The sequence below is a fragment of the Balaenoptera acutorostrata genome, chromosome 2 (genome assembly GCF_949987535.1).
Source record: "Balaenoptera acutorostrata chromosome 2, mBalAcu1.1, whole genome shotgun sequence".
Classification (NCBI taxonomy): Eukaryota; Metazoa; Chordata; class Mammalia; order Artiodactyla; family Balaenopteridae; genus Balaenoptera; species Balaenoptera acutorostrata.
The window spans coordinates 11743450-11795519 of NC_080065.1; the positions used below are offsets into that span (position 1 = coordinate 11743450).

Below are 52070 nucleotides of genomic sequence, written 5' to 3' on the forward strand. Positions count from 1 at the left end.
CCTAGCTAGCACTGGGCCACCAGGGAATTCCCTATTCCATGTTTGTTAGGTGGCCTGGTCTTTAATTATCAACAACCACTCAAAAATACAAATGCTTCTGCAGGGGCTGGGAGGCTAGTGGGTTGTATGTGACCAAATGTCTTCAATCCTTTCTTTCTCTGTTCCTGGTGAAACAGCCCCACTAAAGGGGGGGGAATGGGAGTAACGAAGTAACAAATAATTGAACTACTACTAGGCGTGGAGAAGTGTTTCTGCATTTCAGGGGCTTCTTGGGGGTAGCCGGGCAGACGGGGGTCATCTGAAGCGCCAGGAAAGAGGGCACCAAAGACAGGTGGCTCCTTGGGGAGCGTTGAAGGCCAGGGAGAGGGGGAACGCAGTGGCAGCAGCGAGGGCACCTTCAACGTGCTGGGTCCTGAGTGCTGTTGTAACGTCTTACGTAGGTGATAATAGCGGTTTTCAAGGGGCTGTGAGGTCAACAGTGGTTTCTCACTAAGAGCTGATTTGCCTTTTTCACCGTGTTGACAGCTGCACTGATGGTGCAAAAGCAGTGACGGGTAAAACTCATGTGAGCGGGGACCAGGTGGTGGTGCTGGAAGCTGTATCTCTCACCACCACCCGCTTAGGAAGCCGCTCGCACTGACGGGTGACCTCGAAGCAGTGCCGGCCACGGAGTCATTAGACTTCGGCCCCTGAGTACACGGCGTCTCGGTGCTCTCGACACAGCAAGTGTGTGAAGCACCTCACGTACCAGGCCTGGCGGCCGCCTCAGCTAGACTGGCCCCCCCCCGTGGACACCGTCTTTACTTAAACGTGACTGACAGCCGGTTACTCGCAGGTGTGCGTGACGGACGGCTGCTCAGAAATGAACTGTGACCCTGTCACTTCAGTGGAACTCCTACAACAAAAGTACCATAGTCTGGGTGGCTTAGACAACACAGCTCTGGAGGCTGGCAGTCCAAGATCAAGGTGCCGATGGGGCGGTGTCTGGTGAGAGCGCGTGTAGGCGGCAGCCCCCTGCTCTCTGTGTCCTCAGCGGCTCCGGGAGGGTCTCTGGGGTCTCCCTCTTTCCCCCGCCCCTCCCCCCCCGCCCCCGCCAGCAACGACTGATGGTATTTGTGTGTGGCTCAGTAAGCTAGTATTTTCCAATATTACGGTCTCATTCTTGGGTAGGTGGACCAACGTAACAGAATGAAAAGTTGATTGAAACTACCACTTGTTCTGTTTTGGAAGAGACTAAAACAGAATATGCACTGTTTTCCAACTACTGAACATATTGATGTGGCCAGACTACATTGCACTGAATTGAATGTGTTGTTAGAAGCAGATGTGAGAACCCACTGTCCTCTGTTAAGAGAGACATTGAGGAGATTTGCAGTAGTGGAAAACAATGCCACTCTTCTTTTTTTGTTTTGGAAAATACAAAAAGTGTACATTAACATTGTGTGTTCATTATTATTTTAAAATAAATATTTGCCTTAATTTTTTAGTTTTATTTTCTAACACACTAAATGCCAACAGGTGTAACTGACAAAAACATAAGCTCTTGGGAGGAGGGGGAGGGTCCTCAATAAGTTTTTTTTTTTAATTATTAGCACCTTTAATTATTTTTTATTTATTTATTTATTTGTTTATTTTTTTTATGGCTGTGTTGGGTCTTTGTTTCTGTGCGAGGGCTTCCTCTAGTTGCGGCAAGTGGGGGCCACTCTTCATCGTGGTGCGCGGGCCTCTCACTATCACGGCCTCTCTTGTTGCGGAGCACAGGCTTCAGACGCGCAGGCTCAGTAGTTGTGGCACAAGGGCCTAGTTGCTCCACGGCATGTGGGATCTTCCCACACCAGGGCTCGAACCCGTGTCCCCTGCATTGGCAGGTAGATTCTCAACCACTGTGCCACCAGGGAAGCCCTCAATAAGTTTTTCAGCGCATACAGGGATCTTGAGATGAAAACGTTTGAGAACTACTACATTAGCACCTTAAATCCTCATGATAATGCCGGTCATTGCCAAGAGATGCTGCATAATTTGCACCATTCACTCATTGAAATAAACTCAAGTTTATACAGTGCTGAAAATCTGCACTTACCAAGACCTATCGTATGATCTTGACCCGTTTCAAGGATGGTTGAAGCTGATAGTGTGAACTTCCAGCTTCTGTGCTCCCACCTGTGGTCACCTTGGCAGCCCATCCATCCCCCTCCCTGTGGCAGGCAGGATTCCAAACCAGGGTTCAGTCTGGTTATGCACTCATCCAATCAGATGCTGATCTAGGTGCTGCTGTGAAGGGACTTTGCAGACGGCATGAAGTACTAGGCAGCTGACCTTAAGAGAGGGAGGTGATGCAGGTGAGCCCCGTGTCATCACAGGAGCCCTTCATGGTCACAGAAGGGAGGTGCAGGTGAGAAGGACTGGATACCCCCCTGCTGGCCCTGAGATGCAGGGACTGTGTGCAGTCCCTGAAGACAGGCCTGAAGGGGCCGAGGAAGGAAACGGGGCCTCGGTCCCGAACTGCAAGGGGCAGCTGTGGCAAAACCTGGGTGCACACTTGGTCCTGGAACAACACGGGTTAGGGGCGCCGCCCACCTGCGCAGGTGAAGACCCCTGAGTGACTTACAGCCGGCCCTTTGGCCCTCCACACACTCGGTTCCACATCCGAGGATTCAACCAGCTGTGAATCTTGTAGCGCTGCAGTGTTTACTGTTGGAAGATATCCACCTGCAAGTGGACGCATGCAGTCCAGGCCTGTTGTTCAAGGGTCAGCTGTATCTGGAAGTGGATCCTTCCCAGACCTCCTGAAGGGAGCCTAACGAGCCAGCAGCTGGACTTTGGCCTTGTGAGACCCAGAGCAGAAAAAACAGCTGAGCCGACCTGGCTTCCCATCTACAGAACTGTGGAATAATATGTTTGTCTTTAAGCCACAAAGTTTGTGATCATCTGTCACAGCAGCAGTAGGAAGCTCATACACTCGTGTGTGTGTGTGTGTGTGTGTGTGTGTGTGGCATTACCCTAGATTCCATCTCCTCTCAAGCTTGCTTCCTCAGTTCCCCATCTCGGGTAGCCATGAGTGAGCCTCGCCAACACGTGGCCCTTTCTGGGCACCCGACAGGATCACGCTTCCAGATTCCTGTGAGCAGCGGGGCCGTGTGAGCAGCTCAGGCCCGTGAGGGGAGAGAAGCATCGTTTCCAGGCAAGAGCGTTGACTAGCCGTGCAGGGCCCTCCGGGGTGCTCTCCTCTCAGCACAGCCAGGTGCATTATTCCAGGGTGGCCGCTCCAGCCTGGCCCCCTGCAGTGACAGTGATGGGAGCCCCCTCCATCAGCCGTGGGCTTGGAGCAGGAGTGAGTCAGTGCCCTGGGACAGGTTCACCCTGAGAGCTGAGGTCCCCCTGCCTGACAGAACCTCTCCACTGCACCTTCAACCCCCTCGCACCTGCCACCAAGTAGCTCCCCTTAAAAAGCAGAACAAGTCAAGCCCCTCTGGGCCCTGAGGCCTGGGCTCTTCCTCGTGCCCCTCATTTTCTCTGCAGCTAGCCTGGTTCCCCGCGCCCTCTCACCTCCTCTCCTCTCCTCGCCCACCGCTGCCCGGCCTCTGGCCCAGCCCTTCCTTCACAGGGAGCTCTGGCCCCTGCTGACTCCCAGGGACAACTTGTCTTGTTCCACACACACCGTGGACTTCTCCCTTCTTTTATTTTTAATTTTTTTAAATTTTTCCCTGCTTTTTGGAACTCTTCCCGACTTTCCTGAACGTTCTTTTTTCTCGTTGTCCTCTCGCCCCCTCAGCTCCTCACCCCTGCCCTCCCTAGCTCCCTGCTAAGGTTGAGACGGACATTCAGAAACAACTGCAGTTCGCTCCCCACCCTTACCTGATGACACGCCCGCATGAGACTGGGCTGCTTTCGCCCAACTGCAAACTGATGTCATTTCTCCATCTGGTAGATTTCACACTGAGGAAGACCGAGGGTCAGAGCACTGGGGAGAGCTGCCCAAAGCCGCACGGCTGGCTCGACTTGCTGGGGCCTGGGCGCTGGGCCCCTTCCCCGCTTCCTGCCTCCCAGGCTGTCTCCTTGTCCCCCTCTTGCTCCACAGCCCTTCCGCCCACACCGGCAAGGCCACCTGGCAGTGGGCTCCCGAATCTCTAGGTCCACGTGGGGCTCCTCTAGTGCCCACCCGCCAGGCCTCCACGCCCCTCCTTCACTGGGCCGGCACCGGGCTGAGTTGGGGGCCGATCAGTCCCGGCCACGGAGCCCCTCGGTTGAGGCTCACTCGGCCTCCTTCGCGGCACACACAGGGAAGCCGGTTGGGGGGTTCTGGGAGAGTTCCGTCCCCAACAGAGATCGAGAGGAACGGGAAGAGCGCCCTTCCCTCCCTTCCTGCGTGGCTGGTGCGTTGTGAGGCCAAGACCTAGAGGAGAGGGCCCGGGATGGCAGGCACCCACCACGTCCTCACACAGTGAGGCCCTGAGCCCCTCCTGATCCACTGAAGGGTGTTCGGGAGAGACTTCAACCTTATTCCCTTAGCTGCTGTTCGTCGGGGTTTCAGTTACTTGCAGCCCAAGAACTAACTGATCTTCCAGGCTGGGCCCAAACCAAACTCTGTTCCCCACAGCCGCACTTGTCTTGCAGTATTCCCGCTCTGGACCATTCACCGTGTCCTCCCAGCTTGCCTCCAGGTGCTCTGGGGCCCTCCTCTCCCCCCTGTCAGGCCCGCATCCCTGCGCCCTGGCCCCCCTGTGCCCTCCCTCTCCAGGGCGGCATCTTGTCCCTCGTGGGCTCTCACAGGAAAAACGACCATCAGCCCGCACCCCTTCCCGGGGCCTCTGCAGGCACAGCGACCACGGAAGATGAGGGGCGGCTCCCTGAGGCTGCCGGGATCTCCTTGCTCCCCGGCTTCCAGACGAGAAATGTCCCCGATGTCCCTCCTGGAGCCCCAGGCCTGACAAGAAACGGCCCCCAGTCAGCCACGCACATTGGGCTGAAAGCCCACCCTCCAGCCAGGACCCAAGCCGGCCCACTCCCCGCAGCACCCCCGGGTGAGGAGCCTCCTGCAGGGCCGGCCCGGTGGGGAGAAAGGCAGCCCTTCAGCGTCTGCAGGGCCTGCGGGCCAGCGGGAGGGACGGCTACCCGCTCTAGTCGTGAGCACTTGGCCAGGTAGAGAGATCCTCTGGGCCGGGACTGAGAAGGACGACCGCTGGGCTGTCACGTGGGGGGTGACGGGGTTAGCTGAGCGTCAGCAGGGCGCAGCTACAGCAGGTGGAGTGGCTTGTCCAGTGCAGACAAGCACGCCCCACGCGGTTCCCACCCGCCCCCCACGGTCAGTGAGGGCTTGACTTGTGAGGGCTACCGAGGCGCTGGGGCTTTGATTTGATTTGATTTTAATTAATTTAAATGTAAAAACTGAAACTTTACCCTTGACACCACCCTTCTGGTTGAACACAGGAGAGATTTGTGATGCCACCCCAGCCCCAGGGAGCCGAAAATGTCAGTGTCTGAAACACCACTGCCTAGGAGACAGCTGGATGGCAGCTCTCACCCATCGTTTTTTATTAGCTTCTAGAAAAAGCCACAAATTCAAAAACTCAAAAATTAAGTCTTTAGCTTGATATGATTAGGTCAGTCATTAAAACCCTATTTTAATCTCAAAATTTCTCATAGTGCAACATGTGAACATGACAAATTCATCTGTATTAAGACAGAGATAAAAGTCCAATTGGGCTTCCCTGGTGGAGCAGTGGTTGGGAATCCGCCTGCCAATGCAGGGGACACGGGTTCAAGCCCTGGTCCGGGAAGATCCCACATACTGCAGAGCAACTAAGCCCGTGCACCACAACTACTGAGCCTGCACTCTAGAGCCCGCGAGCCACAACTGCTAAGCCCGCGTGCTACAACTACTGAAGCCCGTGCGCCTAGAGCCCGTGCTCCACAACGAGAAGCCACCGCAACAAGAAGCCTGCGCACCGCAACAAAGAGTAGCTCCCGCTCGATGCAACTAGAGAAAGCCCACGCGCAGCAACAAAGACCCAGTGCAGCCAATAAATAAATAAATAAATAATTGATTTTAAAAAAAAAAAGTCCAATTAAGGTGGGCTTTACCTGAGTTTACATTTCATGCTCTTCACGGTTTTGCCAAATTATTCGTTTTAGAGGATGTGCTCAATTCAAGGCTGGGAAGGTCATACCCGAGCTGTGAGCTGGTCCCTGGATAGCTCTAGGTTTTTACTCATAGTTAGGACATTACTCTACCATCCAAATTCTTCAGGTCCTGACCTGTTGTTAAAATTTTTATTTATGCACATGTTAAAGGTTAAAGTATTTCATACATTAACTTTTCCTACTGAATTTGTGTTTCAGATGAATTTCAGGATTCCTTGATTCATCTTCTGTAAAGTGAACATGAAATCAAATGATCTAAGCATTTCAAAGCAAATTTCTGGATGCGAGCTATTTTGAGAAAGTTTGCCCTTGGCCTTGGCTACACGTACTTGTGCAGCCACTCGAGCAAGCTCCTTCTCGCCTCATCAATATAGGGCTTGTCTTCAGGCGAACAATCTTCTCTCTTGCGATGCACGAACCCATGCGTTTGCCCAGAAAACGTTTTAATTTGATATTCCACTTTGCAGTTTTCTTTCAACTTCTGAGTCAGCAAAGAGACCTGGTTGGCAAAAGATTTCATGATGATAGGACTTTAACCCTCTAGCAATATTTTCCATTCTCCAAATCTTCCCTGAATGCTCATCAAAGAGCTTTAACATCTGTGCTTTAAATTAAGTTGCATAGCTATCATGAATTTTTCACTTGTAATTTTACAACCGGCACAGTCCTCACCTCTGGCAAAGGAGAGAATTCAGAGCGATATAAAAATGATACATCAGGGGACTTCCCTGGTGGTGCAGTGGTTAGGACTCCACGCTCCCAATGCAGGGGGCCCAGGTTCAATCCCTGGTCAGGGAACTAGATCCCACATGCGTGCTGCAACTAAGGAGCCCACGTGCCACAACTAAGACCCGGCGCAACCAAATAAGTAAAAATAAAATAAATATTTTTTAAAAAGATACATCATCAATTATTTGAAATTGTATTAATATATTTATATATTATTCAATATATACGTCAATCTATTTGCATATACCATATTCAATGTATTCAATATGTAATTCAATAGATTCAAATATAAGTTGTTTAAAACATATCAATAAAATGTATCAGTTATGAATAACAACAGTAATTTCTAAACAACTGCTTTTGAACCACAGTTTCTGTCTGCTTTTTCCTTATCAACATACTGGATTTAACATAGCTGTGTCTTCACTACTATATATAAAATAGATAACCAACAAGGACCTACTGTATAGCACAGGGAACTATACTCCATATTTTGTAATAACCTATAAGGGAAAAGAATCTGAAAAAGAATAGATATGTACATATACGTATATATGTATATATATATATTTTATGTATAACCGAATCACTGTGCCGTACACCTGAAACTAACACCACATGGTAAATCAACTATACTTTGATAAAAAATTTTTTTAATTAAAAAAACAAATAAACAGAGCTGTGTCTTTAAGGACAGAGATCTTATGATAACTCATGGGTTCCACGCGGAGGGGGCACGGGCAGGGAAGTAACCAGCCATCCAGCCATGGCAGGAGCACTTAGGGGGTTACAGTACCCCTCAAAGTCCCCGATAAAACACACCTTTAAAACTTTAATGTTGAAACATATTTGGAGCAACAAATGAATCCTTCGGATGTTTTCTCCAAAATGTCAAGTCGTGCTATTAAACACAGAGACGAGAAGAGTCAAGACGCCAACTTACCTGCTCAAGAGGAATCACAGCATCATTTTCAGCAAAAATGAACAACGTGGGGTTCTTTAAATTGTACACGTCTTCAGAGTCTTTGATGATGCCTGGAGAATGGGGGGGGACAGGGACACAGGGTATGACTCCCGTACATGTGCCACAGAAAATGACGTGAGTTAGATTTTTCAAAGAAAAACATGTGCTTTGGGGGTTTTGTGTCTCTTCTTTTTAGCAATTCCACAAAAGTGGCCTGGTCTATAAAACTGGCTCAAAGAGAAAGTTACTGAGCCTGAGCTCCCTTCTCTCCGCCTCACTCACCAGGAATCAGGCCATTAAATGATGGCTGTAGACCTGGCCGGCTGCTTGGCAGGTAAAGATACGGAGCAGCCTGAAAAATACTCCCTCTTGGGTCGCGCCTTCATTTACCAAGAGGTGATAACTTTCTAATCTGGACCATCTGGCCACCGCTGTTCTGGAAGTTTCTCACGGTTTACTCAAGCCCCAAGGTTCTGACGTCAGTGTTTGATGGGGTATTTGTGCTCAGAGGAGACCACGTGTGTGAAGTCCCTGGGCACGGCAGCGGGTCCCAGCAGGTCATTCATAATAATTAGTTTTCATCCTTCTAAAGTGCCTTCAGAATTTTAGAGATCATTTAGTCAGAAGCATGTTGGACTTTGGGGATTCAGACAACTTTGAGTGTGCCCGCTCCTATAGGAAAATAAGTAAAAGTTTCAAACTCCATTGTCATTCTGAGATGAGAGGAGTTCTAAAGAAAAGATTATTCTGGGCTTCCCTGGTGGGGCAGTGGTTAAGAATCCGCCTGCCAGTGCAGGGGACACGGGTTCAAGCCCTGGTCCGGGAAGATCACACATGCCGCGGAGCAACTAAGCCTGTGCACCACAACTACTGAGACTGCGCTCTAGAGTGTGCGAGCCACAACTACTGAGCCCGCATGCCACAACTACTGAGCCCACGCGCCACAACTACTGAAGCCCACGTGCCTAGAGCCCGTGCTCCACAGCAAGAGAAGCCACCGCAATGAGAAGCCCGCGCACCACAAGGAAGAGTAGCCCCCGCTCGCCGCAACTAGAGAAAGCCTGCGCTCAGCAACAAAGACCCAATGCAGCCAAAAATAAATAAATTAAATAAATTTGTAAAAAAAAGAAAAGATTATTCTGACACTTGTCAAAGATGGTAAGGAAGGGAGGGAGATGCAAGAGGGAGGAGATATGGAGATATATGTATGTGTATAGCTGATTCACTTTGTTATAAAGCAGAAACTAACACACCATTGTAAAGCAATTATACTCCAATAAAGATGTGAAAAAAAAAAAAAAGACGGTAAGCAAGATTTTATTCGAGGAGCCCACGGCAATGAGTGTTTGCAGTGAGGGAGGGACACCAGACTCAACCCCAAATGCGAGGACAAGTGGGATTTACCGCCAAGGAGCAGGATGGGGGCCGGTGGATGGAAAATTACTAAGGAATCATTGGGGTACGGGGATTCTGGCCAGACAATATTTGACAAAGCCTTTGCTGAAGGCAGGCCAGGGTGACAAGGCATGGGGGGGGGGGGGGAACATGAGGACTTTGCTCACATATCAAGGGTGGGGAGTTCTCGCTAAACTGACCCAGTGGGCCAAGGAGAGAGCCCAAGGTCGGGACCTCCTCATAAGGAAGACTCACAGCGGAGCCTGACTCCAGGGTGGTCACAGAGAATCCCAGTCAGTACGGAGGGGAAAAAATTGTTTTCCACTTCCTGTTGGCAGCATAGCAAAGCCAAGTAGCCCGGAGAGCCTCCCCTTAGCTGTAACTCCTCTCTAGAATGCAGGGAGCCACGGGCGAGAGGGCCACGCTTCCCGCCCTATTCTGTGAAGGCCACGTTAGGTGGCTGCACAGCGCTTTGAGGCCCCTGGGCTCCAAGTCCCGCCCGGCTCTGCAGTCGCGCACTGCGCAGCGGCGGCCACGAGGGGGCGCCGGCGAGCAGTCCACTCCGGAGCGCCTTGTGCTAATTCACACAAAGGCGCCGCGAGGGCTGCCAGTCCCTTTGTGCACAGCGGCAACTGGCAGCTTGCTACTGCCTTTGAGTGAGTAAACAGGTAAAGGTTTTTTTAATGCTAAAAGTAAGCGAAAATACCACAGTGAGGAACCATTAAGCCAAGTAAGAATCATTAGTATGACTGTTGGATATACTATCATGAAAGCAAGCCAAGGTCGGATGCTTCCATATCCTCACTTAGTAACCATTTCTATACACATATAATGTTCTTATGTCATTGGTGTGATACATTTGGTTTGTTTGGATGAAATGTTTATGTTGCTATTTACATTTTAGAGTGGGTTTTCCCTTTCCCTCTTTTCATATATATACACATATATGCATGTGTATATACATAGTGTGTGTGTGTGTATGTGTGTGTGTGTGTGTGTGTGCAGGACTGCACGCATGCATGAGTAGTTGAGAATTAGTCATATCTTGGAAAAATCTTTTCATAGCCGTTGCTCATAAAAATATTGCTTGATATTAACCATTATCACAGAAAGAAAGCTATCCCCTTCATCCTAGGTAAAGAAATTGAGACCTCGGTAATTTAGGGGATTCTCCCAAAGGCACACCGTCAGGACCCGGGTTCCCTCTGGTTAGATATTACATACTTCCGCCTCTACCTTCAGATTTTAAAAACCAATTCCTTAAGATAGGCCGGCTCTGCTCCACTGGGGTTTGTGTTACACCAGGACCCTCAGTTTGGGAAGAGGCTCGTGGTCTTTGTCACTCAACCCCTCCTCCAGTTTTCATTGTGTAAAAACGCACAAGGCAGATTTACCGTAGATGGACACCCCTGCCCTGAATTCTGGGTATTTCATCATCACGTGATGGACAGCAACTCCACCCCAGCAGAATCCCACGACGCCAATTTTCTTGGCATGACAACGTTGTTTCAGATACTTCAAGACCGCGTCAACTTCTCTAGAATGAAAGAAAAGTTATTCAAGGGGAATTCCCTGGCGGTCCAGTGGTTAGGACTCCGCACTTTCACTGCCGGAGCCCGGGTTCAATCCCTGGTGGGGGAACTAAGATCCAGCAAGCTTCGTGGCACAGCCAAAAAAAAAAAAAAAAAAAAAGAGGTATTTTGTGGCCCCTTGAAAGTGCACTGGACAGCAAGCACCAGTGGTAACAGGGCTTTCTCAGCAGCTGTTCCTTGAGGTTCTGAGATTCCTACTTTCAGAGCTCCGTCCTCACCACCTCCTGCCCGGGTGACGAGTAACAAGTGACATCTCTCCCCGGCAAGTCTCCCTGCCAAGCCCAGCCTCTTCCAACCACCTGACAGGGCGGCACAAGTCAGACCATCTTGAGCAACAGCCTTCCACAGCCTCAGGATAGATCAAGGCCCAAGGCCACAGCACGGCTCTAGGGCTTCATCCCAAGATCCGGCCCCAGGGAGCTCCTCCATCTCCTCTCTCTCAACAGGGACCAGCCTCAACCAGGAGGCAGCTCCTCAGCTCTGTCTGACTCAGCACATTCCATCCCCCTGCCCGACACCCTAACTCTGCATCGCCTGTTTCCTCCCATGCCCAAAGAGCACAACAGTATTTGGAAAGCCACCAGGAAGAGGCAAGCCCGAGGAGACGGGGAACAGTGGCTCTGGCCTTGCAAATGGTTCATTTGCAAATTGGTTGTCTGGAACTCATACAGCTTCTGCAACTAGAAGCACGATGCCAAAATGGAGGTAGTGCTGCAAGGCCGGCCCGGAAAGTTCTGCTGGATCTGATAAGGAAGAAACGCTGTTTGCAATTAAGAAAAAAAAAAAAAAGGAGAAAGCAATTCTATTGCACGTTCTTTTTCTTTTAATCGTAAGATATCTTTGAACACATTTAAACATATGTATCATACCATTCTGCGTGCAAGTAGTTATTTTCATAGTGTTAGAAGAGCTGTAATTAAGTAATTCTGCAAAATAAAATGGAGTAAGGAATAGTTTTTGTCATTCTGGTTTTTCAGTTTTTCTTGAATGCTTTGATCTTAAGAATAACTGCCTTGGGCTTCCCTGGTGGTGCAATGGTTGAGAATCTGCCTGCCAATGCAGGGGACATGGGTTCGAGCCCTGGTCTGGGAAGATCCCACATGCCGTGGAGCAACTGGGCCCGTGAGCCACAATTACTGAGCCTGCGCGTCTGGAGCCTGTGCTCCGCAACAAGAGAGGCCGCGATAGTGAGAGGCCTGTGCACCGCGATGAGGAGTGGCCCCCACTTGCCACAACTAGAGAAAGCCCTCGCACAGAAACGAAGACCCAACACAGCCATAAATAAATAAATAAATTAAAAAAAAAAAAAAAAAGAATAACTGCCTTAATTGGAGGGGACAAGAAGGAAGAGGGCATTTCTATAAACGTTCTTTAACTGACTCGAGTGAACCTATCTTGGCTTTTGTTGCTGAGTATATTCCCCACTTTCCTGGGAACACCAGAACTTAGCTTTGGATGAACCTCCCTTCCCCATGCTCGGTCCATATACTTTGGGGGGCTCAGTTCCAGGAGGGGAGTACGTGGCTCTGGCCTGGCCAATCACAGCATAGCAATCTCTAGCCACAACGATTGGTTCAAGGATGGACTTGTGACCCAGTCATAACCATCAGGACAAAACGAGAATTTTGCTGGGTTGCTGGGAAAGGAGCCAATGGGAGGCTGGAGCTGCTGCAGCCATCTTGCCACCCAGAGGCAAACGCTGCCTGACAATGGAGCCAGCATCAGACAAGGGTGCTGTGGGATGTTGGGAGATCGAATCCTGGGGATACCTTCTGAGCTATAGACCAACCTCTGCTTGAAGCCAGAAATTACCTCTTTTCAGTACTATAAGCCAATAAGTTCCATGACTGCTTAAGCAGTAAGCATTCAAGATGGGTTTTCTTTCAAACAAAAGACACTTGACTAGACACAAGGACTTCGGTCTAATTTCCAAGTTAGTGTCTCCATTTTATGTCTCATTTTGATTTAAAATGTGTGGCTCTCCTTATCCCCTGTGGAGAGGTACCTCTGGGCTGCTCTAATGCCTGCCAGAAAGGATCACCCTGATTTGTGCTCACAAATAGAAAGCAACCCCACAAGGCTTTTCCTCAAAATGTCCTAACTATTCCCCTCCACGCAAAGTTGAATTTCATATTCACATCACAGGCTCTCTGGTTCTCTTTGTGTTTCTACTTGTATTTTACTCATAACTTCTTGCTTCATTTTGTTTTTCCAGGGCTTGCAGTCTGAGTCCCTGGGAGGGAGGCCTGGAAATGGATCAAGGTGCGGGAAGTTGGGTCCCCAGTAATCTCAGAGCCCACCCTGGGGATGGGAAGGGAGGAAGCAGGGCAGAGAGAGAAGCTGGGCTGTGGTGCGGTCTCCACAAAAGCCTCAACCGGGGAACTTGGAGCTGGGGCGGCCCCGACTGGGGGTGAAGGAGCCAGGCCTCCACACCCCTGCCGTGAGACTCCCCAGGGTGGGACTTAAGACAAGGCGCTTCGCACCCTAGAGGCCACTCCAAAGAGGGCCGCTGCCCTGGTCTCCCGCCGCCGGCAAGACGCCGAGGTTCCTACTTGCTGACTGCCCGGCCAGCTGGGAGCCCCCAGGGCAGCCTGCGGCGTCTCCCGGGTCTGAGGGACTGTGCAGAGCCCCGAGGGAGACCCCGGCCTGCGCCGCGGCGCACTGCTGCTCCGCACAGGCCCGCAGAGAGAGGGTGGCCAGAGCGCAGGGGAGTCTGGCCCCGGGGCGCACGCGCACGCAGGTGAGGCCGAGGAGCCGGGAGCCGCGCTCGGCGGCAGAGGCCCCTGCGGGCCGTGGACAGAGGCCCGCCCGGGGTCCGCCAGCTCAGGAGCAGGAGGGGCCAGCAGCCCTGGCGTCAGCTCTGGAGGAGCAGAGAGTTCCGGGGACCAAGGGGCCACAGGCAGAGGGCCATGTTAGCAGCGGCGGCCCCAACCTGGGCTCGGGGGACAGCTTATCAAACACGAGGCTCACGTGCGTGACGCGAGGACGTCCGACGATGGGAGAGGACAGCGTCCGGGAGGGTGCCTGGTCAAGGTGAGTCGGGGGCTAGGGCTGGGGGACCCCTTTGCCCTGGGCTCAGGTTTTCTTGTTCAGGAGGAGCTTGGCACTGGAGAACATCCCTGCCTCTTTCCCCGCTCCATCCTTGTTCCTCCAGACAAAGAAGAGGGGACCTGAGCGGCACTGAGCCCTCCGGTGCTTGCTTCTGGCCTGGGTGGAGCCACTTTAATAAAAGGCTGCAATCCTGGAGGATCCGCCCCTTTTCTTCCCACAGTTCCCTGGACCCTGGCAAGACCGCAGTCCTGGTCTGGTGGGTCTGGTCTAAAGACCCGGTTTCCCCGAGGCGGGGGGTGGGAGGGTGGGTTTTGGGGGGAGGGGCTGGCACTTGGGGCCTCAGTTTCCAATCAGCGGAGTGGAAGTGGGGCTGATGTGTTCTCTAGTCTCTCTGCCTGTTGTTTCAACTGGTTCTGCAACCAGAGGGGAAGGAGGGAGTGTTGATCTATGGACCCCTATAGCCCAACTCTCAAGGAAAATGGGAGCCCCAGGTACTTCAAGGAAGCTCTCTCAGCATCGGTGCCACGAAGCATTTCCCAGAGAGGAAAGCAAGTGAACTTACTGGCCAGCAGGGTACTTGCTGGTTTCTAACCAACCCTCCGCTGCAAAGACTGTGCTAAACGAAATCGGTTTCCTTTACGCCTCAGGAAGGACTCTGCGAGCCGTGGCCTCTGAGGTCGTACACGGCGGGAGGGCGGGCAGGTGGGTGACCGAGGAAGCCGGACCCTCCTCTCCCTCCTGCCTCTTGCTCCCGGGGCCCTGGGGCGCCACCAAGACAGCCACGCTGGCTGGTAACGTCCTCGGAACTTACTTATCGATCCTTCTGGCATCTCTTGTCTTCAACCACTCCGGGAAGGTGGACCAGTCCCCTGAGGGGTGCCACGGCTCCTGCCCTACAAAGAAGTCTGGAACAATGGTTCTGTAAAATAGGGACATTCATCCTTCTTAGTTTCGGAGCTGTTGGGACTCCATATTTGCTTATGTTTATTAAGAACTTGTCACGTTGGCGGTTCTGGACCACAGGAGAAGAAAGGTAGTGGTCACAGGGCCAGCTGTGATCGCAGCAAAGAGGCCAACTGGCTCCAGGCCAGAGCATCTCGGATTTCACAACCGAAGGTGCAGGGCCTCTGGCAGCCGGCCGAGAGCCCAGCCCATCTAAAATGCCGAGGCCTCGGGTCGTGCACAGTCCCCGCTAGCTGTGACGCCCAGGACAAGGGTTCCCGGGCGGCGAGGGCCTGGGCGGGCGGACACAGGCTCCCCTCCTGCCCCTGAGGAGTCGCACCTCTCAGCTGGCCTTTCGCATTAGCCTCAGGCCAGAGGGCACACCTCGTGAGCGGCCCAGTCACCATGACCAAGCGATTTCCCAGCCTCCGCCCAGGATGCCAACAGGGCACAGTGTCCTGCCCGGAGGGTTTGGTCTCACGCAGGCTCTAAAAGGGGCCGCGGAGCAGACAAGGCAGCTTGTGGGGTCCGTGTCAACCTTCCTTCCGCATCAACCCCGGGGTGGGGCAACGCGGCCCCGGCCAGAGAGCCGGTTCCTGAAGTAAAGGTCACGGCCATGGATGGAGGAACACAGCCTCTCCTGCAGGGGGGGAAGAACACTGAAATCTGGGTCAGAAGAATCTAAGTTCAGGGCCCAGTACTGCCCCGTCCTGCCCTGAAACCTTAACAAGTCACTTAATCACTTTTAGCCTCTTTTTCTTGATGATCTAACAGAGCCGTGCACCCTCAGAGGATTATTCTGAAGGCAAAATACTTAGATAAGGGTGAGAGGCTTTGTAAGTCACAGGCATCTTTACTCATTTTTATGTTCTGTCTCCAGCTAGTGGACCCATTCAAGACAACAGAAGCCACCGTCCCATTCAGTCTCCTCGCTGCAGCGGGTGACCTGGGCAACTGAGACCTCTGCCTTCATGCCCCGGTTTCCTGACCATCAAAATGGGAACAGTGACAGCCGCGCCTTGTCGGGGTTGTTGGAAGGATGAAGGGCAATAACCCCGGGAACGCCCTAGTGCCGGGTCTGGCGGAGCCAGAAAGCAATCAGGGCTGGCTATTGTTTTATTACTGGTATTGCCCCTGGAAAGTTAAGTTGCCTCATCTCCAAGAAGAAACGTGAGGGCATGAAAAAGGGAAAACTCAAGTGGACTTCCTCTTTCCAGTCAACAGGAAATTGCATCACACGGCAGTGGGTGTGCTTCCTTTAAATGGGTTTCTCTGTAGGAAAATGAGATAGGTGCACCCTTTGGTTTTCAGCTCCTTTTTTTAAGAAAACAAAGGGAATTGGGGTGCACCACACTCGGGGCTCGCTGAGTGTTACGCTTAGTGAAGCCGGAGTGGAAGGAATGGTCCCTCCTCTCTCTCCTCCCTGCTTTACTGAAGCTGCTACCAACACCACAGCGGTGAGAAGCAAACAGGTGACAGCATTCACCAGAGGTGGCCATGGTCACACAATGTGACAAAGAGATAGCCTTTGGGAACTGAGTGAGGTCTCACTCTGCCAGTTCTGGAAGCCAGTCTAATTCAGATCAGGCCACGTAACCATGTGTGCCGTGTGTGTGAAAGCTGACCCCAGGCAGAGATGCTTCAAGGGCCAAGTAATGGATTCATTTCAGAGCTGGCGAGTTCTGCCCCAGGTGTCCTGTACCAGTGTCTGCGCAGGGCCTCACATCGGGAAATAACTCTCTCAGTGTCCAACACGTCTACAGGGCTAGCATCCTAGGAGGACCTGAAGCCCAGACATTGGGTTGGGAGCAGTTGGGTTGCACTGGCCACTGACTGTCGTATATGACACTCTCCACTTACCTGCACCCCAGTGAGATAAGAAAATAGATAATGTACATCATAATATACTCAGGGTTTTTTGGTTTCATTTCCTTTGAAGGGAACAAAATACAGAAATTTACATGAATTTAAGCAAAAAACAAAAAAAAGAAGAATTTTATACGTACGTGTATCCATTTCCTGCAATCATGTCTGCCATATACCTGGTATTGGGCAATTGCCAGCCGAATATATCTTGAATGACGATCACAGCTTTGCCAGCGTCAACGGGGGATTTGGTGAGATAAGCCTTGATGTGCTCAACTTGAACTTCATGCCCCAACCCTCCGTACTCTATTCTATGGCCAATGTCACACGGACAAGGACGAGCTTCGTTAGCCATTGGAGATGTTTATGTCGGGCTACAGAGAGAGACACGTGCATTATACTCTGAGTGGTGCACATCCAAAGATTATAAACAATGAGCAAACTAAAATCAGGAGTACAGGAAAAAATTAATTTTAACTATACTTATAGTGTATTCATGCAAGAAATCAATGATAACTTCTGGTTCTGGGTAATAAGATTAAGCTAAGAAGAATCCATTCCCTTTACAAACAGTAGAAATACCAGAATGAATGCAACCAACAAATAAAAATTAAAATGGTGGAGCTCAGAGGGAAAAGGAAGCAACCCCCATCCCCGGGTGAGAGAGGAAACTGGAGGTCAGGGTCAGGGTGGCAGGAGCAGATGTGAGGGAGCCAGGATGCTGGGGACAGGGCCAGACCCAGAGACAGGCTCTCACCTAACCAGTGCTTAGGACTCTGTGTCCAGTGAGGCCTTGGGACCCCTTGAGACAGGGATTTGTAACTGAGACTTTCCCACACAAGGTCTGAGCCCTCCAAGGTTCATATTTAGCAGAGAAAATTAAAAACAAACAACACAAGAAAAAAGGAAAAAGAAAAACTCTGCCAACCAGGTCTAGGAATATGGTAAGGAAGCCCAGGAAAGGAAAAAAGAAACCATAAAAAATAAAATAATAAAATAAAACTGGAAAATAAATGAATGTAAAGTCTTCAGCGACAACAACAAAAAAACCAATCCCCCAAATTTGCACCATCCTTTTGAAGTAGGAATACCTAGGCTGAGAAATTGACGGAACAGTGGACCCTGGGCAGTGAAATCCCTGGGCACCTGGCAGAAACAAATGCAAGACTTTTACAATCCAGGCCGAAAAATGCTTCCCACTGAAGAGATGCTTACTACAAATAGCTTCACAGGAGGAAGTGCTCCAAATAAACACTCATCAGGAAGACTGATGGTGGGAATGGGGTAGAAATGAGGAAGAGACCCAAACACACTTGACCAAACAAACAGCAGGAAAGGAGAAGAAAAAGAACAGTAAACCTATCAACCATAAAGCAAAAAATAATGTGGGCTGAAATAAATCCAAACAAACATAAATATATTAAATTCACTGTTTGAGACAGATTCTCTCATTAAATTTTTGTTTTTAATTCAAAGAGGTTTCCTTGGAAAGGAAAAACTAGGAAGGCTGAACCCAAAGATAGAGATCTCTTCATTAGCAATTAGAGAATATACAGTCTTTTCAAGCAGATGTGAACAGCTACCAAACTGCCCACATATTAACCCACAACACAAGTAAGCAAAAATTTTATATAAAACGAGCTATATTAGCACAATGAAGAAATTATAATAAACATTCAAAAGGTTTAGAACCGAATTACAATGAAAACACTCTGTAGCAAAAAGTTGAAACAATACACTGGTACTTAGAGAAATATTGACACCCTAGATTGCAGTCAGAGAGAAAAACACTTTCCCCTACCCTCTTAGGTTCAGTAACTGAGGGCCTGTGAATTTAACCAACAAAAGTCAGATTAACAGGAGAAAAAGCATACACGTTATTAATATTTTTAATTTTTAGCACACAGGGGTTTTGCAGAAAATAAGTGAAAACCTAAGAAGCAGTTAGACACATGGTTTATACAGCATTTTAACAAAGGGTGATAAATTGTGGAGACATGACTGGGAAATATATGGGGAATCTGGTGATAAGAGTTGCTCCCCTCATGGGGGAGAGGGAATTTATGCCCTAATTTTAGGCAGAAAGGGGGAGGGAGAAAAACTCTTTTTGCATCTGCTTTTTCCTAATTGCCTTCAGCTCAAAATAATCAATATGCCAAAGTGCCATATTTGAGATGGCATCCTTTGATCCTCTTCAACTGCATGTGTTAGACAAACGGAAGAATGGAAATAAGTTAAGCATTCAATTCAAGTGAGGGGAAAAATTAGAATAAACCCAAAAGGAGAAAATAATGAGATGAAAATAAACAATGGAGAAACAGAAAATGATTAAAATCTGATTTTTGAAGTTATAAAATAGGTATATCTCCAGCAAACCCGATCAATAAAAAGGAAAGAATGATAAAGACATAACAACAACAACAACAGCATAACAATATGTGGAATGAAAAAGGTGATGTAAGTACAGCTTTTTCCCTTTAAAAAAAAATCACAAAAAAATTAGTATAAACAACTTTATGCTAATAAATTTAGAAACAGAAAAAACTGACAAATATGCAGAATGAAAGAGAGGAAAAAATTCCTGGGCTTCCCTGGTGGCGCAGTGGTTAAGAATCCGCCTGCCAATGCAGAGCACACGGGTTCGAGCCCTGGTCTGGGAAGATCCCACGTGCTGCGGAGCAACTAGGCCTGTGAGCCACAACTACTGAGCCTGCGCGTCTGGAACCTGTGCTCCGCAACAAGAGAAGCCACGACGATGAGAAGCCCGATGAGAAGCCCGTGCACCGCGATGAAGAGTGGCCCCCGCTTGCCGCAACTAGAGAAAGCCCTCGCACAGAAACGAAGACCCAACACAGCCATAAATTAATTAATTAATTAATTTTTTAAAAAATTCCTAATTTCAAAAATCAATATAAAAGAAAAAAAAAGGTGATGAGACAGCTCGAGATTAAAAGAGATTAAAGAGAAATGAAAGCAAATGCACCGTGTGAATCTTGACTACATCCTGGTTCCAAGTTAAGAACTGCTATAAGAGACACTTGGGGAACAAGTGAGGAAGTGACTATGGATGATAGTTGATATTACGAATTAATATTAATTTTCTACAGTGTGGTAATAGAAGTTATGTAGGAGAATGTTCTTATTTTTAAAATATGTGTGCTCAAGTAAGGGATGAAGTATCAACATCTGCAATTTACCCTCAAATCATTATAAAACACACATGCACAGACATACATAAACCTAAAGCAATTATGGCAAATTGCAAACAACTGTTGAATCTAGGTGATCACAAGTGTTCACTTTCTTCCGGTTTTTGAGGAACAACAAGGAACAGTGTAGTTGGAACAGAAGTATCAGGGAGAGAGAGTGGTGGGGAACCCTGCTTTTCCCAGAATCCTCCAGCGGCTTCCATCTCACACCGAAAAAGCCAAATTCTTGCCATGAGAATGGTAATGGTGAAAAGAGCGAGAAAGGTCAGGGTCTAGATAGATTTTTCAGGTGCAGCCAATTGGTTCTGCTGACAGATGGCATGCATGGGATATTTAACAAAAAGGAGTCAGTGGTGACTAGGTCTTTTGCTTGAGCAACAACTGGAAAAGGATGGAATGTCTAAATGAAAAGGGGAGAGTGCCGAAAGAGCAGGTTTGAGGAGACCAGGACTTCAGGCTGTGGCATAAGCAGTTTGAAATATCTATGAGACATTCATATTCATGTCCAGCGGCCAGCTGGATAACAACACACAAGTTCAGGGCAGGGGTCCAAGCTGAGCATATGCATTTGGGAGTGATCAGCGTACACAGTCGAACCTCACTATTTGCAGATTCTGTATTCATGAATTTGCCTACTTGCTAAATTTATTTGTAACTCCAAAATCAATTCTTGCCGGGCTTTTGCATCATCCACAAATCTGTGTAGAGCCACAAAAAATCTGAGTCACTGAGATAGATGCACGTTCCCAGTCAAGGTCAAACAAGGCTGTGCTCTGTCTTCCTGTTTCAGCTCTCATGCTGTAAACAAGTGTCCTTCTCATGGTCTATTTAGTGCCACACCTTTGGTAATTTTGTGCTTTTTGTTGGTGATTTCATGGGCAGCGCTAAAGTGCCATCTAGTGATCTAAGTGCAAGAAGGCGGTGATGTGTCTTATGGAGAAAATACGTGTTAGACAAGCTTTGTTCAGGTGTGAGTCACACTGCTGTTGGCCATGAGTCAATGTTAATGAATCAACAATATATAGTAAATATACATTGTGTTTCTTCATACAGAAACACAAACAAAACAAGGTTAAGTATTGATGAGTTGATGGAAACGTGACCAGAAGCTCACAGGAACTGACCGCATTTCCCTGTGGTCCGCTAGCAGTTAGTGCAGCGTTCACAGCAACTTTACCGAACATAACTTGTGTGAATAATGAGAATCAGCTGAACACAGTATTTACAACCTTGAGAGTGAATCACATCATTCAGGGAATAACAATAAAGAAGAATGCAGAAGGTGGAGCCCTGGGGTCCTTCAGTACTTAAGACTTCCTTTGGGGAGGTAAAAAGGGACTAGTGACTGTGTCTGAGAAGGACGGGCCAGTGAGAGAGGAGGAAACCCCAGGTGTGGTGTCCAGGAGCCAAGCCAAGGAAGGGCTTCAAGAATGGGAGAGTGTAAGCATAACGGAATCACTTTGCTGTACACCTGAAACTAACACAACATTGTAAATCCACTATACTTTAAAAAAAAAGAAAAAAGAAAAAACGTGTATGCACCAAAAATAATTAATTAATTTTTATAAGAAAGAAAGAAAGGGAGAGTGTAGACCGTGCAACATTCTGCAGGAAGACCCGAGGGTGCAGACAGGGTTGCCCACCAGGTTCTGCACGGTGGAAGTCAGGCTGAGGGCGTCCAGAACAGGTTTGCAGGAGCGGGGAGGGCGGGACTGCCGGGGACTGAGACAGAAGAGAGACGGGGAGACAGGAAATACAGAAAGCTCTCTCTAGACTGTTGTCAGCCCTAAAAAAGAGAGTGAGCAAAAGATGGAGGGAAGATGTGGAAACAAGTCTTTTTATTTTCTTTTTCTTCATGGAAGAAATGTCAGCATATTGGCTTGTGGATGAGAATGTACCACGGAGAGAGAACCACTGGTCTCTGGAGAGAGGGGTGAGGCCAGCACAGCAGAGGAGGCACTGGGCAGGTCCTCCCACAGCCCTGGGAGGGAAGGCAGAGGGTGAGGACACAGACACAGGTGGGTGGGTGATGCCAGGAGGGAGGTTGTGGGTGCTCCCACTTGCATCTGTTTGCTCAGAGAACTAAGAAGCAGAGTCAACAGATCAGGGTAGAAGAAGGAGGAGGTTGGAGGGGAGAAGAGAAGTGGAAAATGAGGGTCCGGGACATAGGCAGGGTCAGCGAGGCCGTGTCCCCCAGCCAGGTCCAGCTGCAGGGCGCAAGCAGGGAGAGGCCGGCAAACAGACGGAGCTCTGCCGGGTCATGACAGGGGCAGGAGGGCTCTGTGGCTCCTCGGGAGGTGGGATGGACACCAAGCAACCCAGGTGAGAAAACAAATCCCTGTGAGTCACTGCCTATCACACACAGCGATCCTATCAGCCTCCTTTAAAGGCATGAATCCCATTATGGGGGCCCCACCCTCAGGACCTCATCTAAACCTAATTGCCTCCCAAAGGCCCCACCTCCCAATACCATCTTCAACATGTAAATTTAGGGGACACAATTCAGTCCATAGCAGTAGCCAACTGTAAAAAACACTTATAAGAAAATTGGGGAAAATTGAACTGACTGGATATTGAGAATCATTTTAATGGGGGGGGACAGGGAAGGAGGAATAATGTTATAACAGTGATGGTTTTTTTTAACAAGTCCTTATCTTTTATAGCTACATGCTGATGTATGTACTGGGACTTTCCCAGTAGGCTGTGGAGATTGTGGGAGAGTGTCTAAGTACTGACAGTGCTGGAATTGGGTGGTTCAGGAGTGTCCAAAGTCTCTCGACTTTCTTTTTCTTTTTTTTTTAAATTTATTTATTTATTTTTGCTCTGTTGGGTCTTCATTGCTGCACGTGGGCTTTCTCCAGTTCCGGCGAGCAGGGGCTACTCTTCGTTACGGTGCATGGTTTCTTACTGTGGTGGCTTCTCTTGCTGTGGAGTATGGGCTCTAGGCGCATGGGCTTCAGTAGTTGCAGCACGCAGGCTCAGTAGTTGTGGCTCGCGGGCTCTAGAGTGCAGGCTCAGTAGTTGTGGCGCACGGGCTTAGCTGCTCCGCGGCATGTGGGATCTTCCCGGACCAGGGATTGAACCCGTGTCCCCTGCGTTGGCAGGTGGATTCTCAACCACTGTGCCACCAGGGAAGCCCCTCTCGACTTTCATACATGCTTGAGATTTCCCACAACAAAAAGCTTTCAAACTTTTATTAAATTTTAAACACTGTAAGATAAAAGTCTCCGTAAAGAAATTGAGAAAACAAGATACAGACTAAAAGAAGAAATTATCTTCAAAGCAGAGGCCGTAGTATCCAGATAAAATATATGAAGAATTCTTAGAAATTAACAAAAAAAGACAGCCCCAATAGAAAATGCTCCAAAGATATGAGGCAATTCACACAAGGATACACCTGAATGGCCCGTAAACATATGAAAAGATACTCAACCTCACTGGTATTTAAGGAAATTATAACAAGAACAACAACAAGATACCATTTTACCTCTTGCAGATTGGCAATAAGTCTATTAACAACAAGAGATGGTGCCCAAGTACGGAAACGGAAGGGAGTGTAAACTGATACACACTCTGGGAAGCAGTTCAGCAAAGGCAATGATGAACACACCCTGCAACCCAGAAATCCCCCCACTGGTGTATTCCCTAGAGAATTTCACACTCGTGTGTGTGTGTGTTTGTGTGTGTGTGTGTGTGTACACACAGACACATGCAGTAGGTATGCAAGGCTGTTCTTGCCACCAAAATGTGGCAACAATTGCAAGCAATATTACGACCATCAGGAGAATGAGATACGTTGCCATTTATTCATTGTCGTGGGTTGAGCTGTGTCCCCAAAAAAAGATACTGTTCAAGTCCTAACCCACAGAACCTGTGAATGTGGCCTTATTTGGAAATAGGGACTTTGCAGAGGAATCAGGTTAAGACAAGACCATCCTGATGAAGGTAGGTGCTAATCTAATTAATGGCTGGTGTCCTTAGAAGAAGAGAGAGAAATTTGGATACAGACACAGACACACATGGATAGCCATGGAAGACACAGGCAGAGTTTGGAGGGGATGCATCTACAAACCAAGGAATGCCAAGGATTGCCAGCAACCATCAGAAGCCAGGAGAGAGACAAGGAAAGACTCTCCTCTACAGGTTTCAGGAAGAGCATGGCCCTGCCAACACCTTCATTTCGGATTTCTGGCCTCCAGACAGTGAGAGAATAAATTTCTATTGTCTTAAGTCACCCAGTTTGCGGTAATTTGTTACAGCTAATACATTCCTAAAAAGAACGTTACATAGCAGTTCAATGAGCAAATTCCATATATATTTATCAATATGGTAAATCTCAAAAACATAATGCTATATAAAGAGACAGTGAAAGAAATGAGATTGAGTTATTTGTAGTGAGGTGAATGGACCTAGAGTCTGTCATACAGAGTGAAGTAAGTCAGAAAGAGGAAAACAAATACCGTATGCTAACACATATATATATATGGAATCTTAAATAGTGGTTCTGATGAACCTAGGGGCAGGACAGGAATAAAGACGCAGATGTAAAGAACGGACTTGAGGACACGGGGCGGGGGAAGGGTAAGCTGGGACAAAGTGAGAGAGTGGCATGGACATATATACACTACCAAATGTAAAATAGATAGCTAGTGGGAAGCAGCCGCATAGCACAGGGAGATCTGCTCGGTGCTTTGTGTCCACCTAGAGGGGTGGGATAGGGAGGGTGGGAGGGAGACGCAAGAGGGAGGAGATATGGGGATATATGTATATGTATAGCTGATTCACTTTGTTATACAGCAGAAACTAACACAACAATGTAAAGCAATTATACTCCAATAAAGATGTTAAAAAGAGAGACAATGGTTTTTTGATGCTAAGTAAATACTAAAACCCCCGAATAATACATATTTTTAAATTTATTTATTTATTTATTTTATTTATTTTTGGCTGTGTTGGGTCTTTGTTGCTGCGCGCCAGCTTTCTCTAGTTGCAGTGAACGGGGGCTACTCTTCATTGTGGTGCATGGGCTTCTCATTGTGGTGGCTTCTCTTGTTGCGGAGCAGGGGCTCTAGGTGCATGGGCTTCATTAGTTGTGGCACGTGGGCTCAGTAGTTGTGGCACGCAGGCTCAGCAGTTGTGGCTCACGGACTCTAGAGCACAGGCTCAGTAGTTGTGGCGCACAGGCTTAGTTGCTCCGCGGCATGTGGGATCTTCCCAGATCAGGGCTCGAACCCGTGTCCCCTGCATTGGCAGGCGGATTCTTAACCACTGCACCACCAGGAAAGCCCAGGACAAAATGTTAATATCTTTTTTTAAAATAAGTCTGCATCATGTGACTATAGGTGGCTATTACATTATATCCTGTACTTTCCAGAATGTTCTCAATGTTCATAACTAGAAATAACTAAATTGTAAGGAAAGAGAAATTAAGAGCTAGTCATTTGATCAAAGAAAAATTTGACAGTATTTTTCATAGTTTTGTTTCCATAAACTACATTATAGAACTATTATAAGAGAAGTCAGAACAATCCAGTATCAATAGCAGTAAACTTTAGGTCCCACTGCATATTACTTGTTGAGAACCTATTCCTCAGGCCGATTTCTTACCTGGGCTGTCCTACGAGGATGCAAGACCACAGAAAATAAGCAGCCTTGAATCCGAATCTTTTTACTTACCTTCGATTGCTATCCACGTTCCAAAAGGAATGTTTACAGCCAAGACAGCCACTCTCTGAACTGATCCTGAAAGGCTTTTCTCCCTCCGAAAGGGGTGCTGGCTGGGGAGGCCTGGATACACAGGAAGGCTGGACTCGTGCCAGACACTTCACGGGGCACAGCAGCCAAGCCCAGCCAGTGTGTCCCGGGCCAAGGCCGCAGTGGGCGGGGCAGACCGTCTCCCTGTGGGCAAGAGCCTTGGGAAACATACCCTTGACACTCTACTGATTGTACTAGACGTAAACTTTCTGTGTATATATTTCAAGATTTGGGCTCTTTTCCCTCCCAAATGACACGTTTGTTAAAACACAATTTTCAGAAAAAGCAGTAAAACTATGACTCCTATACAGTTACCAAAATGAATTCACATTAAGGATTGTATTTTACTCATATGACAGGAGGAAATAAGGCAGATGTTACAACTGGTTCTAAGGAAAAAAGAAAAGAGCACTAATTTATATGGAGTAGAGGGATGTGGAGATGAATTGTAAATGGAGACAAAACCAATTTTTCCACAGTAGGGGAGGAAGCCAATTAATTCTCCACCAGACAGGACAGAATTTACAAACCTATCAGTTACGCCCAACTTTCACAGAGCTGCAAAACAGCTCAAATAAAATGAACAGGGCTAGAATCAGACAGCCTGGAAGGGTGGGCTATAGTGTATGGGTACTTTTCCATTGAAACACAGAGTTTCTTCTATGACATTATAAGGTCACGGTGAGGGATAAGATTTCCTCCTGTAAGGGGATGGGACTGTGGGTCTGACATGTATGGTGGGGTCCTCATAAAATGTACCAAGAAGGGCTTTTCTGTATCACGTCAGGTGGACTTGGCAACACGCTCCAGCCACCCTGAGATCAGATCTGTGGTTTCCACCAGTAACGCCTCCAGAAGTCAGGGTTCTCTTTATGACACGAGGGATGGCCAGGACATGCTCCAGCAGAGGAGACCCTGATGGGCACATTCTTTGTCAATGCCACCCAGGATGAAGCACTAAAGTACATGATTCCCCCATAACACCCATGCAAGATCCCACATAATTGTGAATGATTGTGAGACCCATCCCCTACAGACTGACTTTTCTGGTCCCTTGACAAAGATTCTCTCCTTGACCGAACTCTAGTCAGGATCCTCTGAACTCTCTTCTCAACTAGGCCCTGACTTTTGGGCTTTGTCCAGTTTTAGTAAGAATCCTGCTAAGTCGGTTTAGCAGAACCCCCCAGCCTCCTACCTGATTCGCTTCCTCATCCTCCATCATCCCCCAGGTGATGTCCGATCACCCTGGCTTGTCTTCTGCAAGAACCCTGTTAGGTCAGCTTAGCTGGAATCCCTTTATTTCCATCCATGGACCCTCTACTCTGCCCCTTGGCTGGAAACTCCCACTTTTCCTTATATTCAGAGTTGAGCCCAGTGTCTCTCTCCTACAGCAAGATCCCCCTGGAGTGGTCCCTACCCCTATCACGATGGTCCTGAATAAGGTCTGCCTTACGGTTTTTTTAACAAGTGTCACGAATGAATAATTTTTTCTTTGACACCCTCCAGTTCTCCTTCACACAGCAAATGCCTCCACAAAATTGTAAGTCAAGACCTATGGGGATCACTGGTGCATGTCTGATCTGCAAATTCCAAGGGGCTGCTGTGCCCTCCCCCCTTTCCTAAGATGTACCATCCAGAGGCATTCTTCTACTCCAAACAAATTTGTGCTTCTTGACTTCTTTTTCTGAACCAGTCATAAGATCTGCCTGGTCCCCTCTTTAATGAATAAAATAGAATCTTTAACACATGCTCGTTTTTCTATCTGTATTAGTCATGATTTTGCCTTTCGCTGAAAATTATCTTTTAACTGTGTAATTGAACATTCCCCTTTTCTCACTGGAGGGCAGAAGGCGAGAAATGGGTGGTAAAGTATGGTTGAGCTAGTGTGGTTTCCTGCTTTCATACCCCCAAGGATTTAAATAACTCAGAAGTCACACCTCCCATAGCAATGAAGATCTCCAAAAGAAATAGGGAAGCAGATTTTGATAAGTGAAGGGGATTGGTGTTGATGGGAATGCAACAAGCAAAGAAGTCTAGGAATAAAATGCTGGCAGCCTCAGATATTTAGAAATGGGAACACCTGAAAGGGCATCGAAAACAACACTAAGAAATAATAATACAGGACCTCGAAGGTGGCTGCAGGGGAAGGCTGGGGGTTTCCTTTACTGGGTAAACACGGTAACTTGCATGGCAATTGATCTTCAATCTTGCAGCAGGGAAGGCAGGGCCCCTCCTTATCCTTAGATGGTTCTGTGAACATCAACTCCTTCAATTATTTTTATTTTTCAGTAATCATGGTTGTGTTTTCCAAAGGGTACACGGTCTTGACAGCATTAATTAGAAAACTAGGTGGGATGAAGCTAGATTGGCCTGTGAACTGCCAATCATGCGGCTGCCTCTGGCCTTTTCTTGGACAGTTGTGAGGCCTGGATGGCATTCCCCCAGATACCCACAGGGCTCACTTCTGACCACCTTACTTTAAATGGGCTTTGAAAACAACAGGTGGCATTTCCATCAGCAAGTAGCCCTAAATCACAGTGCCCAGTGTCAGCAAGGCCTGGGAGAGGCCACCGCTTCACCTCCTGACCCACATGGCCGAGTGGGAACGGTACAGTCTCTCCTGGCAACACGGACCCAGCATCCAGGACACTACACGCCTAGACCGGACCCTCCTCTCTTAACACCCGTCCTTAATAAATGCTGCAAAATGTGGAGAATGAGCTGGACGCAGATACGCTCATTTTTCCCCCATACTTTTATATCAGTAGTAAGAACTATACGACCAAAATGTTCAACTGTAGGAAAACGGTTACAAAGAGTATTTAATGGCACGGAGGAAAGGATCATGACATAGTGTTAAATGAAAAAAAAGGAATACAAGTTTATATACAGTATGATTTCAACTATCTATTCAAAATGTATGGCTAAACAATACAGGAAAATATGCCAAAGTAGGAAGGCGGGGTTGCTTTTCTGCAGTGACAATGTACTGCTTTGATAAAAGCAGGTGTTGAAATGGACTTTAATAGGTTCATTACCTGTGCGCACGGCAAAGACCTACTTTGCCTCAAGCAAACGCACGCGCAAGTTAAAGCAGAGCGGACCCGCAGCGCGTTCCCGGGCTCGCGAAGCGCACGTACCTCGTCCAACTGCCTGAAGGACGCTGTCCTTACGCGCGGAGGAGGCCGGACCGGAGCGGGCAACGCCGCAGCCCCGCGGGACACAGGGGAGACGGTCAGGGGCAAGCCGAGGGGGAGGCGCCTCCTTCGGGGACGGAAGTGGACGCGGTGACGGAGGGCGGTGGGATCCCGGCGGACCAGTGGCTGTCCTGGATTCCCAGCCTCCGGGGAAGGCTGGAGCCGGAGGGAGGGGCAGGGAGGGGAGGTCGGGAGGAAGAGGGAAGGAGGGTAGGAGGGAGAGAGGGAGAGGGGAGGAGAGGGGAGGAGAGGGGAGGGAGACGAGGACGGGGGGGGGGGGGGGGGAGGGAGACCGGGAGGAGGAAGACAGGCCGCCTATGAAATTTACATGTGCGCCTGGCTCCTGAGACCTGTGACTTCTTTACTGTAAATCAAAATTAGGCTTTTTTAAACGGTAGATGACTACATACTCATACTTGACCTCCCTCCCTCCTCCGCCACTCCATATTTTGTCTGGTCACCTAAGATTGTGATAACCAATTCAATTGGCTACAGAGGAGGGTTAAGAAAGAAAACCGGAAGAAATGTTGATTAGGAAAATAAGTTACAGAGGGAAAAGTAGCAGCAGCTTCTTGACGCCACAAGAATCTCACCAAAGATCTCCTGACCCGTGAGATAGAGCCTTACTAATTAAGACGCTTCCAGTTGGAAAAGGTATGAATTCTGATTGAGGGTGACTTTTTCTTAAGAGATCTTTTCTGCAGAGGGATGGCAAATCAATAATATAAAAAGCCTCGAGGGGTAAGGTTTGTGAGACTTAATCTGATTGTTAAAGGGCAATTTTCAGAAAAAGGTAAAATCATGATGCTCACGCAGATATAAAAATGACCTGTGTTGAAAACTTTACAGTACTCATTAATTAATGAGAAAACCAGGCAGATGTTAAAACTAGTTCAAAAGAAAGTTTCTAAAAAGTGCACACATATGGAGTAAAGGAATGGTGAAAGGAAAATGCAGACAGAGGCAAACTGGCTTTTTTTCCACAGGATGGGGAAGGAGGTCAATTTGCTTGTCTATCATCTACCTACAACTTACAGAATTGTAAAGCAGCTACCAGACATTGGAAGACAAGAATCAGATAGCCTGGAGGGTGACCTCTAGGCAAGAATAGGTTTCCATCGAAACACAAAATTGTTTCTATTAGACTGTTTCTAAGCATCTTCCAGCATCTTGGAAATACCAGTTACATGGAAAGACTAGATGTGACTGATTACACATCATTTTTCTCTATTTGCTAAATTTAGCTCTCCAAGCATCATTCCTGACATTAATTAACACTTATTAACATGAGGGATTTCATATTCGCAACTCTATGCCTTGCCAAAATTTGCCAACTCAGTGTTAAACTTATGCACATACTTAAAAGTAATTTTTTAAAAAGTTGCCTCCAAATCAGTCTCAATTGGCAAAGTTGTGCAGTGGATTCCAATATTACGAGACAGTGCTATATTATAAAGTACACCTCTGCTACAACATTCAAAAACAATTTCTATCTACTGTTTTCCCACCTATTTTCCTAAAACTATCTCCCAGATCCCTCCCACAGTCTTCTCTTTGTCTTAACTTGCACTTTCCCCCTGAACCTGGCTGGAATCTTCGTTGTCCTTCCTCTTCCTCCCTGTGGTTTTCCCACTTTGGGGAGAGGGCCGCCCTCTCTCTTTCCATTTATGCAAATACTTTCCAGCTTTCATAATTCTTCTTCATGAAGCTTGCTTAAGTGCTACAACTCTTGATTTTCCCTAATCTGCACTCCTAAAAAAAAAAAAAAAGATTCCTCTGGCATTTTGTACTACAAACTGGGTCACTGGAGCATGTAACATCTTCTAGTTGATGAAAACCTTGCTTTCACAAGTGTAGTAGCCTGAGGTTTCTCAAGACAGGCTGTGAGTGTTCTCCGCTCAAAACCCCTGAGTGCAAGGAGAGGATGCCCCCTATGTCCATCTCGTTGCATTAAACCAAAGACGTGTCCCTTCTCCTTAGACTCGTTTTCCTTAACTATGAAATGAGGGATTAGACTAGATTTGGTTCTCAAACTTTAGCACGCATCAGAATCTCCTGGAGGGTTTATTAAATCTCAGAGTGCTGGGCCGCAAACAGAGCCTTTGATTCAGGAGGTCCAGGTGGGACCTCAGGAATTTGTGGGTCCAACAAGGAACTTGTAAAATTCAGATGTCCTGGGCTCAGACCTACTGAACCAGAATCTTACAGGGTGGCACTGGGGAAAGCATATTTCAAAAAAACTCCCCAGATGACTCTTACAATGGACCAACTTTAGGACCCAATTGAACTACATAATCTGTATAGGCCATGTCAGTGTCAACCTTCCATGATTTTATGTTATAGGTTCAGCAAGGAAAGCCTGGCTGGAGGAAGGCAGGTGCAACTCTCAGGATAAAATAAATCTTATAGCTCCATCAAACTAGAAACATACAAGAAAAGGGAATGCTGGGAAACACAGATCAGCTTAGCCCAGTGGGCACATCGACAAACCATCGCACCATGGCTGGGCACCCTTCCAGTCCTCCGCAAGGCAAAGGTGATATCCTGCTAGAGATACACTGGTTTACCATTAAACAGAACCTTTCACGTGCCAGTTTGAAACATCTGCAACTGAATTGCTTCACTGCCTTGGGATTTCTCCAAAATAATGTGTAGGTAATTTTTAAATATCTGAATAAGTCAAAGAAGTCACCAAAGTGTTATCACCCAGAACCAATTGAGGGTGGGCCCTAAACATAAATTCTTGCTTCTATCTTAAAACGAACAAACTGCTTGCAACACCCCAAATGGCATTTTTTTCACCTTCACCAGTTTTAGTTCCAAACTCCTCTGGAAAATTCATCACAAGTTAATATTTAACTCTAAAAAAAATGTTTTTAAAGCTCTATTCTTATAGAAACTCTTAGCATAAGTGAACACTGGGATTTCACAGAGTTCCTTAATAAAGAGCTGTGACTCAGCAGTCACAGCTGGTTATCCCTCCAAAGTTATTTTATTTATTATTATGAAATAAGGAACTAAATTCCAGGAACTGAGTGAACCCAAGCTGAATTAACAAACCAGGCAAAGTTAAACAAGACTGAAGACTCTGCTAAAGCCCCGTGATGAACACTGACTTTGAAGGCAAGGTCAGGAAAAGTATTCCATGGAACTGCTCCTCTAAAGAAATTTTGGAACAAAATCAGAAGAAGTGCTGGTGTGTTTGAGAACATCTCCCAGCAATACCTGGGGGAGAGTGTATTGTAGTTCATCTGTTCCCATTTCTGGGGCGGTGTTGCTGACTCAGCCCCACCCCTTGAATGCAGCTGCAGGTAGCCAGCTGGGAAAGCACTGAGTCCTGTGTGCAGAGCAGGCATTGCTGCTGAAGGCAGGTCGGAAGGCTGGGTAGAAAAGAAAGCTGGTTTCTAGATGATTCTTGAGCCATTAAGCCATCTTGTCACCCCCAGACAGAAAGCCTAAATTAGCTTTTTTTTCCCACTTTTTACTATGAAACTGTATAAATATGCAGAAAAGTAGAAAGAAAAGCTCAGTAAAGTCCCACATACCCCTGATTTAGATATAATTATTGTGACTATTTTTGCGGTTTACTTCATTTCTTTTTTTTTTTTTTGCTGAAGTATATAGGTTATAGACAACATGACATTTCGCCCCTAAATAACTGTGTGGTTGTCAGCCTCCAAGATGACCCCAAATGCTCCCAGCCTCTGGGATTTCACACCCTCCTACAGTCTCTTTCCACATTGTACAGGGTTGGTCCAGTAGAATACAGAAGTAGTGATGGCCTGTCTCGTCTGGAATTAAGTTACAAAAGACACGTGGCTGCTCCCATCTTGCTTTCTCTCTCTCCCTCTCCCTCTTATCACTTGCTCTGGGGGAAGTCAGCTGCCATGTCGCTAGTAGCCCCATGGAGAGGCCCATGTGGCAAAGAAAGCCTCGTGGACACAGATCCTCAAGCCCCAGTCAAGTGTCAGATGACCGCAAACCCCACCACATCTAGATGGGAGCCTCCTGAGAGACCCTGCGTCAGAACCGCCGGCTAAGCCAGTCCCAGATTCCTGACCCTCAGAAACTGTGCAATATAATAATTTCTATTGCTTTAAGTTGCTAAATTTGGGGCTAAGTTGGTAGTACAGATAGAACACATTTGGATACATTTGCAGGCGGGGTACTGTGACAGAAACCCAAAATGTGGGAGTGGCTTTGGCACCAGGAGGTGGGCTTTGTTGAGAGCATTGGTGAATGCCTGGAGCACCTTGAAGAAGCTGTGAATAAAAAAGTCAAGGTCGGGCTTCCCTGGTTGTGCAGTGGTTGAGAATCCGCCTGCCAATGCAGAGGACACGGGTTGGAGCCCTGGTCTGGGAAGATCCCACATGACGCGGAGCGGCTGGGCCCGTGAGCCACAACTACTGAGCCTGCGCGTCTGGAGCCTGTGCTCCGCAACAAGAGAGGCCGCGATAGTGAGAGGCCCGCGCACCGCGATAAAGAGTGGCCCCCGCTCGCCGCAACTAGAGAAAGCCCTCGTACAGCAACGAAGACCCAACACAGCCAAAAATAAATAAATAAATTTATTAAAAAAAAAAAAAAAAGAGTCAAGGTCGTTAAAGATTCAGGTCAGAGCTTGCAGGAAAGTGAGGGAAATGCTGTCCGAAACTGGAGGAAGGGGTCCTGGCGATGCTGTTGCCTGCAGTCACGTGGTCCGAGGAAAATGCACCCAGTGAACTCGTGATCTAGTCGAGGAGATCTGGAGCCAAAGCGTGGCCAGTGTTGCCTGCTTTCTGCTAGTTGCTTATAGTAAGATGCCAGAGGAGAGAGAGAAATGAACGGAAGGGTCGTTAAGCAGAAAGGAGCTGGGACTGGAAGGTTTTCAGCCGGGCCAGATGACAAATTATGCTAGAATCAAGGAATGGCTTCCAAGCAAAAGTCCACATTCAGGGCCCTGCCAGAAAACCTGTGGTCCAGAGATAGACCCTAGGCTGTGCCTGTAAATCATTTTTAAAAGATTTCAGAAAGATATAAAGCCATACCCCATAGTACTTTTGTCAGACAAAAGGCCCTCTAAGGAGAGTAAAGGTGTGCCTCACTGCTGTGGCCCGAATGCTTGTGAGATTAAAGGTGCACCACACATGTGAGGTCACAAGAAGCCGGCAACCTGGAGGAGGGCCCTCACCAGAACCCAACCACGCTGGCACCCTGGTCTCAGAATTCCAGCCTCCAGAACTGTGAGAAATAGATGTCTGTTGTTTATAAATTGCCCAGTCTGTGGTGTTTTGTCACAGCAGCGCCAATGGACTAAGACACTCACAGACCCTCTCAATCAAAGGATAGTGCCCCTAGGACTTCCCTGGCGGTCTAGTGGTTAGGACTCCACGCTTCCACTGCAGGGGGCCTGGGTTCGATCCCTGGTCAGGAAACTAAGATCCTGCATGCCAGCGGCGTGGCCAAAAAAAAAAAAACCAGTGCTCCTAGAAGCTTCGGATCATTGCCCCTCAGCTGTCTGCAGAAGCCCTATCTATGTGGAGAAGGTCTCATCTCAAAGAGATTTGGGGGTGTTGCCTTTGCCTAATGGAGTAGGTCCCATGGAGATTCGCAGGAAATCCATAAAGTTTTTATGAGAATTATATGTACAGAATCATTACCAACTTGGACTGAAAGGGACAGAGCCAGTACAAAATAAAAAGAGGTCTTTGGACCCTCTAAGTTCTACTGGCAGGAAGCAGGCTGAGAATATTACTCAGCTGCTAACACATGATACCTTTCCTGTTACAGCATGATACCTTTCCTCTCATGAAAAAGGAAGGATGACTCACAGGGAAAAACCAAGAGCCCAGAGGGCGGTCCAAAGCCTTGGAGTATGGTTCCCAAGACTTGAGACATAATTAAGGAACTTAGGACGTTTGCTTGGCTTGGAATCTATATGGACCAGCAACTTCTTCATGCTCTCATCTTATCCCTTTTTGAGCAAGAGTGTCTAGAGTGGTTATTCTGTCTGTCCCCTTGTATGTTCAGTAGGAGAGGGTTTACGAACTGAATATTCATGTCCCCTTAAAGTTCATGTTGAAGCCCTAACCCCCAATGTGATGGTATTTGGAGGTGGAGATTTTGGAGGTAATTAGGTTTAGATGAGGCCATGGGGGTGGGGCCCTCATGATGGGATTAGTACCCTTGTAAAGAGACCAGAGAGCTAGTTCCGTCTGTCTCTCTTCCATGTGAGGATACAGTAAGAAGTCAGCCAAAAAAAAAAAAAAGTCAGCCAGCTCCAAGCCAGGAAGAGAGTCCTCACCAGAACTCAACCATGCGGTACACTGATCTTGGACTTCCAGCCTCCAGAAATGGGAGAAATCAATGTCTGTTGTTTAAGCCCCCCAGCCTGTGGTATTTTGTTATAGCAGCCTGAGCTGACTAATACAGAGGGGGTGGGGTGGAGCAGATAACTTGTCAAGAAGAATTGTACTGGAGAAACTGGATTTAAGGAACTATAATAACACCCGGACCTGATTTACATTATGAGGTTCTGGACATTGATCAGATGCTATAATAGGATGAGACTTCTGGGGACTCTGGAAGGCGTTGACTATATTCTGCATCTGGGAAGGATATGAACTTTCGGTGGACCGTGGTGGTCTGCAAATTGGCCCACAGTGAACCCCGCCTCCTGGTATTCATACTCTGTGCAGCCCTTTCCCCCACAATGGACCATCGTTAGTCTGTCTGACCAATAGCATACGGCAGAAGTGATGGTATGTCACTTCTGATATTTATTTATTTTTGTAAGTGTGGCTTAACTCGCTTACTCACTGTCAGATCACTTGCTCTGGGAGAAGCCAGCCGCCCTCTGAAGAGGCCCACTTGGTGAGGAGCTGAGGCTGCTGGCCAAAGTCAGCAAGGAACTCTCTTCCAACAGAGAGAAAACAAGATGCCTGGGCCATCTTGGACGCAGAGGCTCTGGCCCCAGTCAAGTTTCAGATGACCGCAGTCTGGCCAGCAACTGGATGGTAACCTCCTGAGAGACCCTGAGCCAGAGCCACCCGGCAAAGCCACTCCCAGATTCCTGACTCTTGGAAACTGTATGAAATACTAAATTTTTAAAAGTCGCTATGTGTATTAACCATGTGTTTCTGATGTTTTGATCTCTGGGGCCTGGAAAGACTGTCCCTCCCAGGGCTAGCCAATTCCCAGGGATAGAACATGGCTTTCACAGGCACACATGAAACGATGCTCAACATTGCTAATCATCAGGGAAATGCAAATCAAAACCACAATGAGATATCACCTGACACCTGTCAGAACAGCTATCATCAAAAAGACCACAAATAACAAATATCAGCAAGGATGGGGAGAAAAGGGAACCCTTGTACACTGTTGATGGGAACGTAAATTGGTGCAGCCACTGAGAAAAACAGCATGGAGTTTCTGAAAAAATTAAAAATAGAGTTACCATATGACCCATATGACCCAGCAATTCCACTCCTGGATATACATCCAAAAAAAGCAAAAACACTAATTCAAAAAGATACATGCACTCCAGTGTTCATAGCAGCATTGTTTACAATTGCCAAGATATGGAAGCAACCTAAGTATCCATCAACAGATAAATGGATAAAGAACATGTGGTATACATACAATGGAATACTACTCAGCCATAAAATTTTGCCATTTGCAGCAACATGGATGGATTTGGAGGGCATTGTGCTAAATCAAATAAGTCAGACAGAGAAAGACAAATACCATATGATATTATTTATACGTGGAATCTAAAAAATACAACAAACTAGTGAATATAATAAAAGGAAGCAGACTCACAGATATAGAGAACAAACTAGTGGTTACCAGTAGGGAGGGGAGGAGGGGCAGTATAGGAATGGAGGAGTAGGAGATGCAAACTATTGGGTGTAAAACAGGCTACAAGGACGTATTGTGCAACATAGGGAATATAGTCAGTATTTTGTAATAACTGTAAATGGAGTTTAACCTTTAAAAATTGTATAAAACATTAAAAATTTAAAAAGAGAACATACCTTTCATAAGCAAACCAGCTAATCCAGAGCCCACACCCCAACCACCTCCTCCATCGGGCTCTCACACTCTGGGCCACTATCTACCTGCACCAGTGACCGCATAGCGAGGGACCAGACAACTAGAGATAGCCCCCATGCCCCAGAGCCCACTGAAATTATTCAGACTAGACAATCCTAAGCCTGCTTTCCCTGCCTTGCCTGTTCCTTCCCATAGAAACCACAACAAAGTCTCATGCCCACATGTTCCCCTCAGTCCCTCATGTTCCCCTCAGTCCCTCTGCCTCCAGACTGACCCAGGTGCTTCCCCATGTAGCTCACCTGTGGTGTGGTGTGGTGTGCTCCCTTCTCTTGGGATGTAGGAGTATAGAAAACTATATTTTCAATGGCACTCATATTCTGATCTATTGGCCTTGCCATACATAAATAATAATAAAACCTACATTTTAAAATAGCATAATTTGGGGTAATGTGTTACACAGCACTAGATAACTCATACACTTAAATATATATATAGATAGATATAATCTTTTCCTTCATACCACAATGCCATCTTTACACCTAACAAAATTACCACTTATTCCTTAATATCATCTAATACTTAGACCATCTTGTAAATGTCCTCCGTCTCCCTAAAAATGTCTTTACAACTGGTTTGTTAGAGAACAGGATCTAAACAAGGTCCCCCCATTGCATTTGGTGTTATGTTTTTCAAGTCTCTTTTCAACGTAGAATTTTTAAAAAGGCAAAACCTGAGTCTCCTATAAACATAAAGGAACTAGGTATTAAATATTTAATTAACTCAGTAATAAGGGAAGCAGCAAGATGATTAAGTTGGTTAAAAGAAACTTTGAGAAACTGAGGCATCAGAAAATGACTGCTAAGTTAGATTTTCTTTGTAAAACTGGTTAACAACCTCCAAGAAAATAAAAATTAAAATCAAAACCTTTTTGATGATCTTTGCTACCAAATAGAAATCATTTGCATCTCTACCAGACAAAATTAATCCCAGTTGCTATCAGATAAGAAACATCTGCATCACTCTGTCTGTTTTATACGTGTTATCATCTTTACTCACAGAACTGTGAAATACCTTCATTAATCTTAAATAGCCTGAAATGAAGGTGTGCACCCCTTGCATATTAGGCAATGCCCCAGCATGACACTGAAAAAACAGGACACTAAATCATCACTTTTCTATTTCCAAGTTTTGAGATTTTCTTTTTTCTTAACATTCTTTTATCTAGAATAGTCTCCCCATTGGGTTGTTATCCTGTAGAACAGGGGTCCCCAACCCCTGGGCCGCAGACCAGCACTGGTCCATGGCCTGTTAGGAACCAGGCCACACAGCAGGAGGTGAGCCGTGAGTGAGCAAGCGAAGCTTCATCTGCCGTTCCCCATCGCTCCCCATTGCTCACTTTACAGCCTGAACCATCCCCCCATCGCTTGTATTACTGCCTGAATCCCCCTCCCACCCATCCATGGAAAATTTGTCTTCCACGAAACCGGTCCCTGGTGCCAAAAAAGTTGGGGACCGCTGCTGTAGAAGGTCCCACATTCTGACTTTATCTACTTGCTTCTAATGTGCTTCGATAAAATGTGATTTTTAGATCAGTATCTAGTTGCTAAAAATAATACCACATGTTATTAAATGGATGAAATGTTTTGGTGTCAATAAGAGTTATTGAATCATTATGGGATGTTGAAATAATGTTTTATTAACTTATTTTACTATTAACCTCAAATCCTATATGTAGGATTCCCTTTGAGTATTCTAAAGTAGGGGATGTAGGCTTCTTTTGAAGATGTTACCCGAAAACTTGGTTCGCCTCTTGGAGAATGCCAAGTCACAAAACACAACCAAGCCAAAGAACAGAGAAACGTAGGATTTATTACTTGCATCAAGTATGGAAAACACCGGGGATATTTCCCAATGCAGTGTCTCCCCAAGAGCAAAATTGGGGAAGTTTTAAGCTAAGGTTATATGCATATTCACAAGGGAGCTTGGGCAGAGGAGAATTCAGCCTAGAATTGGGGAAAAGGTTGACAGAGTCCAGGTTCTAGTTGATTGAAGTCTCGAGGGTCAGCAGAGGTCAGCATCGTCATTCCCTAGGTTCCAGTTAGTCTGGTGGTTGAGTGCTCAAGGGGGTTTGGATCCTGCAAGATGGCTCAAGAGTGAGCTTCAGGCTAATCCCTACCTTCAAACAGAACTGGGAGTCTTTATAACTGATCTCTTGTCTCTGATATGATTAAGTTATTTCCCCGGCCTGGTCAAAGGCAGGCATTGTAGACAGGCGTAGATCACAAAATGGCTTAGGCCTAAACCGGCCTCCTCAACCTTTTTGGCACCAGGGACTGATTTCGTGGAAGACAATTTTTCCACGGACTGGGGAGGGGCAGATGGTTTCGGGATGATTCAAGCGCATTACATTTATTGTGCACTTTATTTCTATTATTACTACATTTTAATATATAATGAAATAATTATACAACTCACCATAATTCAGAATCAGTGGGAGCCCTGAGGTTGTTTTCACTTGCCACTCACTGATAGGGTTTTGATATGAGTCTGCAAGCAATTTATATATTATGGTCGCAGTGCAGTCAAACCTCTCTGCTAATGAGAATCTGTATTTGCAGCCACTCCCCAGCGCTAGCATCACCGCCTCAGCTCCACCTCAGATCATCAGGCATTAGATTCTCATAAGGAGTGCACAGCCTAGATCCCTTACATGCACAGTTCACAGTAGCGTTCACGCTCCTTTGAGAATCTAATGCCACCACTGATCTGACAGGAGGCGGAGCTCAGGCGGTAATGCGAGCAATGGGGAGCGGCTGTAAACACAGATGAAGCTTTGCTCGCTCACCCGCCACTCACCTCCTGCTGTGCAGACTGGTACCCGTCCGTAGCCCAGGGGTTGGGGACCGCTGTGTTAGAAAGTATGTCTGGTTCTCTTCTTTCAGGGACGCCCATCCTATCTGCCTACAGAGGCATAAACCTGAGACCTTCGTTTGTTGACCTCAAACACAATTCTCCCCTCCTTTTCTTCCAGAGTCTCTCAGTGTCTAACAGAGGCTTCTTGGTGGTTTTCTTTGAAATCCTGGGCTGGAAGTTTGAGGTGGCTCTCCTTCCCCACCTCCTTACCTCCTCCACTCTTCCTTCTCAGACTTTCACGGAAGGCCCTGGAACTTCTGCTTTTTGTAAAGTACACCGGCTTTTCTCCTTGACATCAATTTCTGCTTGGCTCTGCTTCTCCTGTGTGTCTATAATGTCTTCAAAGTGGTTTTGTTGCCTGGTTTTGCAGACGGAGCCCCACATATACACCAGGGATTTCTTCCTGTGTCTCTTAGAGGAAGAGAGTTCCTTGAAGCTAATGTGGTACCTACTCGCCAGGAATATTAGACAAAAGAAGAGCATTTACTAAAAGCAGAGGGTCTCCTTTTCCTTCTGGCAAACCAAGGATGACAACCTAATTCCTCAGTCTTGAATTTGAGAAACTCACCCCTAATTTGACACCAAACTATCCTAATATATTTACTTATTTTTATTTTGAAAAATTTTGAAAGTATGAAAAAGTCAAAAATCAGTACAATGAATAATTTGTACTCTCTACTGAAATTCAAGTGTTAATACTTTGTCTCATTTGCTTTATCTCTCTTTTTTTTCTGATCTGTTTAAAAACAGGTTGCAGACTTCATGACATTTCATTGCTAAATACTTCTGTGTGCTTCTCTAAGAATAAAAATCTTCTTCCACATCACCACAATGCCACTGTCATATCTATGAAAATTATTAATAATTCCTTAATTCATCTAATATTTGTTTCATATTCAAGTTTTCCAGTTGTTCTCAAAATGACTTTTATGGCTTTTTCTTTTTCTTTTTGCAATCTATAAATGTTTGTTAGATCAAACTGGTCAATAATGCTATTCAAATCTTCTATACATTTACTAGTTTTTGTTTACTTTTTTTTTAGCAGATAAACATACTGAGAGAGGGATGTTTGTCTCAATCTCACTGTGGATTTGTTTATTTCTCCTTTCAATACTGTCAATGTTTACTTCGTGTATTTGAAGCTCTTTTTATTAGATGCACACACACTTAGGATTTTTATGTTTTTCTATTGACAATCTTTTGATCATAATAAAATAGTTCTCTTTATCTCAGATAAAACTCTTTGTCTTGAAGTCTACTTGAGTAATATTAATATAGTAACACCAGTTTTTTAAGCTTATATGAGCAAGGTGCATATATTCCTTCCCATTACTTTCAACCATCTTTGTGTTTTTATATCTAAAGTGAGTCTTTTGTAGACAACATATCATTGTGTCTTACTTTTTTTTAATTGAGGTAAAGTTGATTTACAATATTACTTAAGTTTCAGGTGTACAACATAGTGACTGACAATTTTTAAAGATTATACTCCATTTATACTTATTATAAAATACTGGTTATAGTCCCTGTGCTGTACAGTGTATCCTTGTAGCTTATTTATTTTATACATAGTAGTTTTTACCTCTAAATCCCCTTCCTCTATCTTGCCCGTTCCCCTTCTCTCTCCCCACTGGTAACCACTAGTTTGTTTTCTATATCTGCGAGTCTGTTTCTTTTTTGTTATATTCACTAGTTTGTTTTATTTTTTTTAGATTCCACATATAAGTGATAGCAGGCAGTATTTATCTTTTTCTGTCTGACTTGTTTCACTAAGCATGATTGTCCTCAAAACGACTTATGACTTTTTTAAAAATCCAGGATCCAATCAGGATTCACACATTTCTTCTGGTTTCTTTATCTTTTTTAAACTAAAATAACCCCTGTGGTGATTTTAAAATATGTTCACAAATTCTTTGATTCTCCCGATTCAAAAGATGGAACTTCCCCTTGAGTGTGGGCTGTCCTTATTGACTCACTTTTAATAAATGGAATATGGCAGAAGTGACAGCTTGTGCCTTCTGAGACTAGTTCATATGAGGCATTGGGGCTTTCTCCTTGCCTTCTCTTGGACCACTGTGTGAGATACTGTTCATTGTTGTAATTAGTTACTCAGCAATAGCTAACTAATACAGTGTCCATTTAACTACCCTCCCCTGTATTTCCTGTGAACTGGAAGGTAAGTTTAAAGGGTTGATGTGGTTCAGGTTAAACATTTTTGGCAAGAGTCTTCATAGGTTGTTTGAAGAACTTCATGTTCTAGGACATCAGGAGGAACATAACATTAGGTGTCCCACTGTGAGTCATGTTAAGTTTGATCACTTGGCTCCTTTACTAAAAATCTTGTTCCACGTGGTACAATGAAGTATGGGGAAGTTTGTGTTTGATTAGAGATCACAGTATGTATCAAAAGAACTAGGGCTTGAGTCCTGATCCTACCCAAACTGTTTCAGCTTCCTGCCCTTGGTTGAGTCATTTATCAATTTGCAGACCTTTGACAGCGGGGTGGGGTGGGAGTAGGGCTGGCACCCCCAACCCCCATGGTGTTCAAGGGTCAATTGTATTGAATTATCACAAAACAGTTGTAGAAAGGGCTGTGCATGACTGTCAGGCAGAGATTTCTATTCCATTCTAAATGTCTGCAGCATCAGGACTCACGTTTGTCTGAAGTCCCCAGCCTGAGTAGCCTCAGTTAACTGGAATGGTAACCATCCTTTCCTCCGGGTAAATACATTTTAGTAGGGGAAGATTTAGAATTAAATATCAAAACTTTGTGAACGTCAAAGCCATAGTATTAACATGAAATTTGTTAGGTAGGATTTGTGCATATTTGGTATTTTATGTTCTTGGAATATTTAATAGAATTTGACCAATTAGAAGGTCAGCCATTTATCACCAATTTAAAATGTGTAACTAAATAGTTAATTTAGATTTGTGATTCAAGGATGGAGTCTTACTAGGTTGATTCACCATATTGAAAGGATTAAGAGAACTTAAGCTTTGCTTCTTTTGTAAATTAATTTATTAGATTTCCTATAATTATTTAGTATTCAGGAATCTTTTTTGTTGTTAATTCGGGCAACAAAAGTACTTTACAGGGAAATCAGTTACATTACATCTATAAATGTAGTTTAAAAGAGTTGAAGATGGTTCATTAACTTAGTAAATCCAAAAACCTCTTTCAACTGATGCTTCAGGTTTACTAGATGTATAATAAGAAAAATGAGATCTGTAACCTAAACTTTAATAACTAATAAGAGAATAAGGATTTAGGATTTGTAACTTTCATATATGGGAAATTAAAATGTAAAGCTGGGGGCTTCCCTGGTGGCGCAGTGGTTGAGAGTCTGCCTGCCAAAGCAGGGGACACGGGTTCGAGCCCTGGTCTGGGAGGATCCCACATGCCGCGGAGCAACTTAGGCCCGTGAGCCACAACTACTGAGCCTGCGCGTCTGGAGCCTGTGCTCCGCGACAAGAGAGGCCGTGACAGTGAGAGGCCCGCGCACCGCGATGAAGAGTGGCCCCCGCTCGCCGCAACTAGAGAAAGCCCTTGCACAGAAACGAAGACCCAACACAGCCAAAACTAAATAAATAAATAAATAGTTATTTAAAAAAAAAAAAAATGTAAAGCTAAAATAAACATCCACACAGTTCTTTCTGTACCCAAAACTACCCTCAAGGATGCCAAAAACTTATCCACAAATCCATGCCTTCCCTTATCCATTTCTGGCTGCCAATATATTGAATACTTTCTAAGATCCAACCGAAGTGCATCAAATTTTTAAAAATTTTAACTTCTATCTCTCCATCTTCAGATCATGTGTAAAACTGCCCTGCTCCAAACCACCACTTTACTTTATTTGTATCCATTATATGGACTTGATCTTTGCCTTGAGTTGTCATGATTTGTGGGGACATAGTAAGTCATGGTAGTTATTTAATAATCTATATTTATGTAATAAAAGTGAATACAAGAGAAATGTTAATTTACCCCCCAAATTACTAGAATAAACACTTTAAATAAAACTAAAGTGTCATAAACTACAGTTTAATATTTCTGCTGATAAAGTAGTTTTGAAATAAATAGCATTACAGCTAATGAATTTAAATAAAGTCATTTATAGCAGCTCTACTCTACTCATAATTGCCCCAAACTGGTAACAACCCAAATATCTTTTTATTTTATTTTATTTATTTGTATTATTATTTTTATTTTTTGTCTGCATTGGGTCTTAGTTGTGGCACGTGGGATCTTTTGTTGCGGTGCGTGGGCTTCTCTCTAGTTGTGGCATGCAGGCTTAGTTGCCCCCCGGCATGTGGGATCTTAGCTCCCTGACCAGGGATCGAACCCACGTCCCCTGTGTTGGAAGGCAAATTCTTAACCACTGGACCACCAGGGAAGTCCCCCAAATATCTTTCAGTGAGTGAACAGATAAACAAACAATGGTACGTTTATACAATGGAATACTACTCACATAGAAAAAGGAACAAATTATTTATACACCTTGCAAAGGGTTCCTGGACCAATTCCAATGCGTGTGTGGTGCGCATCTGTGTATGGATACTTCCCCATATCAACAAGCAATTCCTGGGTGCCAGTAGGGTGTCCAAGAATTCAACTAAATCTACCTGGAGATGGAACCAGATTCCACAGGTAAAGGGCTCAATCTCACAAGACCACTCTCCACTTCAGATGCCAGTGGAAGCCTGTGCTTCTGACCAACTGGCTACAAATTGGAGGTTCCAACGACCCCCTCCAATTCAGGATGCCAACCCCAAGTCCAGGTTGCATCCTGTACTTCTGAACAACTGGCTATAAATCAGGGGTTTCCATGACCCCCTCCTTGGGTTCCATTAATTTGCTAGAGCAGCTCACAAAACTCAGGAAAACCCATTTACTCACAAGATTACTGGCTTGTTAGGAATCAACAGTCAGATGGAGAGATACATAGGGCAAGGCACGGGGAAAGGCACGGAGCTTCCATGCTCCAGGCCCTCTCCCCAACCTCCACGTGTTCACCAACCCAAAAGCTCTCTGAATCCTGTCCTTTTGGGTGTTTATGGAGGCTTCATTACATAGGCATGATTGATTAAACCATTTGCTGTTGGCTAATGGTTGACCCTCCAGCCCCTTCTCCCCTCCCTGGAGGTTGGGGGGTGGTGGTGATGAAAGTTCCAACCTTCTAATCCCTTAATTGATTCTCCTGGTATCAAGGCCCCAATCTTGGGTGGGGCTCAAAAGTCACCTTCCCTGAAGAATTTCAGGAACTGAGGATAAGAGACCAATTATTATTCCCTTGCTCTTTTTTTCCCCCCCTTGCTCTTACGACTCAGGAAATTCTAAGGATTTTGGGAGCTGTAAGCCAGGAACTATGGAAGAAGCCCAAATATATACATGAGAAATTTATATTTGGTCATCTGGGTGACCAAATATATATAAATTACAATATTGCACACTCAAAAACATGAATGGGTGAGTGAAAGAAGCCAGTTTCAAAAAGTTACATAGTACATGATTCCATTATTACAACATTCTGGAAAGGCAAAACTGTAGGAAAGGAGAACAGGCCAGTGGTTGCCAGGGGCTGGGGATTGGGAGAGGGGTTGACAACAAAAGAGCATGCAAAAGAATTTTCTGGGGTGTTGGAATTGTTCTTTATCCTGATTGTAGTGGATACGCATATCTACACGTATGTTAAAATGCACAGAGCTGTGTACCAAAATCAAATGTGTATTTTACAGCATGTACATTTAAAATAATTTAAAATATGTAAAGAGACAAATATAAAAAAGGATGAACAGTAATTCCGTACCTGGATCTTTTTCTCTAGGTATTTGTTGCCCAGTATTCTGGTGAAAAAGGGAAAAAATCCTGTTATCAAATTCCTTAATTTCAAGAGAACCCCATGAAAGGAGTATTGTCATCATGTGTTTCTTTTTCAGTGAAAGAGCGAAGAGATCCTTCCTGAAATCCTGAAACTGAGGGCAGGAGTCTTCACTTATATCCCTTATACTATAACTTGCTTAATGAGTAATATTCTGTAACCTGTCTTCACCGACTTAGATCACTTTAATTGTTCTTGCAAACCGCATTCCCCCCAAGCTTCATGTAGCTTAGACAATATATCACAAGTAGACGACACCTCTGACCTATGGGGTCACTACGGTAATGGTTGCTTAAGTTGTTTTTTAGAAATTGGACAGTTCTCCAAATTCGATCAGGATAACACTGCCGTTTTCTGAACATGCATCCCATAGAAGCATGTAACTCAGATACACCTTCATAGAACACCTATTACTTCACCTTTTTCTTGGCCTTGATCCTCTTTCCCCACACCTCAGGCCACTCTGATCATTTATCCCATAAAAATCTCAAGCCCTTCGCCTCTGGGGAGGCAGATTTGAGACTTGTTCTCCCACCTCCTCGCGTGGCTGTCTCGTGAATAAACACTTTCTGTGCTGCAAGCCTCCGCATCTCAGCATTTGTGCATCTGGCACATGAACCTGGTATTGGAAGATGCATTTTAATTCAAATGCCTGCAAGTGAGAAAGGTCATGATGTCAGGGGGAGAGATACAGCGTATCTATTGCGGTGAGAGTTGCTATGAAGGAGGTATCAGCAAGGAAAGAGGGCAGAAAGGGAGAGCACAATTTTGCTAATTCAGCGTCAGGTGCTAGGAGGGCAGGTTCCAACTCCTTCGAGTTGGAAGCCAACAAAGCACTGACCAGGACAAATGAGAGGCAGTCATGGAACCCATTTATCAATTTCTTTTTCCTTCTCCCTAATGAGCTCTTAGTCTGAATAATAAAACTTAATTTTTAAAAAAATGGATAAACATTATTATATTTTGGCTTTCAAAGCTAAACGCACAGACTTTCCTGAACAACCCTGCTTTCTTGCTTGCTTGCTTGCTTTCTTCCTTCCTTCCTTTCTTTCTTTCTTTCTTTCAAGGTGAAAACTCTACCGTACCCTTCCGGAAAGTGAGGAAATGTCTCATTTGTTTTTAGGAATGAGGTCTATTTTTATAGGAAAGGACTCCATTCTGCCACCATTTAGGATACGAGTTATATTTGTTATCTCTTGTGCGTAACAAATGTCCCTAAACTTTAGTGGCTTAAAACAACAAGGTATTGTTTCTCAAGTTTCTGCTGGTCTCTCCAGGTCAGACCGCTGGTGGAGATACTGAGGCTGGAGTCAAAGGTAGCCTCATTCACATCCTGGGACCTTGTTTGGGCTGCTGGTGGGGCTTGTCTCTCCACATGGTCTCTGGCTGCTCCAAGACGTTGAAAATGAAATCTTCAATACCTCTGAAGACCTAGTCTCCGAGGTTGCACAGTGTCACTTCTGCTGCATTCTATCGGCCAAAGCAAGTCAGGAGGCCAGCCCAGAGTCAAGGGGTGGAGAGACAGGTCTCACCTCTTGATTTAGGGAAGAGCAGCAAAGTCACACTGCAAGGGAATGAGGACACAGGACACCATTTGTGGGGGCCATGACTGTCACAATGCACCACACTATTGTTAATAACGTTTAAAGCTCATATAAACATTAATTAAATTAGCTCTTGGCTCTGAGACTGTAACCTAGATGAAATTAGACTAGAGGTCTATTTTGGATCAGAAGTTTGTATTCATTCCAGCTTTGATGCAGTTAATCCTTACTTAAAACTATCAGAAACCACTTATAGATGAGTCAGAGAAATCTGACACTGCAGTTTTTATGGGGATTTTAACCATCAACTAAGAGAAAAGTAATGCGAATCCATCAGCTATTTTTAAATGTACTATTATTATCTAATTGTATGTCAACTCCCTTAGGTTCCTGATGTCTAAACATTTCACAGTGTTGTAGAATTATGAAAAGATCCAATTGCCAAGAGGATGCGGGCAAAGCTGAACATACGTGTGAACCGGGGCTGTAATGCTGGTAGGTCCCTGCAGCAGGAGGCACAGAGAAGGCCAGGATAACCCTCGTGCCTGCAGCTCAGACTTGGCCCTCTTGTCACTGCAGGCTGCCAAACCTGTCACACTCTGGCAATAAGGAGCAACAGTTGGATGAGGACCAGGGCTACACCGACATCTGACCACCTCTGCGGTCTGGGCTGATTCCAAAAATTCCCTGGGAAGAAAGTGGCATGCAAGAATATCAAAGTTGGGAACTGCTTCCACACCTGCCCCCGTTATTCACCCTCACCAAGTTCATCATGCTTTCTTCCACTTCAAAGCCTTTGCACTAGCAGTCCTCCCTGACCTCAGACTTGACCCCCAAGGGTAAGTAATGAAGCGTGCTGTGAATCTTACCAGGAACTTCAGCACCCTGGAAGTGCTTTGGCTTGCTCCTCTGTTGCCCCCAGCCCAGATTTTCTGCCCGCACGCATCCTTAGGGAATGTTTTTTTCCTCTGATCCCTTGAGTCAGGGGCTCTTTCTGCAACCCTCAGCCTGTACCTGAGCCTTAGTGCTGGCGGAGAAGCCACACCACCCTGGGAACGGGCCCTGCAGAGACACTGGGCAGCTGGAGTTCTGAGTTCTTACAGAAGAACAGGGGAGTAGAGAGAAGAGGCACAGAAACAGAGAAACAAGGAAAGAAGGAAGAAAAAGAATGGCTTCTGGAGACAAGTATTTCCTTTTCACACTTCTGATGACCCTAAGGTGGCCCTTAAATAGCCATCTAGGAGGAGCCCGGAGGGGTTTGCAGAAGCGGGGCTGGGCGGGGGGTTGGGGTGTTGTGTGTGCCAGGGCAGGGGGCATGTAATGGGCAGCTCCACCCCACTCCATGGGGACGGATAGTGAAGGCTTTCTCCCGAACCCAAAGAAGCTGCGTTTTCATCTGAAGCTGTTTCCTTATTGGAGCTCAGTGGGAAGAAACACACAGTAAAAGCGTTTAGCAACTGTATATGCCCTGGGCGCGGTCCAGGTCGTAGCCATTCTTTCTCCCTCGAAGAAACGACTAAACCTTTATGACTGCGGCGGCTCTCCCTCTCCCTGACCACCTCCCACCTTCCCGCAGTCCTGTGAGGGTTCCCATATGCCTCCTCCTCCCTTTCCCCACCCTCACGTCCGGTCTTGGCCCCGACATTTTCCTGATCTCTCTCCTATGGCAGCCTCCACCCAGACCCCCAGCTTCAGGCCTCCTTCCCTCCCCTCCTCCAAAAGTTTGGCTCCAGGTCATGGGCTGACCACCCTTCCCAGCCCCAAGTCCTGGGTGGCTCCCAGGGCCTAAAGGTTCAAGTCCAAACTCCCTAGCGTGAAATCGAAGTCAGGCTTCAGTTTGCCCTCCTGGGCCTGTCTGCCCCACTCCCGTCCTCCTTTTATCATGGCCAAGTGCATCAAGCGCGCTCACATGGCTGGGCTGTAACCCACGCTGCTCCCCGTCTCTGCTGCAAAGCCTCTTGGAGATGGACGCAGATGTTAGCTCAGCTGTAAAGCCGCCCTCTCCCCACACCCTCACCACCCCAAACAGCCACCGCTGGGCGTTCCCCTGGATTTCTGCCCTCTCCGCGTGAAAGGGTGACCGCTGGGAGTTGGGATGTCTGTCTCCGTCTCCATCACCAGGAGGAGGAAGTCCTCACTGGACCGAGCCCTCTCTGAGCTGGTCTTATTCCTCTCGGCATAGTGAGAAGTTCCTCTCGTAGGTCTCCACAGGGTAGGCTTTCCGTACAGAAGGCTCTCTGTCATCAGCTGGGAGGTAGTTATCCTGTGCTGCTGCAGGCCTCTTTGGTTGCTTTTTGACCTAGCCCCACCTCCCTCTTTCCCAAATAGCTAAAATTAGGTCTTTGACGTTTCCTTGAAATGTCAGAGTCACCATATAGCCCCGCCATTCCACTCCCAGGAATATAGCCAAGAGAACTGAAAACATATGTCCACACAAAAATGTATACATAAATGTTCACAGCAGCATTATTCATAATAGCCAAAAAGTGGAAACGATCCAAATGTCTATCAACTAATGAATGGAGAAATAAAATGCTCTGTATCTACACAGTGGAATATTACTTGGTGATAAAAAGGAAGGAAGTACTGTTCCATGCTACAACATCGATGGACCTTGATAACATTATGCTACGTGACAGAAGGCAGCCACAAAAGATTACATAGTGTAATGATTTCCTTTACACGAAAGGTCCAGAATAGTCAAATCTATAGGCACGGAAATTGGATTAGAGGTTGCCAGGGGCTGGGGGGAGAGGAGGAATGGGGAGCCACTGCTCATGGGAATAGTTTTCTTTTTACAGCAAGGAAAATGCTGTAAAACTGATTGTGGTGGTGATGGCACAACCCTGTGAATGTATAAACCCTGGAAGCGTACACTTTGGATGAATGGCATGGTAATGTGAGTTATATCTCAATAAAGAGGTTAAAAATAATTGTCCTTTGGGCACTGAGTATGGGTATGGTAGTCCTTAGAGGGATGGATATGGTATGCCATTTCTGTCCTAAGTGCAAGAAGATCGCCTGGGAAACAGCCTCCTGCTCTTGGCCCCTGCCACCTTTTCAGCAAGACTCCCTTTCCCCTTTCCCCTCTTCCCGCTCGGATGCTGTGGGATGGGGGTAGGGGCGGCAGAGGGTGGGTGAGGAGTCTCTAGCTGCACCCCCAAGGGGCGCGCTGCCCGCGAGACCGGCCTGCAGGCGCGCACGTGCTGCCAGGCGGGGCCCCGGGGGGCCCTCCACCCCTGCCCCGCCCCAGGGGCTGAGGCCCGAGGCAAAGGGTGGCACGCGACACTAACAAAGGTGTTCGACTCCAGGCGCAATCCCAGCCGTCCCAGGAGACCCCGAAACCAACCAAAACCGCACCCCCAGCCCAGAAAGAGCTTCTCAAGGGGCGCGGGTTGCGGCGGCACCCCTGGATCCTGTCCCTCCGGGGTTGCCGCCGGGTCCGAGAGGGGCGGTGTCCTTGGGTGGGCGCGAGGTCCCGCAAGGGCCGCCGGGGACTCGAGCAGGGAGCGGAGGGCCCGCAGGGAAACGGGCGCCGAGTCGGCGGAATCCATCCTGACTCTCCCAGCGAGACCTGGCTCAGAATCTAAGGGACTGCAGGGGGCGGGAGGTTCGTAAAAGGGCAATATTTGTGTTACGGAGAAAAGCAAACAGGAGTGTCCAGAGAAGTAGGGATTGGGGACGGCGGAGAAAGCAGAAGAGAAGCGGCCAGGAGCTAGAGCGGAGGCTGGGCGGGGCGGGGCGCGGGGGTCCGGGATCACGTGGGACCCCTGCCGGGCCGGGTGGGCACAGTTCACAGGGCAGGCTGGGCCCGGGCTAGCAAGCCGAGGGGTTGCGAAGGAAGACGGCCGTGCGAACGCTTCCTGCAGGAAATGCACCGAGACAAGCTAAACTCCACCATCGCGTGATTGCAATCCAGCCACTCAAATGGAAACCGAGTCCCAGGCGCCCCACAGTGTCCTGAGTTTGCCTCTAAAATGCACGCCAGCCTGAGGAATCTCAGAGACCTGAAAAGAGGGGACGTCTCGCCCGGGGAGCTGGGGGTTGGAAGGAGAGCCCCTACCGAGTCCGGAGCCATTCACCTGGGCGGTGACCCTGGAGCTTTGCCTTTGGGGCCGGCTTGGGCCACCCTGTCACCAGTTCCTGTCTCTGCTGCCCTCTGGCCAAAGTGGAGGGATGCTTCAGGAGCTGGAGGCAGATGCCATCAAGAGTGGCAGGGGTGAGCAAGAGGGCAGCTGTCCCTTTGGCCCTTCTTTCTTACAACGTTTTTATTACCACAGTAATTTGTGTTCATTATTTAACAATAGATAAAATACACTGAATAGAATAATGGGCCTCCAAAGATGTCCGCCCACAACCTGTACATATGTTAAAGCCCACCCCCCCCCCCAAAAAAAGAAAAAAAAAACTAAGAGACTTTGCAGGTGTGATTAAGTTAAGGATCTTGAGAAGGTGATTATCCTGCATCATCCAGTGGGGAACAGTGCAACCACAGAGGTCCTCAGAATAGGGAAGCAGGAGAGTCAGGGTCACAGGACATGTGAGGACAGAAGCACAGGTCAGAGCGATGCAATTGCTGGCTTTCAGGATGGAGGAAGGGGACGCTAGCCTGGAATGCAAATGGCTTCTAGAAGGTGGAAAAGGCAAGGAAACAAGAGTTTCCCCTAGAGCCTCCAGAAGGAACCTAGGCCTGCAGACACCTTGATTGCAGGCCAGTGAAACCCATTCAGACTTCTGACCTCCACAACTGTAAGATCATAAATGTGTGTCGTTTTAAGCCACTAAATTTGTGGTAGTTTGTTACAGTAGCAAGGGGACATGAACACATACATCTTTAAAATGAAGGGACTTCCCTGG

General features: G+C 46.6%; 1 protein-coding gene and 1 long non-coding RNA gene across 3 annotated transcripts; one reads left to right on the forward strand and one right to left on the reverse strand.

The window, feature by feature from the left end:
* Nucleotides 1-6256: 6256 nt before the first annotated feature.
* Nucleotides 6257-28981, reverse strand: CMBL (carboxymethylenebutenolidase homolog). 2 transcript variants are annotated; one of them, XM_007188258.3, is made up of 6 exons: nt 28784-28981; nt 16821-17054; nt 14684-14791; nt 10624-10766; nt 7814-7905; nt 6257-6640 (listed from the first exon to the last, which is right to left on the reverse strand). In XM_007188258.3, the coding sequence occupies exons 2-6, from the start codon at nt 17033-17035 to the stop codon at nt 6461-6463; spliced, it is 738 nt and encodes a 245-aa protein (XP_007188320.1). In that variant the 5' UTR covers nt 17036-17054; nt 28784-28981; the 3' UTR covers nt 6257-6460. The 2 variants fall into 2 exon arrangements, with proteins under 2 accessions (XP_007188320.1, XP_007188321.1); XM_007188259.3 differs by lacking the exon at nt 28784-28981 and adding an exon at nt 25566-25663.
* A 168-nt stretch (nt 28982-29149) lies between these two features.
* LOC103006822 (uncharacterized) lies at nt 29150-50095 on the forward strand. Its single transcript, XR_451533.2, has 3 exons — nt 29150-29494; nt 47600-47708; nt 47793-50095. It is a non-coding gene; the product is annotated as an uncharacterized LOC103006822 (long non-coding RNA).
* The last annotated feature ends 1975 nt before the right edge of the window (nt 50096-52070 follow it).

Excerpts from the sequence above, each read along its gene's own strand:
- CMBL (XM_007188258.3), bottom strand. The coding sequence starts at position 17,035 with ATGGCTAACGAAGCTCGTCCTTGTCCGTGTGACATTGGCCATAGAATA. Across the intron at positions 10,767-14,683 it reads GATGCCAGAAGGATCGATAA|AGAAGTTGACGCGGTCTTGA; the intron begins GTAAGTTCCGAG and ends CTTTCATTCTAG. Across the intron at positions 6,641-7,813 it reads CTGTGATTCCTCTTGAGCAG|GTCTCTTTGCTGACTCAGAA; the intron begins GTAAGTTGGCGT and ends TTTGCCAACCAG.